At 50.6% G+C, this 71,084-nt stretch overlaps 2 protein-coding genes across 10 annotated transcripts in view; both read left to right on the forward strand.

Moving 5' to 3' along the window:
* The window catches only part of LOC139237898 (dnaJ homolog subfamily B member 1-like), a 17,108-nt gene extending 6,960 nt beyond the window's left edge, over positions 1 to 10,148 (forward strand). For all 7 annotated transcript variants that reach the window (XM_070867177.1, XM_070867174.1, XM_070867175.1 and 4 more), the window contains exons 3-4: positions 6,465 to 7,027; positions 9,497 to 10,148. In XM_070867177.1, coding sequence (XP_070723278.1) covers positions 6,465 to 7,027; positions 9,497 to 9,727 — 794 coding nt within the window. In that variant the 3' untranslated portion in view covers positions 9,728 to 10,148. The remainder of the gene's footprint in view (positions 1 to 6,464; positions 7,028 to 9,496) is intronic.
* Positions 10,149 to 18,994: 8,846 nt separating this feature from the next.
* On the forward strand, positions 18,995 to 51,825 carry LOC139237899 (PDZ domain-containing protein GIPC1-like). Of its 3 annotated transcripts, none has more exons than XM_070867181.1 (6): positions 18,995 to 19,255; positions 24,571 to 24,756; positions 31,602 to 31,782; positions 35,101 to 35,213; positions 38,146 to 38,227; positions 46,300 to 51,825. In XM_070867181.1, exons 1-6 carry the CDS (start codon positions 19,010 to 19,012, stop codon positions 46,446 to 46,448), a joined length of 957 nt encoding a protein of 318 aa, XP_070723282.1. In that variant the 5' UTR covers positions 18,995 to 19,009; the 3' UTR covers positions 46,449 to 51,825. The 3 variants fall into 3 exon arrangements, with proteins under 3 accessions (XP_070723282.1, XP_070723283.1, XP_070723284.1); XM_070867182.1 differs by lacking the exon at positions 18,995 to 19,255 and adding an exon at positions 19,859 to 19,879; XM_070867183.1 differs by lacking the exon at positions 18,995 to 19,255 and adding an exon at positions 20,287 to 20,297.
* Positions 51,826 to 71,084: the final 19,259 nt, after the last annotated feature.

Raw genomic sequence — 71,084 nt, forward strand, 5'->3', positions numbered from 1 at the left:
TCTGGTCAATAGCCACTGAATCTGTGTGAATGATCCCCCACCAGACAGTAATATTCTAACTGTAACTGTTTCACTCGAGCTCCCTACTTTCACAACTCCGAGCCCGAGCACATGAAACTACAAGAAGTGGAATCTGTGTAATCCTGTCTGAGTCTGAACCACACTGTTCACAACCTGCGTGTCACATTTGACCCTGAAATGAGCTTCCAACCACATATCCGCAGCATAACTACGACCGCCTATTTCGACCTCCGTAACATCATCGTGTCCGCCCCCTGCCTCAGCTCATCTGCTGCTGAAGCCCTCATCCGTGCCTTTGTTACCTCCAGACTTCACTATTCCCAATGCACTCCTGGCTGGCCTCCCACATTCTACCCTACGTAAACTAGAGGTGATCCAAAACTCGGCTGCCCTGTGTCCTAACTCGCACCGAGTCCCGCTCAACCATCACCCCCTGTGCTCGCTGCCCGTGTCCTAACTCACACCAAGACCCTCAACCATCACCCCCTGTGCTCTCTGCCCCGTGTCCTAACTCACACCAAGACCCGCTCACCCATCACCCCCTGTGCTGGCTGACCTACATTGGCTTCTGGTTAAGCAACACCTCGATTTCAAAATCGCCTCTCCCTAGCTCTGTAATCTCCTCCAGCCCCACAACCTCACCCCCCCCCCCCCCCCCCCCCCAGAGATATTTGCACTCAAATTCTGCCCCCTTGAGCATCCCTGATAATCACTCAACCATGGGTGACCGTGCCTTCTGTTGCCTGGGCCCCAAGCCAAACTGTTTTCTGACTTCCATGTATCCGCCTTGGTTCCATATCCCAAACAAAATCAATCCACCTTAGCTTTGCCATTTTCAATTGCCCCCAAGCTCAATAGCTTTTGGGGGGGTGGGGGAAAAGAGAGAGTTCCAGATTCCCACTAACCCTTTGTGTGAAGAAGTGCTTCCTGACATCACCCCTGATCGGCCTGGCTCTAATATGAAGGTTCCCTTGAGCCTTGCTGGGAAGCGCGCCTGGCCATCGGGTGATACCCCCACCCTGGTCGGATAGCTTGTCGACGATGTCTGTGCTCACTGTGAAGGATGACCCTCGGGTTGTTGGTGCCTGTGGAGCTGTATCCCAGCAAGACCCCTCACCTTGGTAGGGGTGGTAAAGACCACGTGTGCACTCCGATATCCTTCAGCACGTCTCGCATTGAGGAGCGCCAGTCTGATTTACAGTGGGCCTTTGTCTCTTGAAACTTACCTGGTCCCTGACTGTCCATCAGCTGTTACAGAACACTGCCATTAGTTTTATTTACCTGCTGAGTGATGCAACTTGAGAATGAAGAGCAAGTGAGTTAGACAACACCAACTAACAGGATGCCCTCCAACACTCCTATTCCATTTTGCATTTTAAGAACATAAGAAATAGGAGCAGGAGTAGGCCATACAGCCCCTCGAGCCTGCTCCACCATTCAATAAGATCATGGCTGATCTGATCATGGACTTGGATCCACTTCCCCGCCCGCTCCCCATAACCCCTTATCCCCTTACCTATTAAGAAACTGTCTATCGCTGTCTTAAATTTATTCAATGTCCCAGCTTCCACAGCTCTCTGAACCAGCGAATTCCACAGATTTACAACCCTCTGAGTAGAAATTCCTCCTCATCTCAGTTTTAAATGGGCGGCCCCTTATTCTAAGATCATACCCTCTAGTTCTAGTCTCCCCCATCAGTGGAAACATCCTCTCTGCATCCACCTTGTCAAGCCCCTGCATAATCTTACACGTTTCGATAAGATCACCTCATTCTTCTGAGTTCCAATGAGTAGAGGCCCAACCTACTCAACCTTTCCTCATAAGTCAACCCCCTCATCTCCAGAATCAACCTAGTGAAGCTTCTCTGAACTGCCTCCAAAGCAAGTATATAATTTTGTAAATATGGAAACCAAAACTGCACGCAGTATTCCTCACCAATACCCTGTATAACTGTAGTAAGACTTCCCTGCTTTTATACTCTATCCTCTTTGCAATAAAGACCAATATTTCATTGGCCTTCCTGATCACTTGCTGTACCTGCATACTTTCCTTTTGTGTTTCATGCACCAAGACCCCCAGGTCCTGCTGTACTGCAGCACTTTACAATCTTTCTCCATTTAAATAATAACTTGCTCTTTGATTTTTTTTCTGCCAAAGTGCATGACCTCACACTTTCCAACATTATACTCCATCTGCCAAATTTTTGCCCACTCACTTAGCCTGTCTATGTCCTTTTGCAGATTTTTTTTGTGACCTCCTCACACATTGCTTTTCTTCCCATCTTTGTATCATCAGCAAACTTGGCTACATTACACTCAGTCCCTTCTTCCAAGTCGTTTATATAGATTGTAAATTGTCCAGTTTGTATTTTGTTTGTCCATTCTTCATGCTGTTGGTGAACAAATGCGAAAAAAAGAAAGACTTGCATTTATATAGAGCCTTTCATGACCACCGGATGTCTCAAAGCGCTTTACAGCCAATGAAATACTTTTGGAGTGTAGTCACTGTTGTGATGTGGGAAACACAGCAGCCAATTTGCGCACAGCAAGCTCCCACAAACAGCAATGTGATGATGACCAAATAATCAGATTTTTGTGATGTTGATGTTGATTGAAGGATAAATATTGGCCAGGACACCGGGGATAACTCCCCTGCTCTTCATTGAAATAGAAACATAGAAAATAGGTGCAGGAGTAGGCCATTCGGTCCTTCGAGCCTGCACCACCATTCAATATGCTCATGGCTGATCATTCACTTCAGTACCCCTTTCCTACTTTCTCTCCATACCTCTTGATCCCTTTAGCCGTAAGGGCCATATCTAACTCTCTTTTGAATATATCTAATGAACTGGCCCCAACAACTTTCTGTAGTAGAGAATTCCACAGGTTAACAACTCTCTGAGTGAAGAAGTTTCTCCTCATCTCGGTCCTAAATGGCTTACCCCTTATCCTTAGACTGTCACCCCTGGTTCTGGACTTCCCCAACATCAGGAACATTCTTCCTGCATCTAACCTGTCCAGTCCCGTCAGAATTTTATATGCTTCTATGAGATCCCCTCTCATTCATCTAAACTCCAGTGAATACAGGCCCAGTCGATCCAGTCTCTCCTCATGTCAGTCCTGCTATTCCGGGAATCAGTCTGGTGAACCTTCGCTGCACTCCCTCAATAGCAAGAACGTCCTTCCTCAGATTAGGAGACCAAAACTGAACACAATATTCCAGGTGTGGCCTCACCAAGGCCCTGTACAACTGCAGTAACACCTCCCTACTCCTATACTCAAATCCCCTTGCTATGAAGGCCAACATACCATTTGCTGCCTTCACCACCTGCTGTACCTGCATACCAACTTTCAATGACTGATGTACCATGACACCCAGGTCTCGTTGCACCTCCCCTTTTCCTAATCTGCCGCCATTCAGATAATATTCTGCCTTCCTGTTTTTGCCACCAAAGTGGGTAACCTCTCATTTATCCAGATTATACTGCATCTGCCATGCATTTGCCCACTCACCTAACCTGTCCAAGTCACCCTGCAGCCTCTTAGCATCCTCCTCACAGCTCACACCGCCACCCAGCTTAGTGTCACCTGCAAACTTGGAGATATTACACTCAATTCCTTCATCTAAATCACTGATGTATATTGTGAATAGCTGGGCACTGAGCCCTGCGGCACCGAACTAGTCATTGCCTGCCATTCTGAAAAGGACCCATTTATCCCGACTCTTTGCTTCCTGTCTGCCAACCAGTTCTCTATCCATGTCAATACATTACCCCCAAAACCATGTGCTTTAATTTTGCACACTAATCTGTTGTGTGGGACCTTGTCAAAAGTCTTTTGAAAGTCCAAATACACCATCCACTGGTTCTCCCTTGTCCACTCAACTAGTTACATCCTCAAAAAAAATTCCAGAAGATTTGTCAAGCCTGATTTCCCTTTCATAAATCCATGCTGACTTGGACCGATCCTGTCACTGGTTTCCAAATAGTGCCAGCCGATCTTTTACATCCACCTGAGAGAGCAGGCGGGGCCTCGGTTTAACGTCTCACCAGAAAGACGGCCCCTCCGCGCCACCCCTCCGACAGTGCGGCGCTCCCTCCGCACTGCATTGGGAGTGTCGGACTAGATTTTGTGCTCAAGTCCCTGGAGTGGGACTTGAATCCACAACCTTCTGACTCCGAGGCGAGGGTGCTGCCCACTGAGCCACGGCTAATGAGAAGGATGAGATGTGTTGGGATCTGTATCTGGAGATGTATGGAAATTAGTGGGAGCATTAAACCGTTATTTTTGTCCTGGATGCCCATCGTACACTGGCAAAGGCTGAGGATGTTTTGCAGAGTGTAGTGTCTACTTCATGCTGACTTTAAAAAAAAAAAATATCGAAACACCAACTCAAACATAAAATAAAATACTGAAAATATCCTTTGTTGCCTTGCCACCGACTCCATCCCTTTCTCTAGCCCTTGGTCTGAGGCTAAATCAGATTGTTTGCCACCTTGCCATCCTATTTGACCCCGAGATGAGCTTCCAACGGCATCACTAACACAGTCTATTACCATCTCCGTAACATCACCCGTCTCCGCCCCTATCTCACCACATCCGCTGCTGAAACCCTCATCCATGCCTTGGTTACCTCCAGACTCAACTATTCCCACATTATAACAGTGACTACACTCCAAAAACGACTTCATTGGCTGTAAAGCACTTTGGGACATCCCGTGGTCGTGAAAGGCGCAATATAAATGCAAGTCATTCTTTTTCTTTCTCGTGGCCGCCCTCCCATCTCTCTCCTTCTTGAGCTCGTCCACAACTCGGCTGCCCCGTGTCCTAACTCGCACCAAGTCCCGCTCACCCATCACCCCCTGTGCTCTCTGCCCCGTGTCCTAACTCGCACCAAGTCCCACTCACCCATCACCCCCTGTGCTCGCTGCCCCGTGTCCTAACTCGCACCAAGTCCCGCTCACCCATCACCCCCTGTGCTCTCTGCCCCGTGTCCTAACTCGCACCAAGTCCCACTCACCCATCACCCACTGTGCTCGCTGCCCCGTGTTCTAACTCACACCAAGTCCCGCTCACCCATCGCCCCCTGTGCTCGCTGTCCCGTGTCCTAACTCGCACCGTGTCCTGCTCACCCATCACCCCCTGTGCTCACTGTCCCGTGTCCTAACTCGCACCAAGTCCCGCTCACCCATCACCCCCTGTGCTCACTGCCCCGTGTCCTAACTCGCACCAAGTCCCGCTCACCCATCACCCACTGTGCTCACTGCCCCGTGTCCTAACTCGCACCAAGTCCCGCTCACCCATCACCCCCTGTGCTCACTGCCCCGTGTCCTAACTCGCACCAAGTCCCGCTCACCCATCACCCCCTGTGCTCGTTGATCTACGTTGGCTGCCAGTTAAGCAACGCTTCAATTTAAAAATTCTCATCCTTGTTTACAAATCCCTCCATGGCCTTGTCCCTCCTTATCTCTGTAATCTCCTCCAGCCCCACAACCCCTCCCCGCCACCCCCCCCCCCCCCCCCCCCGGAGATATCTGCACGCCTCAAATTCTGCCCTCCCTGAGCATCCCTGATTATAATTGCTCCACCATTGGTGATTGTGCCTTCTGTTGCCTGGGCCCCAAGCTCTGGAACTCCCTGCCTAAACCTCTCCGTCTCTCTTTTGAAGACCCACCTATTAAACAAGCTTTTAGTCACCCATCCTAATAACTCCTTTGGGCCGGTATCAACATTTGGTTGATTACCATCCTGTGAAGCGGCTTATAAATGCTATTGCTGCTTTTAAGTGTATAAGCTTATGGGGTACCTCAATAGGAAGGACCTATTTCCCTTAGCAGAGGGGTTAATACGCAGCGGTATCGATTTTAAAGTAATTGGTAGGTGGTTTAGAGGGGATTTGAAGAGAACTTTCTTCACCCAGAGGGTGGTGGGGGTCTGGAACTCACTGCCTGAAAGGGTGGTAGAGGCAGAAACCCTCACCACTTTTAAAAGTACTTTTTTAAAAAGTACTTGGATGTGCACTTGAAGTGCTGTAACCTACAGGGCTATGGACCGAGAGCTGGAAAGTGGGATTAGGCTGGGTGGCTCTTGGTCGGCCGGTGCGGACACGATGGGCTGACATGGCCTCCTTCCGTCCTGTAAATTTCTATGGTTCTGTGGTAACTAATTGCTGAACCTGATCTTCAGTCTTCGAGTGACAATTTAACAACTTTGCATTTTCTCCCCCGCCCAAACTATGATCCTGCACTCCCTGTACACAGGCGTACACAGCATTGGTCGTCTGGTCTCTACCCTTGTGTCGCCTTCTATCTTTCTGGGATCGATGAATTAACTGTCTTGATAGCTTGCAATTATCTGTTGTTGGTCGATTTTCATTGCTGGTCGATTGCTAAAACCATTCCCATTATTTCCACCCCCCACCCCCCCCCTGCCCCTCTGTTTCAGGGTTGAAGGGTAATGGCTCTGCTGGTCCCAATGGCGCCAGATTCCAGTACACATTCCACGGAGACCCCCACGCCGTTTTTGCCGAGTTCTTTGGCGGCAGAAGCCCCTTCGACATGTTCTTTGGGCAGCGGAACGGCGAGGAGGACATGGAGATCGACGACGACCCGCTCAGCTCCTTCAGTGGCTTCGGCATGGGCGGTGTGGGTGGCGTGCCGGGCTTTCACCGGGGCCGGCCTCCCGCCAGGAAGCAGGACACCGCCGTCACCCACGAGCTGAAGGTCTCTCTGGAGGAGGTCTACAACGGCTGCACGAAGAAGATGAAGATCCGGCGGAAGCGCTTGAACCCGGACCGCCACACGTCGCGGCAGGAGGACACCATCCTCACCATTGAGATCAAGAAGGGCTGGAAGGAAGGCACAAAGATCACCTTCCCCAAGGAAGGCGACGAGACGGCCCACAACATTCCCGCGGACATCATCTTTGTGCTGAAGGACAAGCCGCACCCAGTCTTCAAGCGCAACGGTTCTGACATCATCTACCAAGCAAAGATCAGCCTCCGAGAGGTAAGCGCTCCTTTTTGAGTGGTGTAGGACACCACACACAAGAAATAGGAGCAGTAGTCGGCCATTCGGCCCCTCGAGCCTGTTCTGCCATTCAACAATAAGATCACGGCTGATCTGATCCTGGTGAACCTGTGGAATTCTCTACCACCGAAGGCTGTGGAGGCCAAGTTGCTGAATATATTTAACATTAGAAACATAGAAAATAGGTGCAGGAGCAGGCCATTCGGCCCTTCGAGCCTGCACCACCATTCAATATGATCATGGCTGATCATGCAACTTCAGTCCTGCTAGTACCCCACTCCTGCTTTCTCTCCATATCCCTTTAGGGCCACCCTTTGAATATATCTAACGAACTGGCCTCAACAACTTTCTGTGGTAGAGAATTCCACCGGTTCACAATTCTCTGAGTGAAGAAGTTTCTCCTCATCTCAGTCCTAAATGGCTTACCCCTTATCCTTAAACTGTGACCCCTGGTTCTGGACTTCCCCAAAATCGGGAACATTCTTCCTGCATCTAACCTGTCCAATCCTGTCAGAATGTTATATGTTTCTATGAGATCCCCTCTCATTCTTCTAAGTTCCAGTGAATATAAGCCTAGTCGATCCAGTCTTTCTTCATGTCAGTCCTGCCATCCTAGGAATCAGTCTGGTGAACCTTCACTGCACTTAAGAGGGAGATAGATAGATTTCTAGACACCAGGCACCAAGGGGTATGGGAAAAAAGCGGGAATATGGTGTTGAGATAGAGGATCAGCCATGATCATATTCAATGGCGGTGCAGACTCGCAGGGCCGAATGGCCTACTACTACTTTTCTATGTTTCTGTGTTTCAACTCCACTTCCCTGCCTGCTGCCCATAACCCTTGACTCCCTATCGTTCTAAGATCGGTCTATCTCCGCCTTAAATATATTCAATGACCCAGCCTCCGCAGCTCTCTGGGGAAGAGAATTCTTATCCCCGATTCCCATCGCTCCACCATTGGTGGCCGTGCCTTCAGCTGCCTGGGCCCCAAGCTCTAGAACTCCCTGTCGAAACCTCTCTGCCTCATTCTTCCTTCAAGATGCTCATTAAAACCAACTTCTTCGATTGAGCCCTTGGTCACCTGTCCTAATAGCTCATGGTGTAGGTCGGTGATGAATTGTTGACTGGTAATGATCCTGTGAAGAGTCTTGGGGTGTTTTACTCCGAGAGGCGCTATATAAATGCAAGTCATAGAACTATAGAAATTTACGGCACGGAAGGAGGCCATTTGGCCCATCGTATCCGTGCCGGCCGACCAAGAGCTATCCAGCCTAATCCCACTTTCCAGCTCTGGGTCTGTAGCCCTGTAGGTTATGGCACTTCAGGTGCACATCCATGTACTTGTTAGAGGCAGAAACCCTCACCACATTTATCACCCTTTCAGACAGTGAGTTCCAGACCCCCACCACCCTCTGGGTGAAGAAATTTACCATCATATCTCCTCTAAACCTCTCCCTATTTATTTTTAAATCTATGTCCTCTGGTTGTTGACCCCTCCGCCAAGGTTAACGGGTCCTTCCTATCCAGGCCCCATAAAATTTTATACACCTCAATCAGGTCTCCCCTCAGCCTCCTCTGTTCCAAAGAAAACAGACCCAGCCTATCCAATCTTTCCTCATTGTTAAAATTCTCCAGTCCAGGCAACATTATTGTAAATCTCCTCTGTACACTCTCCAGTGCAATCACATCCTTCCTGTAATGTGGTGACCAGAACTGCACGCAGTACTCCAGCTGTGGCCTAACCAGTGTTTTATACAGTTCAAGCATAACCCCCCTGCTCTTGTATTCTGTGCCTCGGCTAATAAAGGCAAGTATTCCTTATACCTTTTTTTAACCACCTGGTATGTTACCTTCAGGATCTGTGGGCCTGCACTCCAAGAGTTGAGACACTATTCGGGCCATTCCCGCCATACCTCTTGCCTACATCACTTTACCGAGGGAAAGGGTGGGCGTGACAGGTATTGCTTGTGTCCTGTCCGAGGTGCTAGAATATCGAGATACACAAGGGGCATTCAGGTCTCTGGGGGGGGGCATTGCTACGAGACAGGAGTGAGTCCACCTATTGGGTGGACTGTGTCTGTCTGCGCGCATGCGCCTATCTGTCTGTCTGTGTCTGCGCGTGCCCGCGTGCCTCCCTGTCTGGGCGCGTGTATTGGCACATGGTGGGGGGGGGGGGGGAGGTGGGGGTGGTGGAGCCTGGTCTCCAGTCATCTGGGATCCCCTTGCCACTGGACCAAGACCTCGCTCTGTCAAGCCCGTGTGGTGGTTGGTGTGCAACGGCCACCCCACGTTAAAAAAATCCACCCACAGGCATCTTCCACCGTTTTAAAATGAGTTCATCAGCCACCCGAGGACTCGTTTTTAGTGTGGAAACAAGTCCTCCTCGGCCCCGAGGGACTGCCGATGGTGATTTAGCTAACCTGTCCATTGCTTTTTGTTTGTGTCCAGGCGCTATGCGGTTGCACGCTGTCTATACCGACGCTGGATAAGAAAACCCACACGATGGTGTTCAAGGACATCATCCAGCCGGGCTCGCAGAGGAGGATAGCGTCGGAAGGATTGCCACTGCCAAAGCAGCCGGAGCGCCGTGGAGACTTGGTGGTGGAGTTTCACGTGCGGTTTCCCGAGTCGCTGACGAACACAACGCGGGAGAAACTCAAGGAGCTGCTGCCCCTGTAACTGCGGCGGAGGTTTCGGGGCGTCCTGTGATTGTGGGGGTGAGGGTGGCGAAGGTGAGGAATTGTATTGTAGTGGATTGTAACTGCCAGGCGGTGGTCTTAAACATGACCTCGCCAACTTGGACATTACCACTGAGCAAGTTGCTTAGTGGGCTTTTATATATAAAAAAATAATCTATATTCCAGTCTCTACATAATTTGAAACTGTTGGTATCGGGTCTGTACCTTCAGAACACTGCAGCACACGTTCAGCTTTATATATTCTCTTGTTCAGTGTAAATAATGCAGCCATTTGTAACCAAAAATAATATGCAATACAAAAATAGTATTGGCCATTCTATTCAAATATTGTCTCTGTCTGTAATGTGGCTCATTACCTCTTTGTTCAAACAATAAATTGTTTTTCTTCATTTTCTCTTAAAGCATTACGTCTGCACTGTATGAACAATAACCATATTTATATAGCGCCTTTAACATTGTGAAACGTCCCAAGGTGCTTCACAGCAGTGTTATGAGACACAAAATTTGACACCGATCTGCATGAGGAGAAATTTGGGCAGGTGACCAAAAGCTTGGTCAAAGAGGTAGGTTTTAAGGAGCATCTTGAGGGAGGCGGAGAGGTTTAGGGAGGGAGTTCCAGAGCTTGGGGTCCAGACAACAGAAGGCACGGCCACCGACGGTGGAGCGATTTATAATCAGGGATGCTCAGGGGGGCAGAATTAGAGGAGCGCAGACATCTCTGGGTGGAGGAGGGGGTGGGTTGTGGGGCTGGAGGAGATTAGAGATAGGGAGGGGTGAGGCCATGATGAGAATTTTGAAATCTAAAGCTCTTAATCAAATGTGGGTTTAGCTTGGGTATTGATGGCAAGGCCGGCATTTATTGCCCATCCCTAATTGCCCCATGAGAAGGTGCTGGTGAGCCGCCGCCTTGAACCGCTGCAGTCCGTGTGGTGAAGGTGCTCCCACAGTGCTGTTAGGGAGGGAGTTCCAGGATTGTGACCCAGCGACGATGAAGGAACGGCTGATATATTTCCCAGTCGGGATGGTGTGTGACTGGGAGGGGAACGTGGAGGTGGTTGTGTTCCCATGCGCCTGCTGCCCTTGTCCTTCTCGGGGGTAGAGGTCACAGGTTTGTGAGGTGCTGCCGAAGAAGCCTTGGCGAGTTGCTGCAGTGCATCTTGTAGACGGTGCACACTGCAGGGATGTTTTGAACAATTTAATGTTGACCAGGACAACTGCTGCACTCGCCGATATATAGTGCCATGGGATCGATCTTGTCCACCTGAGACTCCCACCCTTTGTGGGTGACTTTTTTTTTTTAACATCTTCGGAAGTGGTCAAGGAAGCCTAGAAGAGGGCCCACTGTCCCCTCTGGGCAACTAGGGATGGGCAGTAAATGTAACGTCGCCCATATACTGGGAATTTATTTTAAAAGCTGTGTTACTCTGCAAACTGTTGCTCATTCTGTATTACTTGCACATGTACAGGTTGACCAAACATCTTGTGCATGTTCAGCTCTGACCGTAGTGGTGTTGCAAAGAAGCCCTTGCTACCGTACCTTTGTTTGTTCCCATGATTCATGTAACTGGTACAGTAACTTCCAGGTTACACCACTTGTACTAATCTAACTCGCAGTTCCTTCCGATCTAACGTGAGATACGTATATTCAAGGATAAACTCAGTTGTTTAATCACCTAACTTTAGCCACTTAACAAAAACAGATTATCTGGTCATTATCACATTGCGGTTTGTGGGAGCTTGCTGTGCGCAAAATGGCTGCCACGTTACCCACATTACAACAGTGACTGCACTTCAGAAAAAGTTCTTCAAAGTGCTTTGAGACGTCCGGTGGTCGTGAAAGGCGCTGTATAAATGCATTCCAACGCTCACCCGTCTCCCACATTCTACCCTACATAAACTAGAGGTGATCGAAAACTCGGCTGCCCGTGTCCTAACTCGCACCAAGTCCCGCTCACCCATCACCCCCTATGCTCACTGCCCCGTGTCCTAACTCGCACCAAGTCCCGCTCACCCATCACCCCCCTGTGCTCGTTGACCTGCATCAGCCTTGATTTCAAAATTCTCATCCTTATTTTCAAATCCCTCCATGGCCCTCGCCCCTCCCTATCTCTGTAATCTCCTCCAGCCCCACAACCCCCCGAGATCTCTGCGCTCCTCTAATTCTGCCCTCTTGAGCATCCCCGATTATAATCGCTCCACCATTGGTGGCCGTGCCTTCTGTTGCCTGGGCCCCAAGCTCTGGAACTCCCTCTCTGAACCTCTCCGCCTCTTTACCTCTCCTCCTTTAAAATCTACCTCTTTGACCCAGCTTTTGGTCACCTGCCCTAATTATGTGGCGGTGTCAAATTTATCTATCGTCTCATAACACTCTTGTGAAGCGACTTCCCCCTGCTCTTTTACCCCAAATTCGAGCAATTTTTTTCCTTTTCATGTATTTATCCAGTTCCCTTTTGAAAGGCTACCATTGAATCTGCTTTCAGCGCCCTTGTCAGAGATTTCAAGGGTGATTGGAGGATGATACACACTGTTCTCTTGGCCACACTCCTTGGTGTAAATTGGCCAACACCCAGGGAACTAACAGCATTGCAGACCCACAATGCACCGTCTAGCTGAGCCTGTCTGTTCATGCAAACAACACAGACGGAACTGTTGTTTTTGACGTTTGTATTGCTCAGAATGTACAGCACAGAAACGGACCATTCGGCCCAACAGGTCTCTACTGACCCACGCCTTCCTCCTCCCACCCCTCTACATCTCACCCAATCAACATGTCCTTCCATTCCTTTCTTCCTCATGTGTTTATCCAGCTTCCCCTTAAATGCCCCTACGTGGGACTTGAACCCCAAACCTGACTCGGAGGCAAGTGTGCTATCCACTGAGCCACTGACATTAGCATACGGCAGTGGAAGGGTGGTGAGCGAGAGTGCAATCTGTCTCATAAAACCATCAGCAGGCCGGGGCCATTAGAGGGAGCAGCGCGTGCTGCTGCAGGAGGGCGACGGCTGACTGCAGTGTGGGCAGGTACAGCAGGAGCGGCGAGGTCGGGGCGAAGGAGCAGCCAGAGTTCGTAGAGGGATGTGATCGGGGTCCAGGAGAGGCGTGTGATCGGGGTCCAGGAGAGGCGTGAGTTCGGGGCCCAGAAGAGCCGAGGGCCCAGGGGCAGCACGGGCCCAGCCCACACTGTGCGATATGTGTGTACACTAGGTCCATGCAGCAGAGCTGGTCTCCAGTCGTCCTGGTTAACCCTTGCCACTGGACCAAGACCTCGCTCTGTCAAGCCCGTGTGGTGGCTGGTGTGCAACGGCCACCCCACGTTAAAAAAATCCACGCACAGGCATCTTCCACCCTTCAGGATGTAGTTCAGGATCCGGAATATTAGGTCCTTCATTGAAACACCTGTGAACTCATCCATTTTCGGTGTGGAAGCAAGTCATCCTCGCTTCGAGGCCTATGATGAATCTGTCTCATTATGATAATGTAACTCCTCACCAGGTGTAAAGGTAATGGCTGAACTCACAGTCGAAATGATATATTTTGACAAGTCACTATGAAGAAAGTCGGCTGTATGAGAATACTGAACGTCCCAGTGATTTCACCTGAAGTATTGTGTATAATGGAATCTATAGAATGGAATTTGCTGCAAAGTGACAATGACTCACTCACATGTTGGGTGTGTAGCTCTCATAGTTACCTCAGGTAATGACCCTGCCTTTTACTTAACAGTAGAAAGAACTTGCATTTCTATAGCGCATTTCACAACCTCAGGACATCCCAAAGTGCTTTACAGCCAAGGAAGTACTTTTGGAGTGTAGTCACTGTTGTAATGTGGGAAATGTGGCAGCCATTTTGCGCACAGCAAGCTCTCACACACAGCAATGTGATAATGACCAGATAATTGGTTTTAGTGATGTTGGTTAAGGGATAAGTATTGGCCCCAGGACACCGGGGGTAACTCCCCTGCTCTTCCAGTAGTGCCATGGGATCTTTTACGTCCAACTTGAGAGAGCAGACGGGGCCTCGGTTCAACGTCTCATCGAAAAACCTCATCTCCGACAGTGCGGCGCTACCTCAGTACCGCCCCTCCAACAGTGCGGCACTCCCTCAGTACCGCCCCTCCGACAGTGCGGCACTCCCTCTACTGCCCCTCCGACAGTGCGGCGCTCCCTCAGTACCGCCCCTCCGACAGTGCGGCGCTCCCTCAGTACCGCCCCTCCGACAGTGCGGCGCTCCCTCAGTACTGCCCCTCCGACAGTGCGGCGCTCCCTCAGTACTGCCCCTCCGACAGTGCGGCGCTCCCTCAGTACTGCCCCTCCGACAGTGCGGCGCTCCCTCAGTACTGCCCCTCCAACAGTGCGGCGCTCCCTCAGTACTGCCCCTCCGACAGTGCGGCGCTCCCTCAACAGTGCATTACCACTTAACAAAAAACTGATTATCTGGGTCATTATCACATTGCTGTGTGTGGGAGCTTGCTGTGCGCTAATTGGCTGCCACATGTTCCACATTACAACAGTGACTACACTCCAAAAAAAGTTTCATTGGGTTTAAAGCGCTTTGAAACATCCAGTGGTCGTGAAAGGCGCTATATAAATGCATGGCTTTACTTTTCTTCTTTCAGAGGCGCGAGTGCTCCCCACTGAGCCACAGCCGACAGAACACGCCAGTTAGGGTGCCACAGTGTCATCAATAGGCATTAGCAAAGGTTAACAACAGGGCCCCCTGTCTAAAGGGTCACGAACAATAAACCTTCCCCATGATAAGGAAAACCAAAGGGAACTTGTTGAGCGCGGGCAGAAATGTTGTTGCCGGTGTCGACGGTCCACTCCAGTCCCCCTGCGGTGCCCATCGGTCGCGGAAGGCATCAGGCGACACCCCGCGCCCCCTTTCTCCAGGGAAGCCCGGGCATGGAGAGGGGGCGCAGGGGGAGGCGGTCAGTCGGGGTAGATGACGCCCCCCCCCCGGTCTGTCCACTGCCCGGACCTGTGGATGGTCACAGCGGCCAGGCCCGAGAAGAGGCGGATTCAGCTACATGTCGTGTGTATGATCTGGATGCACCTGTCTGATTATAATCGCTCCACCATCGCTGGCCGTGCCTTCAGCTGCCTGGGCCCTAAGCTCTGGAACTCCCTCCCTAAACCTCTCCGCCTCTCTTTCATCCTTTAAGACGCGTCTTAAAACCGACCTCTTTCACCAAGTTTTTGGTCACATGCCCGAATTATGTGGCTCGATGTCAAATTTCTTTGTTTTGTCTTAAAACGCCGCTGTGAAGCACCTTGGGACGTTTTACTATGGCAGGATTGGACAGGTTAGATGCAGGAAGAATGTTCCCGATGTTGGGGAAGTCCAGAACCAGGGGTCACAGTCTAAGGATAAGGGGTAAGCCATTTAGGGCCGAGATGAGGAGAAACTTCTTCACCCAGAGAATTGTGAACCTGTGGAATTCTCGACCACAGAAAGTTGTGGAGGCCAGTTCGTTAGATATATTCAAAAGGGAGTTAGATGTGGCCCTTACGGCTAAAGGGATCAAGGGGTATGGAGAGAAAGCAGGAATGGGGTACTAAGGTTGCATGATCAGCCATGATCATATTGAATGGTGGTGCAGGCTCGAAGGGCCAAATGGTCTACTCCTGCACCTATTTTCTATGTTTCTATGTTTTACTGTGTTAACGGCGCTATATAAATACATAGAAAACAGGTGTAGGAGTAGGTCATTCAGCCCTTCAAGCCTGCACCACCATTCAATAAGATCATGGCTGATCATTCCCTCAGTACCCCTTTCCTGCTTTCTCTCCATACCCTATGACCCCTTTAGCCGAAAGGGCCATATCCAACTCCCTCTTGAATATATCCAATGAACTGGCATCAACAATTCTCTGCGGCAGGGAATTCTACAGGTTAACAACTCTGAGTGAAGAAGTTTCTCCTCATCTCAGTCCTAAATGGCCTACCCCTTATCCTAAGACTGTGTCCCCTGGTTCTGGACTTCCCCAACATCGGGAACATTCTTCCTGCATCTAACCTGTCTAGACCCGTCAGAATCCTATATGTTTCGATGAGATCCCCTCTCATCCTTCTAAACTCCAGTGTATAAAGGCCCAGTTGATCCAGTCTCTCCTCATATGTCAGTCCAGCCATCCCTGAAATGAGTCTGGTGAACCTTCGCTGCACTCCCTCAATAGCAAGAACGTCCTTCCTCAGATTAGGAGACTAAAACTGAACACAATATTCCAGGTGAGGCCTCACCAAGGCCCTGTACAACTGCAGTAAGACCTCCCTGCTCCTATACTCAAATCCCCTAGCTATGAAGGCCAACATGCCATTTGCCTTCTTCACCGCCTGCTGTACCTGCATGCCAACTTTCAATGACTGATGAACCATGACACCCAGGTCTCGTTGCACCTCCCCTTTTCCTAATCTGCCGCCATTCAGATAATATTCTGCCACCTTGTTTTTGCCCCCAAAATGGATAACCTCACATTTATCCACCTTATACTGCATCTGCCATGCATTTGCCCACTCACCTAACCTGTCCAAATCACCCTGCAGTCTCTTAGCATCCTCCTCACAGCTCACACCGCCACCCAGTTTAGTGTCATCTGCAAACTTGGAGATATTACACTCAATTCCTTCGTCCAAATCATTAATCTATGTTGTAAAGAGCTGGGGTCCCAGCACTGAGCCCTGCGGCACTCCACTAGTCACTGCCTCCCATTCCGAAAAGGACCCATTTATCCCGACTCTCTGCTTCCTGTCTGCCAACCACTTCTCTATCCACGTCAGTACATTACCCCCAATACCATGTGCTTTGATTTTGCACACCAATCTCTTATGTGGGACCTTGTCAAAGGCCTTTTGAAAGTCTAAACACACCACATCCACTGGTTCTCCCTTGTCACTCTACTCGTTACATCCTCAAAAAAATTCTAGAAGATTTGTCAAGCATGATTTCCCTTTCATAAATCCATGCTGACTTGGACCGATCCTGTCACTGCTTTCCAAATGCGCTGCTATTTCATCCTTAATAATTGATTCCAACATTTCCCCCACTACTGATGTCAGGCTAACCGGTCTATAATTACCTGTTTTCTCTCTCCTTCCTTTCTTAAAAAGTGGTGTTACATTAACTACCCTCCAGTCCATAGGAACTGATCCAGAGTCGATAGACTGTTGGAAAATGATCACCAATGCATCCACTATTTCTAGGGCCACTTCCTTAAGAACTCTGGGATGCAGACAATCAGGCCCCGGGGATTTATCGGCCTTCAATCCCATAAATTTCTCCAACACAATTTCCCACCTAATAAGGATATCCTTCAGTTCCTCCTTCTCACTAGATCCTCGGTCCCCTAGTACATCCGGAAGGTTATTTGTGTCTTCCTTCGTGAAGACAGAACTAAAGTATTTGTTCAATTGGTCTGCCATTTCTTTGTTCCCCATTATAAATTCACCTGAATCTGACTGCAAGGGACCTACGTTTGTCTTCACTAATCTTTTTCTCTTCACATATCTATAGAAGCTTTTGCAGTCAGTTTTTATGTTCCCGGCAAGCTTCCTCTCGTACTCTATTTCCCCCCTCCTAATTGAACCCTTTGTCCTCCTCTGCTGAATTCTAAATTTCTCCTAGTCCTCAGGTTTGCTGCTTTTTATGGCCAATTTATATGCCTTTTCCTTGGATTTAACATTAATTTCCCTTGTTAGCCATGGTTGAGCCACCTTCCCCGTTTTATTTTTACTCCAGACAGGGATGTATAATTGTTGAAGTTCATCCATGTGATCTATAAATGTTTGCCATTGCCTATCCACCGTCAAGCCTTTAAGTATCATTTGCCAGTCTATTCTAGCCAATTCACGCCTCATACCGTTGAAGTTAGCTTTCCCTAAGTTCAGGACCCTAGTTTCTGAATTAACTGTCACTCTCCATCTTAATAAAGAATTCTACCATATTATGGTCACTCTTCCCCAAGGAGCCTCGCACAACGAGATTGTTAATTAGTCCTTTCTCATTACACATCACCCAGTCTAGGATGTCCAGCCCTCTAGTTGGTTCCTCGACATATTGGTCTAGAAAACCATCCCTAATACACTCCAGGAAATCCTCCTCCACCACATTGCTACTAGTTTGGTTAGCCCAATCAATATGTAGGTTAAAGACGCCCATGATAACTGCTGTACCTTTATTGCACGCATCCCTTATTTGTTGTTTGATGCTGTCCCCAACCTCACTACTACTGTTTGGTGGTCTGTACACAACTCCCACTAGCGTTTTCTGCCCTTTGGTATTCCGCAGCTCCACCCATACCGATTCCACATCATCCAGGCTAATGTCCCTCCTGACTATTGCGTAAATTTCCTCTTTAACCAGCAGCGCCACCCCGCCTCCTTTTCCTGTCTATCCTTCCTAAATGTTGACTACAACATTGTTGTTAAATTAAACTCAAATCTGACAACCCAGTGAGGTTAGGAAAGGCTTGACGTTAAAAGCGTGTAACATTTTAAGGATGGTGCCGAGATTGACTGGAATGTTGAGAATTTGAATTATGTGGACAAATTAAGAAATAAATGAGAGCTGTGCTTGTTCTCCTGAGAGCCTGTGCTCAGGTGCCTGGAGTGGGACTCGAACCTTCAACCTGCTGAGCCAGAGCCCAGGGAGAGCGGCCCCCTGAGTCCCAGACATTACAACCTATTATACATTCAACCAAAATTTGCATCTCTCCCTTCGATTGGTCGAAACAACTCATTAATAATTAATCACGTTCAACTGGCCGTATTGAGATTAGTAATATTTGCTTGTGCGGTTCCGATTGGCTAAGAGAGCCTGGTTTGCATGACGCGAGGCCACACTCAATAATTCTGGTTTCCGACTGGCTGGCGGCAGTGTCAATCACGCCTGTTTACCGATGAACGGCTTCCTGATTGGCTCGTGGCGCCGTCAATCACGCCCACTGTGCATAATCAAGTTTTTGATTGGCCGCCGGGTTCGGGGCTGTCTGTCGCACCTACCGCCGCGAGTGTGATTTGTGATTGGCTGGAGGCGCCCACTACCGCTGTTTTGTTTTCTGATTGGCTGGCGATTACTGCCCATTACGCCCCCTGGTCACTGATCAGATTCCCGATTGGTGGCCGACGCTGTCCATCATGCCTATTTGCCACTGAGACGGTAAGGGATTGGCTGGCGGTTACTGTCCATCACGCCCTGTGGCGGCGGTCCCGCCCCCCCGCGGACCGTGGCCCTGATTGGAGGAGGGCGGCGGCCGGCGATCGAGCGATGCCGCTGGGCCGCTGGAAGAAGGCCGCGCCGCTGGTGAACGATGAGGCGGAGGAGGGCTCCGGGCCGGGCCCGGGGGTCGAGGATGGGCCCGGGGCCTCCCGCCTGCCGACGCCGATCCGCCCGCGCCTCGTCTTCCACACACAGCTCGCGCACGGCAGCGCCACCGGCCGAGTGGAGGGATTCGGCAACGTGAGGGAGCTGTACAGCCGCGTCAGCCAGGCGTTCGGCCTGGGCCCGGGGGAGGTCAGTGCGGGCCCGGGGGCAGGGGGCAGGGGGAGGCCTGGGCCCGGGGGAGGTCAGTGCGGGCCGGGGGCAGGGGGCAGGGGGAGGCCTGGGCCCGGGGGAGGTCAGTGCAGGCCCGGGGGCAGGGGGAGGGGGAGGCCCGGGGGCAGGGGGAGGGGGAGGGCAGGGGGCAGGGGGAGGCCTGGGCCCGGGGGCAGGGGGCAGGGGGAGGCCTGGGCCCGGGGGAGGTCAGTGCGGGCCCGGGGGCAGGGGGAGGCCTGGGCCCGGGGGAGGTCAGTGCGGGCCTGGGCCCGGGGGCAGGGGGCAGGGGGAGGCCTGGGCCCGGGGGAGGTCAGTGCGGGCCCGGGGGCAGGGGGCAGGGGGAGGCCTGGGCCCGGGGGAGGTCAGTGCGGGCCTGGGCCCGGGGGCAGGGGGCAGGGGGAGGCCTGGGCCCGGGGGAGGTCAGTGCGGGCCGGGGGCAGGGGGCAGGGGGAGGCCGGGGGCCGGGGGAGGTCAGTGCGGGCCTGGGCCCGGGGGCAGGGGGAGGCCTGGGCCCGGGGGAGGTCAGTGCGGGCCGGGGGCAGGGGGCAGGGGGAGGCCTGGGCCCGGGGGCAGGGGGAGGCGTTCGGCCTGGGCCCGGGGGAGGTCAGTGCGGGCCTGGGCCCGGGGGCAGGGGGCAGGGGGAGGGGAGGGGAGGGGAGAGGAGAGGCCTGGGCCCGGGGGAGGTCAGTGCGGGCCCGGGGGCAGGGGGCAGGGGGAGGCCTGGGCCCGGGGGCAGGGGGAGGCCTGGGCCCGGGGGAGGTCAGTGCGGGCCCGGGGGCAGGGGGCAGGGGGAGGCCTGGGCCCGGGGGAGGTCAGTGCGGGCCTGGGCCCGGGGGCAGGGGGAGGGGAGGGGGGAGGCCTGGGGGCAGGGGGAGGCCTGGGCCTGGGGGAGGTCAGTGCGGGGAGGGGGGAGGCCTGGGCCCGGGGGAGGTCAGTGCGGGCCCGAGGGCAGGGGGAGGGGGGAGGCCTGGGGGAGGTCAGTGCGGGCCCGGGGGCAGGGGGAGGCCTGGGCCCGGGGGAGGTCAGTGCGGGCCTGGGCCCGGGGGCAGGGGGAGGCCTGGGGGAGGTCTGTGCGGGGCAGGGGGAGGGCAGGGGAGGGGGGAGACTTGAGGAGTGGGCTGATAGAGGGGGAGATGTGCGGGGGGGGAGGGGAATTGGGGAGAAACTGGGGGAGGGCTGCTGCCTGAGGGGGTGGGGCCCATTGGGGGGGGGGGGGTGAAGGGGCTGATAGAGGGGGAGGTGAGTCTGGGGGGGGGGGAGATTGAGGGGGGCATTGGGTGAGGGGAGGGATTACTGGGGGAGGAGGGGGGGTGGGGTGGGGTTCATTGGGGGAGTGGGGCACGCGTACCACTGTGGGGGGAGGGGCATGGGTAGCACCCTGCGGGGGAGGGGCATGGGTGGCACTGGGAGGGGGGCAAGGGTAGCACCTTGTGGGGTAGGGGCACGGGTGACACTGCGGTGGGTGGACCCGGAGGATGTAATAGGGTGAGACGAAGAGGGGTGGGAGGAGGCTGGTGTGGAGCGGTTGGGCTGAGTGGCCTGTTTCTGGGCTGTGATACTGTGTAAGTTTTAAGTCGATGAGTGGGACTGTGCTGTCGCCTTGACGCCATGTTGTCTGATGTCTTTACTGTGCTGTTGTCTTGACACTACTGTTGATGCATCTTAATAGCTATTTAAGAACAAGTTTCTATTGAGAAACTGAGGTGAAGCAGTAAGGCCCATATAGTGCAGGATCGAGCCCATGTTAAGGCAGACAGATAGATCAGGTCAGTTGGGAAGTAGTGATATGCGGTACACAGGTTGGGTTTTGCAATTGTCGGAAGACTGAGGGTGCTGAGGTGTTCCTGGAAAAGGAGTTGCTCCGGGAAATGCGATAAATGAGTCTCTTATTTCAACACAGGAAAAGTTTCCCCGACACATTTGGATCTCATAAGAATTAGGAGCAGGAGCCTGCTCCGCCATTCAGTGAGATCATGGCCGATCTTCGACCTCAACTCCACTTTCCCGCCCGATCCCCATATCCCTTGATTCCCCGAGAGTCCAAAAATCTACCTATCTCAGCCTTGAATATACTCAACGACTGAGCCTCCACAGCCCCCTCGGGCAGAGAATTCCAAAGATTCACCACCCTCCGAGTGAAGAAATTCCTCCTCATCTGAGTCTTAAATGGCCGACCCGTTATCCTGAGACTGTACCCCTGGTTCGAGACTCCCCAGCCCGGGTGGAACATCCTCCCTGCATCTACCTGATGATGAGAAGGGATTATCCGGTGCAGCGATGTCACAGCACCGTTACTGAGAATGGGAAAGGTTGCTATTTTGCCAGTCAAGGCAACATTTTTGAAGGGGGCATTCATCCTGAGATGAATATTCCGATTCTGCAAAACTATGTGGACACGTAGACATGCTCTCTTTACTGAGGCTGAGGGGAGACCTGATTGAGGTGTATACAATGATGAGGGGCCTGGATAGAGTGGATAGGAAGGATCTATTTCCCTTAGCAGAGGGGTCAACAACCAGGGGGCATTGATTTAAAGTAATGGGTAGGAGGATTTGAGGGGAAATTTCTTCACCCAGTGGGTGGTGGGGGTCTGGAACTCACTGCCTGAAAGGGTGGTAGAGGCAGAAACCCTCACCACATTTAAAAAGTACTTGGATGGGCACCTGAAGTGCCGTAACCTACAGGGCTGCGGACCCAGAGCTGGAAAGTGGGATTAGGCTGGGTAGCTCTAGGACGGTCGCCGCGAACACGGTGAGCCGAAATGGCCTCTTGCCATGCTGTAAATTTCTATGATTCTACGACATGTCTAACGCAACTTACAAAAGTGTGAGGGGAGATGAGCAAACACTTTGGCCCTCCCTCTGGAGTCTGCGGGAATGATACGGTGTCCCAGAATGGCAACGCCCTGTCGAAGCAGCCAAGTGTCGCAGGTGTCAGTGAGCGGTGTGATGATCTGTCGTGTACGAGTGAGAGAGCAGATCTCCAGATTCAAGCGTCCCGAGAGAGTAGGAGGATGAACAACAGCATCTGTGAAGGATCACTGCACCAGCCTGGGGTGTAAAGAGGGCTGCCCATGGCTCGCGGTAGATTCAACGCTGATTTGAATCACATGGGCCTTCAATCTGTTTGGACGCACGGCTGTAATCTACACATTGCAAATAGATCCATTGTTAAAAATAATCTTCACTGGATCTTGTGGATTGTTGCAGCACAGCATGTAGTGCTCTATCATGCTGCCTTTACAACAACATAACATAGTGAAGCGTCCCAAGGTGCTTCACAGGAGTGTTATCAAACAAAATTTGACACCGAGCCAGATAGAGATATTAGGACAGCTTGATCAAAGTGGCAGCTTTTAAGGAGCGTCTCAAAGGAGGAGAGAGAGGTTTAGACAGGGAGTTCCAGAGCTTGGGGGCCCAGGCGGCTGAAGGCACGGCCGCCAATGGTGGAGCGATGGAAATCAGGGATGCGTAAGAGGCCAGACTTGGAGGAGCGCAGAGATCTTGGAGGGTTGTAAGAAGAGTGCTGTGGTTTATCGAGGTAGGAAATTTAATTACGAAGAGGTGGGAGGGAAGAGCAACATTCTGTAGTTTACTGTAAGTCGGGCCTGATTGACTTTTCCACTGGGACCTCCAGTGCGTATCTTGCTTGTATCGGCCGTTGACTGTTTTTACAAAGTGATTTCTGTTTGCAAGGCGGCTGCGTAGTCAGCCGTGTGCCTGCCGTATTGTGACTCTCAGCGCCCTTTCAGGAGGTTCAAATCCTGAGGGAGGGAAGACCTGCACAAACAGGAATAAACTGCGGCCGAGCCGTTGCCCAGATCAAAGACCATTGAACAGGGCCATTGCTAGTGTCCCCGGTCTGCAGCAATAGTTGGTGGGGCTGCTACACCGGGCTCCGAGCTCCTGGATTAAGGAGGGGGGGGGATAGTGTGGATGTCCCATAGGTGATCCCATGCGGAATCTGAGTGGGGATGGGCATGGGATGAGGACAGGTTGCATAAGCGTGGCTGGTATCGCTTGAGCCGAGAAGGTTGAGGGCTGATCTGATCGAGGTGCTCAAAATGATAAAAACCGATTTGTTAGAGTAGGTAGATATAAACCATTCCCTCTAGCAAGAGTCTAAAACAAGGGAGCATCACCTTAAAATTAGAGCCAGGCCGTTCGGGGGTAAAATCAGGAAGCACCTCTTCACACACAGGGCAGTGGGAATCTGGAACTCTCTCCTATAAAGATGCCGATGCTGGGGGTCAATTGAAGATGTCAAGCCTGAGGTTGACGAACTTTTACAAAAGAAAGAAAGACGTTGATTTATATAGCGCCTTTCACGACCACCGGACGTCATTTTACAGCCAATGAAGTACTTTTGGAGTGTAGTCACTGTTGTAATGTGGGAAACGCGGCAGCCAAGTTGCGCACAGCAAGCTCCCACACACAGCACTGATAATGAGCAGATAATCTGTTTTTGTTACGCTGATTGAGGGATAAATATTGGCCCCAGGACACCGGGGAGAACTCCCCTGCTCTTCTTTGAAAATAGTGCCATGGGAGCGCTTATGTCCACTTGAGAGAACAGACGGAACCTCGGTTTAACGTTTCATCCAAAAGACCGCCCCTCCAACGGTGCGCCGCTCCCTCAGTACTGTACTGGGAGTGTCAGCCTAGATTTTGTTGTGCTCAAGTCCCTGGAATGGGATTTGAACCCACAACCTTTTGACTCGGAGGCGAGAGTGCTGCCCACTGAGCCACAGCTGACACTGAGAAGGCGTTTGATAGGGTAGACGTAGAGAAGACATTTCTAATTGTGGGAGAGTCTAAAACTAGAGGCCATCAATATAAGACAATACCCACTAAATCCAAAAGGGAATTCAGGAGAAACTCTTTACCCAGAGAGCGGTGAGCATGTCACAGGGAGGGGTTGAAGCGAATAGTATCGATGCATTTAAGGGGAAGCTGGATAAACACATGAGGGAGAAGGGAATAGAAGGATGTGCTGATGGGGTGAGTTGAAGAGGGGTGGGAGGGGGCTCGAGCGGCGGGGCCTGTATGTTCTACGTGATTCTGTGCAACACAGTTTAACCCAGAACCTCAACCAGCTTGATGTAACGGCAGGATCGGGGGAGGGAGGCCTCTCTGGTCTGCAGTGCCTAATACTAACTTTTTTTGTTTTTTTGGGTGAATGATTCTCCCCCGGCTGTGGAGAAGTGTGAGGGTTGAGCTGCTGATACCTTGCACAAGGAGGTGATCGAGGTGAGCCGGCCTAACAGCACCTGTGTTCCCCGTGTTGCTCCACAGATCATGTTCTGCACCCTGAACACCCACAAGGTGGACATGGACAAACTGCTGGGCGGGCAGATCGGCCTAGAAGACTTCATCTTTGCTCACATCAAAGGGCAGACGAAAGAGGTGGAGATCTACAAGTCGGAAGATGCTTTGGGACTGACCATTACTGACAATGGCGCAGGCTACGCATTTATAAAGGTGGGTCCTGGAGGGAGGGGAATGGCGTCTGGGAGTGAACTAGTGGGGTTAGTACACTGTCCCCTCGTCTCTTGAGGTCTGGCATTGGAACCCAGCCCCGAGCGATCGAATGAGGTATGTGTATCGACTCTGAGTTGTGTTCATTTGGCTTCTAGTGTATGCAAGTGTAAAAGTGCCAGATATACAGCATTAATTGAGATGGATAACTAGTTCACGCTGAACAGTGGGTCTCCTGTTGCTCACCATAAGTCGCTTCTGCTTAAGTCCTGCATAAGCGAGGGCCCTGGGGCAACCCACACTGCGGTATGTGTGCGCACTAGGTCCATGCAGCAGAGCTGGTCTCCAGTTGTCTTGGTTAATCCTTGCCATTGGACCAAGACCTAGCTCTGTCATGCTCGTGTGGTGGCTGATGTGCATGCTCTTTTCTAAGTACAGGACTGTTATACCGTGTAATGCACGATTTTATTCTGTCGCTGTGTTTAACGCCTCATCTGAAAGACGGCTCTTCCGACAGTGCGGCGCTCCCTCAGCGCTGCCCCTCCGACAGTGCGGCGCTCCCTCAGCGCTGCCCCTCCGACAGTGCGGCGCTCCCTCAGCGCTGCCCCTCCGACAGTGCGGCGCTCCCTCAGCGCTGCCCCTCCGACAGTGCGGCGCTCCCTCAGCGCTGCCCCTCCGACAGTGCGGCGCTCCCTCAGCGCTGCCCCTCCGACAGTGCGGCGCTCCCTCAGCGCTGCCCCTCCGACAGTGCGGCGCTCCCTCAGCGCTGCCCCTCCGACAGTGCGGCGCTCCCTCAGCGCTGCCCCTCCGACAGTGCGGCGCTCCCTCAGCGCTGCCCCTCCGACAGTGCGGCGCTCCCTCAGCGCTGCCCCTCCGACAGTGCGGCGCTCCCTCAGCGCTGCCCCTCCGACAGTGCGGCGCTCCCTCAGCGCTGCCCCTCCGACAGTGCGGCGCTCCCTCAGCGCTGCCCCTCCGACAGTGCGGCGCTCCCTCAGCGCTGCCCCTCCGACAGTGCGGCGCTCCCTCAGCGCTGCCCCTCCGACAGTGCGGCGCTCCCTCAGCGCTGCCCCTCCGACAGTGCGGCGCTCCCTCAGCGCTGCCCCTCCGACAGTGCGGCGCTCCCTCAGCGCTGCCCCTCCGACAGTGCGGCGCTCCCTCAGCGCTGCCCCTCCGACAGTGCGGCGCTCCCTCAGCGCTGCCCCTCCGACAGTGCGGCGCTCCCTCAGCGCTGCCCCTCCGACAGTGCGGCGCTCCCTCAGCGCTGCCCCTCCGACAGTGCGGCGCTCCCTCAGCGCTGCCCCTCCGACAGTGCGGCGCTCCCTCAGCGCTGCCCCTCCGACAGTGCGGCGCTCCCTCAGCGCTGCCCCTCCGACAGTGCGGCGCTCCCTCAGCGCTGCCCCTCCGACAGTGCGGCGCTCCCTCAGCGCTGCCCCTCCGACAGTGCGGCGCTCCCTCAGCGCTGCCCCTCCGACAGTGCGGCGCTCCCTCAGCGCTGCCCCTCCGACAGTGCGGCGCTCCCTCAGCGCTGCCCCTCCGACAGTGCGGCGCTCCCTCAGTATTGTGCTGGGAGTGATGGTTTTGATTTTGTGCTCAAGTCTTGAGAGTCGGACTTGCACCCACACCCTTGTGACTCAGCGGCGAGTGAGTTTAACCCACTGAGCCACGGCCAACACCCGTCGTGAATGGCACAGCATAACTGGGATCCACCCAGCGTTAGAGGGAGCAGTCAGGCAGGTTTCACAGGCTTAACGGGTCCTATTGGGAGAGGGTTCGGAAAGGTGGAGTGTTCGAAAAATAAAAGTAACACACAAAGCTGTATCTGTTCGATCCGTCCTGAGGGGCTGTTAAGATGCCTGAATAGGATTCACCGCTCCCTATCCCATCCCAAGAAAAGACAAGGGAAGGCCTTTTCCTTACAATGCAGTCACACAGTTGAGAGGTCGCAGGTTTAAGCTAATGGGCAAAAGAGGGAGATGGGGAGAATGTTTTTACGCAGCGAGTTGTTGTGATCTGGAACGTGCTGCCTGAAAGGGCGGTGGGAGCAGATTCAGTAGTGACTTTGAAAAGGGAATTGGATTCACGCTTAAAGGAAACATTTGCAGGGCTGTGTGGAAGGAGAATGCTGGGCCGAATGGCCGCCTCCTATGCTGGATCATTCTGTGATAAGCAAGTTAATCACCGCCAGTCCAACACGATACCATGTCACAAGTGCCTACCAGTCTGTGTCTGTTGCATTGAGCGAGGAGCTAAGCCACATAATTCGAACAAAGAGATACCGTGCAATTCGTTCGTCTGTGTGTGTGGCTCGTTTGCTGTGTTTGAATTAGGCCGGCGGTTGTTCAAATCCATAAGCCCTGATAACCGTGAGCGAGCTGTTCAACTGTTTCAGCGTGGTTTCCAAACTGTTTAGAGGTTGGGTCAAACTGGCCAGCTACTGCAGCGGGAAAGAATAATCGTGTATTTAACATTTAATGGAATATGTAGCCTTGGCCCTTGAGGCCTGTAATGAGTCCTGATTCCTTGCTGCTTCTCTGACAGTGCAAGGAGAATCTTGGGGAGACCTAGAATAGGCCCAACAACTTCAGAATGGTTACTTGGTTAACTTAGGCCATAAGAGAACTAAAGTTCACCTATGAGTGTTGTCTAAGTTATGGTATCTAAGATATAGTTAGAAAGAAAGACTTGCATTTATATAGCGCCTTTCACAACCACCGGAAGCCTCAAAGTGCTTTACAGCCAATGAAGTACTTTTTTTTTGAAGTGTAGTCGCTGTTGTAATGTGGGAAACGCAGCAGCCAATTTACACACAGCAAGCTCCCACAAACAGCAATGTGATAATGACCAGATAATCTGGGTTTTTTTTTTGTTATGTTGATGGGGAATAAATATTGGCCAAGACACTGGGTATAACTCACCTGCTCCTCTGTGAAATATTGCCTTGGGATCTTTTACGTCCACTTGAGAGAGTAGACGGGACCTCGGTTTAAAGTCTCACCCGAAAGACGGCACCTCCGACAGTGCAGTACTCCCTCAGCACTGCCCCTCCGACAGTGCAGCGCTCCCTCAGCACTGCCCCTCCGACAGTGCGGCGCTCCCTCAGCACTGCCCCTCCGACAGTGCGGCGCTCCCTCAGCACTGCCCCTCCGACAGTGCGGCGCTCCCTCAGCACTGCCCCTCCGACAGTGCGGCGCTCCCTCAGCACTGCCCCTCCGACAGTGCGGCGCTCCCTCAGCACTGCCCCTCCGACAGTGCGGCGCTCCCTCAGCACTGCCCCTCCGACAGTGCGGCGCTCCCTCAGCACTGCCCCTCCGACAGTGCGGCGCTCCCTCAGCACTGCCCCTCCGACAGTGCGGCGCTCCCTCAGCACTGCCCCTCCGACAGTGCGGCGCTCCCTCAGCACTGCCCCTCCGACAGTGCGGCGCTCCCTCAGCACTGCCCCTCCGACAGTGCGGCGCTCCCTCAGCACTGCCCCTCCGACAGTGCGGCACTCCCTCAGCACTGCCCCTCCGACAGTGCGGCACTCCCTCAGCACTGCACTGGGAGTGTCAGCCTGGATTTTTTGTGTTCAACACCCTGGAGTGGGCGTTGAACCCACAACCTTCTGACTGAGGCGAATATGCTACCCACTGTGTAAATTATAGTAAATAGGCGGGGCAATATATTGAGATCTCCCAAACCTCTGTCATTGCTGTTTTGAATGTAGAGACTGGAGGAGGCCATTCAGCCCCTCGAGCCTGTCCCGTCATTCAGTTAGATCGTAGCTGATCTGTACCTCAACTCCATTGAACCCACCTTTGCTGCATAACCTTTGATATCCTTAACCTGCTGGGAGGCTATTTGACTGAACAATACTTCCAAGACAATCTTTGGAACAGGAGGAGGCCATTCAGCCCCTCAAGCCTGCTCCCAATTCAATTAGATCATGGCTGATCTGTATCTTAACTCCATTGGGTGTCACTTGCGAGGCCGGCATTTATTGCCCATCCCTAATTGCCCTGGAGTATCTCGCCTGGGCCATTTCAGAGGGTCAGTTAAGAGCCAATCACATTGCTGTGGGTCTGGAGTCACATATCAGCCAGACCGGGTAAGGGCGACAGATTTCCTTCCCTGAAGGGACATCAGTGAACCAGTTGGGTTTTTACGACAATCCGGTAGTTTCATGGTCACCATTACTGATGCTAGCTTTTTATTCCAGATTCATTTAATTCACTGAATTTAAATTCCCCAGCTGCCGTGGTGGGATTTGAACTTGTGTCTCCGGATCATTGATCCAGGTCTCTGGATTCCTGGCCCGGTGACATTACCACTGTGCTACCGTTCCCCCTATTTATCTGCCTCCACTCCATTTCTCCTGATACCCTTACCCAACCAAAATAAAACTATCGCGCTCGGCCTTGAGAAGGTCAATTGACCCTCAGCATCCAGTCTTTGCGGGAGTGTGTTTGACCTGTCTCTAACAGTCCATCTGTTCTACCTGCCTGCAACCCCTTGGTATTGAAATGAGAACTCATCGCACTCCATGCAAAATCATTCTTCCTCTGGTCCTCACAACTACACACCTTCCTCTGTCCTCCCTTCCACGTACAATCTACAATTGCATTACCACAACTTGATGTATAAGAATTAGGAGCAGGATTCGGCCCCTCGAGCCTGCTCCGCCATTCAATAAGATCACGGCTGATCTTCGACCTCAACTCCACTTTCCCGCCCGATCCCCAGATCTCTTGATTCCCTTAATATCCAAAAATCTACCGATCTCTGCCTTGAATACACTCAACGACTGAGCCTCCACAGCCCTCTGGGGCAGAGAATTCCAAAGATTCACCACCCTCTGAGTGAAGAAATTTCTCCTCATCTCAGTCCTAAATGGCCGACCCCTTATCCTGAGACTGTGACCCCCTGGTTCTAGACTCCCCAGCCCGGGGGAAACATCCTCCCTGCATCAACCCTGTCAAGCCCTGTAACAATTTTGTATGTCTCATTCTTCTAAACGCTAGAGAATATAGGCCTAGTCTATAATCTCGTATTCTCTCCTACTGTGATGACGCCCAGCATTGTGATCCTTCTTGTGCCAGAACAGCTCCGGAGTCACTGTCCCTGATCCATATATTGTTTATCTGTCTCTGGAACAGCTGGGATAAGGCAGCTCTTGGTATGGAGGATGGAAAGAGCAAATGGTCCGGGTTGGAAATAGCTGGGCCTAGGAGTCAATCACCCAGATACAGTTACTGTATAAAGTACTTTCTAAGCTTTGATTGGAAGATGGGAAGGGTGGTGCATTTTTTCTCCTGGGTGTTAAAAATCAGTAATAGATTTTTTTTTAGAGGGGGGGGTTCATGCAATCATAGAAATTTACAGCACGGAAGGAGGCCATTTCGGCCCATCGTGTCCACGATGGCCGGCCAAGAGCCATCCAGCCTAGTCCCACTTTCCTAGCCCTGTAGGTTACAGCACTTCAAGTGCACATCCAAGTACTTTTTAAATCTACCACCCTTTCAGGCAGTGAGTTCCAGACCCCCACCACCCTCTGGGTGAAGAAATTGGGAATGAGGAGGGAGATACCGGTGGGAAATACTGTGGGGGGGGGGGGTGGGGGGGGGACGGGGGAGGCAGAATGTGTATGTGGTGTAGGACAGGGTGGGACACATCTCGGTTTCAGGCTGGTTGCAAATTACGTGACAGTACTGAACCCTGCCACTAGATGGAGCTGCTGCAGGTGAAACGAGGTTAGTGCAAGAGTTGGATTGCTGCCACCATCAGTGATATACCTGTAGTACACCCGTACTTCATCGTAGTGTTAGAGGCTGCCATACCCGTACCCCCAGTACTGTACCCGTGTTATACAGTGATATACCTGTAGTACACCCGTACTTCATCGTAGTGTTAGAGGCTGCGATACCCGTACCCCCAGTACTGTACCCGTGTTATACAGTGATATACCTGTAGTACACCCGTACTTCATTGTAGTGTTAGAGGCTGCGATACCCGTACCCCCAGTACTGTACCCGTGTTATACAGTGACAGACCTGTAGTACACCCGTACTTCATCGTAGTGTTAGAGGCTGCCATACCCGTGCCCCCAGTACTGTACCCCAGTGTTAGAGGCTGTAATACCCATGTCCACCAGTATTGTACCCTAGTGTTATACAGTGACAGACCTGTACCCACCAGTACTGTACCCCAGTGTTATACAGTGACAGACCTGTACCCACCAGTACTGCACCCCAGTGTTATACAGTGACAGACCTGTACCCACCAGTACTGTACCCTAGTGTTATACAGTGACAGACCTGTGCCCACCAGTACTGTACCCCAGTGTTATACAATGACAGACCAGTACTGTACCCCAGTGTTATACAGCGACAATACTGTACTCCAGTGTTACATAATGAATCGCCCTTGATCCCTATGGTGGATCCGTGGCTGCCAGTACAAGTTGAACCTCCCTTATCCGGAACCACCCCTCGTCCAGAACCATTCCCGGCCACCGGGTGGCGCATGTGCAGAACTCCGACATGAACAAATTGAAGTCCTTCCTCGCTGCCGACTCCCGCAATCGCTGGCCTCACCCCGCGATCCACCGCCCTCCCCATGAACTCTCTGCTGCACTCCCAGCCCCAAGCCCCAGTGCCATTTAATTTAACGGGACCACCCCTCGTCCGGAAAATTCCCTTATCCAGGACCGTCCAGGTCCCGAGGTTGCCAAGTGGCGGAAAGACTGCCCATATTTTCTGCTCTCCTTCCCTCTGCCACTTTACCGCTGGTCAGATGTCTGACGTTTCCGCACACGAAGGGGGCAGGAAGATTCCCCCACCCCCAACCTTAAAATGCTGTGATTTAATTGGCAGAGAATCAAAGAAGGGAGCCTCATTGACCGAATGCACGTGATCAACGTCGGGGATCTGATCGAGGCGATCAACGGGCAAAGTGTCGTCGGTTTTCGCCACTTCGAGGTCGCCAAGCTGCTGAAAAGTTTGGTGAAGGGACAGCCCTTCACCCTGCGCCTCGTGGAGCCCCTGAAGGCATTCGGTGAGTGAGTGAGTGACCCTCCTGTATACAAATGAACATAAGCAATAGGAGCAGGAGTCAGCCTCTCGAGCCTGCTCCGCCATTCAATAAGATCGTGGCTGATCTGATCTTGGCCTCAGCCCCACTTTCCCGGCCACTCCCCATAACCCTCGACTCCCTTATCGCTCAAAAATCTGTCCAGCTCCATCTTAAATACATTCAATGTCCCGGCTTCCACAGCTCTCTGGGCAGAGAATTCCACAGATTTACGACCCTCTGAGAGAAGAAATCCCTCCTCGTATCCGTTTTAAATGGGCGGCCCCTTATTCTGAGACTATGCCCCCTAGTTCTAGATTTCCTCCACGAGGGGAAACATTCTCTCTGCATCCACCCTGTCCAGCCCCCTCCGAATCTTATATGTTTCAATAAGTTCACAACTCATTCTTCTAAACTCCAAGGAGTATAGGCCCAACCTGCTCAACTTTTCCTCATAAGGCAACCCCTTCATCCCAGGGATCACGGAGTTCTCCTCCAACACCCATTCAATCCGGAATCCCGCACGGACTTCCCCTCCCACATCCACTCTATCCGGAATCCGCAAATTCCCGTGTATTTATCTTTTGACAATGTGATAATGCGCTCATTATTTCTGAAGCCAACGCTGTGCTATAGATTGACCAGCAGGTGGGAGTGGAGGGCAAGTAGAGGGGACTATCACTCCCTGAAAAGCACTTCCATCAGTTCGCAAAAGTAACAGAGGCAATTTTTGTTGTCTTAAAAGCCTGATTGTAAACCATCTCTCGTTTCAACAACAACTTTTATTGATATAGCATTTTTAACGTTGTAAAACGTCCCAAGGTGCTTCACGGGAGCGTTAGCAAACAAAATTTGATACCGAGCCACATAAGGAGATATTGGGGCAGGTGACCGGTCACGGAGTTATGGTTTTAAGGAACGTCTTAAAGGAGGAAAGAGAGGTTTAGGGAGGGAGTTCCAGAGCTTGGGGCCCAGGCAGCTGAAGGCACGGCCACCGATGGTGGAGCGATTATAATCAGGGATGTGCAAGAGGTGATGGGTGAATGGGAATTGGTGCGAATGAGGGCACAGACAGCCGAGTTTTGAATAGTCCAAACCTTTGCCCTCGCTATTGTCTCATTTTTGGGAAACTTCATATGTAATTGAACCCATAAGAGAAAGAACTTGCATTTCTATAACGCCTTTCACTACCGTGTTCCCGATGTTGGGGAAGTCCAGAACCAGGGGACATAGGCTTAGGATAAAGGGGTAGGCCATTTAGGACTGAGATGAGGAGAAACCTCATCACTCAGAGAGTTGTTAACCTGTGGAATTCCCTGCCGCAGAGAGTTGTTGATGCCAGTTCGTTGGCTATATTCAAGAGGGAGTTAGATATGGCCCTTACGGATGAGGGCATCAAGGGGTATGGAGAGAAAGCAGGAAAGGGGTGCTGAGGGAATGATCAGCCATGATCTTATTGAATGGTGGTGCAGGCTCGAAGGGCCGAATGGCCTACTCCTGCACCTATTTTCTATGTTTACCGCGGGACGTTCCAAAGGGTTTCACAGCCAATGAAGCACTTTATTGAAGATAGTCACTGTTGCGATGTAGGAAAGATTGTGATTGAATCCACGCAAACCAGCCAGCTCACCCCTGGCTAACATTGAAGTAATGGAGCAACACTTGGCCTTGGGCGTGAGTGTGAACATGTGTGTGTCACTGACCATCGCCTTGTTATCACAGCGGGTGTGGTGTACTGATACCTCCCTATGTGGCTCGGTGTCCAGTTTTGTTTGTCAAGGCCACCGTGAAGCGCCTTGCGATGTTTCACTACGTTAAAGGTGCTGTATAAATACAACACCTCGAGTCCCTTCGCCGGGAGCACGTGGAAGCCACGTACAAACAACGGAAGGAGCGCACGACAACCCAAGCCCCCCACCCACCCATCCCTCCAACCACCGCCTGCCCCACCTGTGACAGAGACTGTAAGTCCCGCATTGGACTCATCAGTCACCTGAGAACTCGTGGTAGTGTGGAATCAAGTCATCCTCGACTCCGAGGGACTGCCTAAAAAGAAGATAAATACAAGTTGTTAAATATGCCTTGGGTCATCGCCGTCTCTTCCGTCTCAGAAGGTCGTGGGTTCGAGTCCCACTCCAGGGCCTTAAGCACATAAATCTAGGCTGACACTCCTAGTGCAGTGCTGAGGGAGCGCCGCCCTGTCGGAGGGGCAGTGCTGAGGGAGCACCGCACTGTCGGAGGGGCAGTGCTGAGGGAGCGCTGCCCTGTCGGAGGGGCAGTGCTGAGGGAGCACCGCACTGTCGGAGGGGCAGTGCTGAGGGAGCGGCGCACTGTCGGAGGGGCAGTGCTGAGGGAGCGCCGCACTGTCGGAGGGGCAGTACTGAGGGAGCGCCGCCCTGTCGGAGGGGCAGTGCTGAGGGAGCGCCGCACTGTCGGAGGGGCAGTACTGAGGGAGCGCCGCACTGTCGGAGGGGCAGTACTGAGGGAGCGCCGCACTGTCGGAGGGGCAGTACTGAGGGAGCGCCGCACTGTCAGAGGGACAGTGCTGAGGGAGCCCAGTACTGAGGGAGCGCTGCACTGTCTGGAGGGGCAGTACTGAGGGAGTGCCGCACTATCTGGAGGGGCAGTACTGAGAGAGCGCCGCACTGCGCTGTCGGAGGTGCCGTCTTTCGGATGAGATGTTGAACCGGAATCCCGTCTGCGCTCTCGGGTGGACGTAAAAGATCCCACAGCACTATGTTGAAGAGGAGCAGAGGAGTTATCCCCGGTGTTCTGGCCAATATTTATCCCTCAATCAACATAACAAAAGCAGATTATCTGGGTCATTATCACATTGCTGTGTGTGGGAGCTTGCTGTGCGCAAATTGGCTGCTGTGTTTCCCACATTACAACAGTGACCACACTCCAAATGTACTTCATTGGCTGTAAATCGCTTTGGGACGTTCGGTGGTCGTGAAAAGCGTTATATAACTGCAAGTCTTTCTGAGAATCTTTCTTGTAAGCATTCCCCTTTAACAAACCAGCAATTGTATTCCACAGTGGACCATCATCTTCCCTCCCCGTCCCCAACACACATTTCAATGCGGTCTCTAATCTCCAAATGGTCAGCCCCCCGACCTGCTTGTATGATCAGCGGCCGCCCACTTGCTCCAGTTGTTGCCAGCGGCCCTTCTCCGAAGTTTTGAAAGTGTTGAAAGTCTGAGGCTCCGTGGCCTTCGAGCCTGCCCTGCTGGAGTCCACAGCCGCCAGACCGGCGTCCGATTCGCTGCCCGATACTAACCCGCCCTCCCGTTTCTCCCGCAGACATGATAAGCCAGCGCTCCCGAGGGGGCAAACCTGCCTCGGGTGGGCAGCTGGGTACTGGGAAAGGAACACTGCGACTACGGGCGAAAGGGGCTGCCACGGTGGAGGAAGAGGTAGGCGCTGATTTATAGTCTGCGTTTGGTGGTGCATCTCGGGACGTTGCACAGCGTTCGAGGCGCTGTGTGAAAGGGCCTTGAGTTGCGGAGGGGAGGGGAGGGCCTGGTATTTACTTGTCGTGAAATAAATCGCCGCATTTCTCGCCTCCGACATCCTGTGCCTTTGAGCGCGGTGCCCGATTACTGTTCGATTGGGCATCTTTATTTGGCCACGGATCTGTGCCGACTGGGCACTGGGTTTTATTCTGCCTGGTCCTGGAGACACGGGAGACTTTGGTGCGAGTCGGCCTGGATTGGATTTAAACCCACTTCCCAAGAGGCAAAAACCCCCCCCCCCACCCGTGGGTTGACCCAATTGTGCCATCGTGTCGCGCCTTCAGTTGCCCTTTATGAACGTGTAAGCGAGGGGGGTTTGAAACGAGGCCCCATCGATGCCGGCACGTGTAAAGGCAGGCAGACCAACCACTCGAGCTAAAGCGGCTGATTGTATCCATTTCCTCCTCCTCACGGTGCTGAGGCAGATTGAGCTGGTCACAAAATAACAGAGCGGTGTGATTCAGAGTGGATGTGCGTAATGATCCCAAAAATACAAGGAGCAAAGTAAACAGTGAGGGACAGGAATACACACACTCCCCTCGCGACGATTATAGCCACCAGTAAATGTTAGCCTGCGGGAAATAATGAATGGAGCTGAAGTTCTGCTGTTTATTGTTCTACGTTGCTCTGGGATGGGAAGGTCGAAGGCCATTGTTTGTTTATCTGGAGAAATCTGGATGAACTGCCATCTTGATGTCTTTGGCGCGTGCATTTAAAGTAATTGCGGGGAGGTTTAGAGGGGATTTGAGGGGAACTTTCTTCATCCAGAGGCTGGTGGGGGTCTGGGGTGGAACTCGCTGCCTGAAAGGGTGGTAGAGGCAGAAACCCTCACCACATTTAAAAAGTACTTGGATACTCACCTGAAGTGCCGCGATCTACAGGGCTACGGACCGAGAGCTGGGAAGTGGGATTAGGCTGGGTGGCTCTTTGTCGGCCGGCGCGGACACGATGGGCCGAATGGCCTCGTTCCGTGCTGTAAATTTCTACGGTTCTAAGATGTCTCCCTGTGCATGGGTCGGATGTGCTGAGCAAATTGTTCCCTTCTAACCAGAGCCAGCAGCCCTGGAAGGAAAGTACAAGCATTGAGTCTGATTGACAGGTTTACTTACAGTAAATGAATGTACTTACTAGTAAGTACAATGATTGAGCTTAACCCTACATTACGCAGACTTACATAGCATGTACATCACACAAACAAGCTATTTGGATCAACGGGTCCGTGCCGGTGTTTATGCTCCACACCACACTCCTCCCACCCATATTGCCTCTTCCCACTCTGCCACCATGTCCCCCTATTCACCCTTCTCCCTCACATAGAAATATAGAAAATAGGTGCAGGAGTCGGCCATTTGGCCCTTCGAGCCTGCACCACCATTCAATATGATCATGGCTGATCATGCAACTTCAGAACCCCATTCCTGCTTTCTCTCCACACCCCTTGATCCCTTTAACCGTAAGGACCACATCTAACTCCCTTTTGAATATAACGAACTGGCCCCAACAACTTTCTGCGGTAGAGAATTCCACAGGTTAACAATTCTCTGAGTGAAGAAGTTTCTCCTCATCTCAGTCCTAAATGGCTTACCTCTTATCCTTAGACTGTGTCCCCTGGTTCTGGACTTCCCCAACATCGGGAACATTCTTCCTGCATCTAACCTGTCCAATCCCATCAGAATTTTATATGTTTCTATGAGATCCCCTCTCATTCTTCTAAATTCCAGTGAATATTAGCCTAGTCGATCCAGTCTTTCTTCATATGTCAGTCCTGCCATCCCGGGAATCAGTCTGTAGCTTGTATTGTAGCTTGATTTTTTTTTTTTCCCCCCTCTATTTAAAAAGTAATGGTTTTTAATCTAACCTTGTGCGTGGCTCCTGTATGCAGTCTGCATTCCGGTGATTTTTGTTGTGTTAATTCTGCTTGAAGCATCTCCGCTTCCCCGTGTTAGCAACCTGAGGCTTGTTTGCGAAAATGGCCTCTGACAGCCGGCGCGGAGCTTGGATCTGTCCCCGTTGATCAACTGTGTCCAATTCTGGGCACCACACTTTTGGGAGGACACGAAAGCTTTGCAGCGGGTACGGAAGAGTTTTACTAAAATGGTTCCAAGGACGAGAGACTTCAGTAACATGGATAGACTGAAGAAGCCGGGGTTGTCCTCCATAGAACAGAGAAGGTTGAGAGGAGATTTCATCGCGGTGTTCAAAATCATGAGCATATTTAATACAGGGTATTTAGAGAGAAACTGTTCCCATTGGTGGAAGGGTCGGGAACCAGAGGACACGGATTTAAGGCAATTGGCAGAAGAACCAAACACGACATGAGACAAAATGTTTTCCCGCAGCGAGTGGTTAGGATCTGGAATGCGCTGCCTGAGAGGGTGGTGGAGGCAGACTCAATCGTGGCTTTCAAAAGGGGAATGGAATAAATGCCTGAAGGAGAGAAAATTTCAGGGCTGTGGTGAAGGAATGGGGGAGCGGGACTAACTGGTTTGCTCTTCGAATGAGCCGGCGCAGACTTGTAACAAGGGCTGGAGAAACTGTGAGCTGTCGCAAATCGATCCGTTTCCTTTGAGGGGATTGTACAGCTTTTAGCCCCTTATTCCATTCTTTCTGAGGAAGAATGAGTGAGGAGAAAATTGGCAACTGTAAATTTTCTTCATGACTTCCTTGTGTTGACTGGCCCAGTAATTGCAGCGCTGGCCAGCAATCGGATCGGTAACTTTTCATTCACTGCATTGGGAAATCCGTTTCACTCGTTAATGTGGCCGTCCATGTTTTCTGATCTTTGCTCTTGTTGAATGATTTGCTCTGAACCGTACGCTCTGTTTGATCCCAGCCATCGGCGTTTGAAGAGAAGGCCATCGAGAAGGTAGATGACCTGCTGGAAAGTTACATGGGGATCAGGGACACTGAACTGGGTGAGTGATGTCTTTCCTTCATTTCCCCCAGTAAAAATATACGTGCATTTATTTAATGCCTCAGTATATCTTCAACAACAACAATAAATTGTATTTCTCTAGCGCCTTTAACGTAGTGAAACATCCCAAGACGCTTCACAGAAGTATTATGAGATTTTTAAAATTTGACACTGCATAAGTAGAAATTACGGCAGGCAAAGAGATAGGTTTTAAAGTGTGTCGTGAAGGAGGAAAGAGAGGCGGAGAGAGAGGTAGAGAGGCGGAGAGATTTAGGGAGGGAGTTTCAGATCTTGGGGCCCAGGCAGCTGAAGGCACGGCCACCGATGGTGGAGCGATTATAATCAGGGATGCTCAAGAGGGCAAAATTAGAGGAGTGCAAACATCTCTTGGGGGGGGGGTTGTGGGGCTGGAGGAGATTACAAAGATAGGGAGGGGCGGAGTCATGGAGGGATTTGAAAATAAGGATGAGAAGTTTGAAATCGAGGCATTGCTTAACCGGAAACCACTATGTCAGCGAGCACAAGGAGTGATGGGTGAGTGGGACTCAGTGCGAGTTAGGACACGGGGCAGCGAGCACAGGGGGTGATGGGTGAGTGGGACTCGGTGTGAGTTAGGACACGGGGCAGCGAGCACAGGGGGTGATGGGTGAGCGGGACTTGGTGTGAGTTAGGACACAGGCAGCGAGCACAGGGGGTGATGGGTGAGCGGGACTTGGTGCGAGTTAGGACACGGGGCAGCGAGCACAGGGGGTGATGGGTGAGCAGGGCTTGGTGCGAGTTAGGACACGGGGCAGCGTGCACAGGGGGTGATGGGTGAGCGGGGCTTGGTGCGAGTTAGGACACGGGGCAGCGAGCACAGGGGGTGATGGGTGAGCAGGACTTGGTGCGAGTTAGGACACGGGGCAGTGAGCACAGGGGGTGATGGGTGGGCAGGACTTGGTGTGAGTTAGGACACGGGGCAGCGAGCTCGGGGTGATGGGTGAGCAGGACTTGGTGTGAGTTAGGACACGGGCAGCCGAGTTTTGGATCACCTCCAGTTTACAAAAGGTAGAATATGGGAGGCCAGCAGGATTGCATTGGAATAGTGAAGTATAGGGGTAACAAGGGCATGGGTGAGGGCTTCAGCAGCGGATGAGCTGAGGCAGGGGTCTCGGCTCTAAATAGCAAACCGTGATTCTCAGTTAATTACTTTTGGAGTACGATAGTAATGTAGAGAAATTCTTCTGTTTTTTTTTTGCTTTTCCCTTGTTGCCTTCTCATATTATCAACCCGTAACTGCAAACATGCACACTATGCGTCTGGAATCAGTGCTGGTGTAGCTTGGTCTTCTGCAGTCTGACTCTCACATCGCGTTATAGAAATGAATTGTATTGTAAACTTTCTATACCACACTACTGGGCTGTTGTGAAAAAGACTTGCAAGGGCAGGGAAAGCAGGTATAACACATGCAATAAGATTGTGGTTGTAACCCAAAGGGTAATGGGACAAGGTGGGAGAACTGGAGGGACTTCTCCCTCCTTACCGGTCTGACAACGCCTCGATTTTGAAATGCTCATCCTTGTTTTCAAATCCCTCTGTGGCCCTCGTCCCTCCGTATCTCTGTAACCTCCAGCCCCACAACCCCCCAAAATATCCGCGCTTCTCCAGTTCCGGCCTCTTGCGCATCCGCGATTTCCATCGCTCCACCAGCGGCGGCCGTGCCTTCAGCTGCCTGGGCCCCAAGCTCTGGAACTTCCTCCCTAAACCTCTCCGCCTCTCTCTCTCCTCCTTTAAGAGCATAAGAAGCAGGAGTAGGCTATACGGCCCCTCGAGCCTGCTCCGCCATTTAATAAGATCATGGGCTGGCCCGATCACGGACTTGGGTCCACTTCCCCGCCTGCTCCCCATAACCCCTTATTTCCTTATCGGTTAAGAAACTGTCTTATCCCTGACTTAAATTTATTCAGTGACGCTCCTTAAAACCTACCTCTTTGACCAAGCTTTTGGTTAGCTGGCCTAACATGTCCTTACGTGGCTTGATGTCGCATTTCATCTGATAACGCTCCTGTGAAGCACCTTGGGAAATTTTACATTAAAGGCGCTGTATAAATACAACAGTTGTTCTTATAAGGATCAAGATTGTTGCCTTTCACGCTGTTGGACCAGAATACAATTACTGTTGTGCAGAGAAAGGAATTTCTTGATCTGGGTGTGCAGATCTTGTCTGTATTTTTCTTGATGGAGAGCACAAGTGACTAACATGCAGTTTTTTAATTATTGCAGTGCATTCCATTCCATTCCTTGTTATCTACACTCAAGGGGGTTTGTAATCTACATGAATCTGCATTAACATATTTACCAGTACTCTAAAAAATAGTTCCACAAAACTGAAATCTTATTGTAAATAGTTTTTTTAGTGTTCAAAAAAAAAACATTCCTAAATTGGTGCAGTTGTATTTGATTTTTTTTTTTGGACGAGGGTAGTGTGGGCCGTGCTAAATCTTCTGTTCGTCACCAAGGCTTGAAGGAGAGCCTAGCTGCTGTTGTTTTTATATGATCTTGGAGCAGAGAAGGTTGAGAGGAGATTTGCTAGAGATGTTCAAAATCTTCAGGGGTCTGTCTAGAGAGAAACTGTTCCCATTGGTGGAAGGGTCGGGAACCAGAGGACACAGATTTAAGGCGATTGGCAGAAGATCCAAAGGCGACACGAGGGAAAACGTTTCCCCGCAGCGAGTGGTTAGGATCTGGAATGTGCTGCCTGAGAGGGTGGTGGAGGCAGACTCAATCGTGGCTTTCAAAAGGGAGTTGGATAAGTGCCTGAAGGACAAAGAATGTGCAGGGTTACGGGGAAAGGGCGGGGGAGTGGGACTGGCTGAAGTGCTCTTGCAGAGAGCTGGCACGGGCTCGACGGGCCAACTGGCCTCCCCCCGTGCTGTAACCGTTCCGGGATTCTATGATATCTGTGCCAGGATTGGGACAGGTAGGTTTCTCCTTTTTATAAAAGCAAGCTTATCAGAGTCGGCGTCTCCGTGTCTGACTGCAAAAGCTTCTACAGATATGTAAAGAGAAAAAGATTAGTGAAGACAAACGTAGGTCCCTTGCAGTCGGATTCAGGTGAATTTATAAAGGGGAACAAAGAAATGGCGGACCAATTGAACAAATACTTAGGTTCTGTCTTCATGAAGGAAGACACAAATAACCTGCCGAAAGTACTAGGGGACCCCGAGGGTCTAGTGAGAAGGAGGAACTGAAGGATATCCTTATTAGGCGGGAAATTGTGTTGGGGAAATTGATGGGATTGAAGGCCGATAAATCCCCGGGGCCTGATGGTCTGCATCCCAGAGTACTTAAGGAGGTGGCTCTAGAAATAGTGGATGCATTGGTGATCATTTTCCAACAGTCTATTGACTCTGGATCAGTTCCTATGGACTGGAGGGTAGCTAATGTAACCCCACTTTTTAAAAAAAAAAGGAGGGAGAGAGAAAGCGGGTAATTATAGCCTGACATCAGTGGTGGGGAAAATGTTGGAATCAATTATTAAGAATGAAATAGCAGTGCATTTGGAAAGCAGTGACAGGATCGGTCCAAGTCAGCATGGATTTATGAAAGGGAAATCATGCTTGACAAATCTTCTGGAATTTTTTGAAGATGTAACTAGTAGAGTGGACAAGAGAGAACCAGTGGATGTGGTGTATTTGGAATTTTAAAAGACCTTTGACAAGGTCCCACACAAGAGATTGGTGTACAAGATCAAGGCACATGGTATTGGGGGTAATATACTGATAGAGAACTGGTTGACAGACAGGAAGCAGAGAGTTGGGATAAACGGGTCATTTTCAGAATGGCAGGCAGTGACTAGTGGAGTGCCGCAAGGCTCAGTGCTGGGATCCCAGCTATTTACAATATACATCAATAATTTGGATGAAGGAATTGAGTGTAATATCTCCAAGTTTGCAGATGACACTAAACTGGCTGGCGGTGTGAGCTGTGAGGGGGACGCTAAGAGGCTGCAGGGTGACTTGGACAGGTTAGGTGAGTGGGCAAATGCATGGCAGATGCAGTATAATGTGGATAAATGTGAGGTTATCCATTTTGGGGGCAAAAACACAAAGACAGAATATTATCTGCATGGCGGCAGATTAGGAAAAGGGGAGGTGCAACGAGACCTGGGTGTCATGGTACATCAGTCATTGAAAGTTGGCATGCAGGTACAGCAGGCGGTGACGAAGGCAAATGGTATGTTGGCCTTCAGAGCTAGGGGATTTGAGTATAGGAGCAGGGAAGTCTTACTGCAGTTGTACAGGGCCTTGGTGAGGCCTCACCTGGAATATTGTGTTCAGTTTTGGTCTCCTAATCTGAGGAAGGACGTTCTTGCTATTGAGGGAGTGCAACGAAGGTTCACCGGACTGATTCCCGGGATGGCTGGACTGACATATGAGGAGAGACTGGATCAACTGGGCCTTTATACATTGGAGTTTAGAAGGATGAGAGGGAATCTCATAGAAACATACAAGATTCTGAAGGAACGGGAAAGGTTAGATGCGGGTAGATTGTTCCCGATGTTGGGCAGTTCCAGAACTAGGGGACATAGTCTTAGGATAAGGGGTAGGCCATTTAGGACTGAGATGAGGAGAAACTTCTTCACTGAGTTGTTAACCTGTGGAATTCTCTACTGCAGAGAGTCGTTGATGCCAGTTCATTGGATATATTCAAGAGGGAGTTAGATGTGGCCCTTACGGCTAAGGGGATCAAGGGGTATGGAGAGAAAGCAGGAAAGGGGTACTGAGGTGAATGATCAGCCATGATCTTATTGAATGGTGGTGCAGGCTCAAAGGGCCAAATGGCCTACTCCTGCACCTATTTTCTATGTTGGAGAAATGTTGCATTTACAAAGTGCCTTATCGTCCCAAAACAGCCTGCACAGTGAACGGCTTTGAGGTGCAGTGGCGGTTAGGCAGCAGCCAATCTGTGCACCTAAGGATGTACTTGCCCTGGAGCGAGTGCAACGAAGGTTCATCAGACTGATTCCTGGGATGGGGGATTGTCCACCCCTCTTTCCTCTTTTCCCCTCCCCCCTAAGAAAAAACCAGCGGTTGGATGAACGACCAGCAAATCCCCCGGTTGATATGGGGAGGAATGTTGGCCGAGACACGGGACGAACTCCCAGCTCATCGTCCGATCGCACTGCGGATTCTTTCACGCTCAGTTGGACCACAAGGACACGGGAAGTTTTAACACCTCGTTCCAGGGATGCCATCTCAATGGAGCATTGCCCTGGCTTAACCCCTCCAGTCCTGCAGTGCTGCTTTTGAACATTCAGCCTCCTAACTCGGGCAGGAGTGTTCCCAACTGAGCTGTGCTGACAACAGGAAGAGACAATTGGCTGGGGCTCTTATTCCTGGCTCTTATTCTTTTTCAACGTTCATAAGAACATAAGAATTAGGAGCAGGAGTCGGCCATTCGGCTCCTCGAGCCTGCTCCGCCATTCAGTGAGATCACGGCTGATCTTCGACCTCAACTCCACTTTCCTGCACTATCCCCATAATCCCTCGATTCCCCTAATATCCAAAAACCTATTGATCTCTAATGAATATACTCAAAAGACTGAGCCTCCACAGCCCTCTAGGGCAGAGAATTCCAAAGATTCACCACCCTCTGAGTGAAGAAATTTCTCCTCATCTCAGTCCTAAATGGCCGAGCCCTTATCCTGAGACTCCGAGATGCAGGGAGGATGTTTCCCAGCCCTGCATCTACCCTGTCAAGCCCTGTAAGAATGTAATACGTTTCAATGAGATCACCTCTCATTCTTCTAAACTCTAGAGAATATAGGCCTAGTCTACTCAATCTCTCCTCATAGGACAATCCCCCCATCCCCAGGAATCAGTCTGGTGAACCTTCGTTGCATTCCCTCTATGGCAAGTATATCCTTCCTTGGGTCAGGAGACCCAAACTGTACACAATACTCCAGGTGTGGTCTCACCAGGGCCCGATATAATCGCAGTAAGACGTCTTTACTCTTGTACTCAAATCATCTTGTAATAAAGGCCATTCGGTTCCTTAATTGTGCAGAGTGTTGGTATCCCTAAATGTTATCCCCCCCAGAGTAAATACGGCCAATTTGAGATTAGCACAAGTGAAAATTTGATTATTTTCCTTCTGGGTTCTTTGAACACTGGCTGGCTCCCCAAGCCGGTGGTTGTGAGCCTGGTGGATGAACCGGTAATGTGTCGTGTGATTGTTAAACCTTTTGCTAATAAACCAACTCGTTCTTAATAGCAATGTGTTGCTGTGAATTCTTAAGCAAAGAGCCCATGACGCAAATACATTACAATGTTAACTAAAATGTTGCTTTTTCAGGGGTGGGAAAAATGAGCTTGGGTTGAGGGGGTGATTAACTTGCGAGTGTGGGAATGAAGTTGACCCGATAGTATCAAAAAATATCTGATAGCAAATGTCTGCTAAAATTCTGCATTTTATGAGTGATAACAAAAAAATGTCTCTCCCAGTTTCCCAACCTTAATTCTTCCAATCATTTAGCTTGCAGTCACTTCTGCTAAAACTTCCGTAACTTCGACTCAGTATTTCAAAAAGGCAAACGCTGTTATTTTTGCTGTTCGGAGCATTTTGGAGTTGAGCTGGCTTTCCTATAATCCCTCCGCGTGAATCAAGAAATAAACTTGTGATCCCCAAAATGGAGGGGATTGTTGATTAGTTACAAAAAACTGCCGGAAGAGCCCTGGGGACATTGTTTACAGGAAAGCGCACAACACAGGATATGATCTTATCATTACTGGTATGCAGATAACTCTCTCCCTTCTCATTCACTTCCGGCTAACACATCATCTGTGAGGTTGACTGGCATTTAAGACCAGAATTTTAGTTCTTTTGTTGACTTGGAAGCTTAGCATGTTAGTGCAGTTGGGTCATGGCAATGATTTGTAAAATGTGTTACGTTCTCATTCCCTCCCCCCTCGCTATGGACACTCGCTGACCTACAGCTCCCAGTCCAGCAAAGCCTCAGTTTTAAAATTCTCATCCTTGTGAAATCCCTCCGTGACCATCGCCCTCCCCCTCCCACCCCCCCCAATCTCTGTAAGCTGCTCCAGCCCTTCAAGCCCCCGAGATCTCTGCGCTCCTCCGATTCTGGCCTCTTGAGCATCCCCTGATTTCCATCGCTTCACCATCGGTGGCCGTGCCTTCAGCTGCCTGGGCCCCAAGCTCTGGCATGCCCTCCATAAACCTCTCCGCCTCTCCTCCTTTAAGACGCACCTTAAAACATATCTCTCAACTGTTCTAATATCTCGTGATGTGGCCCGGAGTCAGATTTTGACCATGGATTGGGGGTGGAGAAAACCCCGCCCCCCCCCCCCCAAAAAAAAACAACGGGGGGAAATTTCTGCTCCCCCCCCCCCCCCAATCTTTTGAAGAAAGGTTGAGCAGGTTGGGCCTGTACTTATTGGAGTTTAGAAGAATGAGAGGTGATCTTATTCTGAGGGGGCTTGACAGGGTAGATGCAGAGAGGATGTTTCCCCTCGTGGGGGGAACCTAGAACCAGGGGGCACAGTTTCAGAATAAGGGGCCGCCCATTTAAGACTGAGGTGAGGAGGAATTTCTTCTCTTGAGGGTCGTGAATCTTTGGAATTCTCTGTCCCAGAGAGCTGTGGAGGCTGGGTCATTTAAGGTGGAAAAAGACAGATTTTTGAATAAGGGAGTCGAGGGTTATGGGGAGCGGGCGGGAAGTGGAGTTGAGTCCAAGATCAGATCAGCCATGATCATATTGAATGGCGGAGCAGGCTCGAGGGGCCAAATGGCCGACTCCTGCTAATTCTTATGTTCCCTGTGAGGTGCCTTGGGCTGTTTTACTATGTTAAAGGTGCTATATAAATGCAAATTATTGTTGGTGGGAGAGATTCGGATGAGGTGCTGCTCTCCCCCCATTTTGGGGAAGGAGCCTGTAGTCGGTGCCTTTACAGTCGTGGGGGGGTGCGGGGGAGGATATGGAGCGGGTCGCTCGATAGCGGCAAAGTGGTGCGGCTCACTCGATGTCTGTGCCTCCTGCTGACGATATGCTCTCTGTGCTTCTCTCTCACGCAGCTGCCACCATGGTGGACCTGGGCAAAAACCGGAGGAACCCCGACGAGTTTGCGCAGGCCATTGACGAGGATCTCGGTGACTTTGCTTTCCCCGACGAGTTTGTCTTCGATGTCTGGGGTGCTATTGGAGACGCGAAGGCCGGACGATAATCGCCCACGGTGCCATCACTAAGACTGTACAAGTTCAAGGGTCACTTAAAATATATGTATATATATATATATAGAGAGAGAGAGTGACATATGCTAATAATTTTAGGACTCTGGGTGCTGGGTTACTTTTTACGGGAACATTTCCGGGTGATTTTGTACCGACGGAGCGACCATTAATTCCGTGTTTGTAGACCGCTGCTGTTATTTTGTAGGCAAATACCCGAGTACCTTTTAGGTGCCATATTGCGGTGTGCCGATGGTCTCTGCAACATGGTTGCCACAATTTTTGAGAGTTTTCCTGTGGTGAAATTATACAAAAGTTATTTTTAATATATTTTTGCAGACGTGTTTATGGGAATTTTTAAGTTGGCGAGGAAAGCGTTCCTTTCGAAGATGTGAGTTCGGTCTATGTTTTCTAGGCTGCGGTTTTTAAAAAGAATTGGGTGTGTTGCACATCCCAGTATGGCGATACAGGTACACGAGGAGCTCGCCACACCACTAGAACACTTTAAAATATAGGGTCTTAACTGGTGATTTATAATAGTATTTGTACTGATTTTCTCGTTTCAGATACCAAACATCACTATCTTTTCAGGCTGAGAGATGGAAAGTAGTGCTCTTAGGAAAGAAAATACCTCTTAAAGAAGGAGACTTGCATTTATTTATATAATCGCTCACTGTGTCCCCCTGCATCTCAAAGTGCAAGTTATCACTGTAGATCGAAATTCACCAGCGCTATTTGTACAAGGCGGGCGTAAAATAAAATGGTTTAAGCAGATTAATAAATGCCACGCATCGAGTTGTTGCAGGGGGAGTTCTCCAGTGTCCTGGGGCCGATACTTATCCCTCAGTCAAATCCCTGAAACAGGTGAATCTGGGTCAATATCTCATTGCTGTTTATGGGAGCTTGCTGTGCGCAAATTGGCTGCCGTGTTTCCCCACAGTGGCTACACCTTGACAAAGTACTCTTGGCTGTAAAGCGCTTCGGGACGTCCGGTGGCTGTGAAAGGCGCTATAGAAATGCAAGTTTTTTTTTTAAACTACTGGTGATCGCCCTAAGCAAGTTCCAGTCCTTCGAGGCTCACTCATTTATTTACCATTAAAGAGGCTGTTGCTGGGATTTTGGTGAAGTGTAATGCTGGGTGTGTGACATGTTCATACTGTGTCCGCCCGAACGGAATAAAAGCACCCAGCAATACAATTCCGACCATCGAGCACGACCCAAAGCGCTTTGCAGCTAATTTAGTACGTTTTGTTTTGCGCTGTCGTAATGTGGGGAAATGTAGTAGCCAATTTGCGCACAGCAAGCTCCCACAAACAGCAATGTGATAATGACCAGATAATCTGTTTTTGTGGTGTTGATTGAGGGATAAATATAGGCCCCGGGACACTCCCCTACTCTTCGAAATAGTGGCCATGGAATCTTTTGTGACCACGGAGAGAGCCTCAGTTTAACGTTTCATCCGAAAGACTGCCTCTCCGACAGTGCGGCACTCCCTCAGTACTGCCTCTCCGACAGTGCGGCACTCCCTCAGTACTGCCTCTCCGACAGTGCGGCACTCCCTCAGTACTGCCTCTCCGACAGTGCGGCACTCCCTCAGTACTGCCTCTCCGACAGTGCGGCACTCCCTCCGTACTGCCTCTCCGACAGTGCGGCACTCCCTCCGTACTGCCTCTCCGACAGTGCGGCACTCCCTCCGTACTGCCTCTCCGACAGTGCGGCACTCCCTCCGTACTGCCTCTCCGACAGTGCGGCACTCCCTCCGTACTGCCTCTCCGACAGTGCGGCACTCCCTCCGTACTGCCTCTCCGACAGTGCGGCACTCCCTCCGTACTGCCTCTCCGACAGTGCGGCACTCCCTCCGTACTGCCTCTCCGACAGTGCGGCACTCCCTCAGTACTGCCCCTCCGACAGTGCGGCACTCCCTCAGTACTGCCCCTCCGACAGTGCGGCACTCCCTCAGTACTGCCCCTCCGACAGTGCGGCACTCCCTCAGTACTGCACTGGGAGCGTTAGCCTAGATTTTGTGCTTGCGTCTCTGGAGTGGGGTGTAAAATGTCAATGTTGTTGGAAGTATTACATTTAAAAAGAAAAAAATCCCCTACAGTTACTAGATACCAAATGTATGCTACAGCCTCTGTTTTATAACACTATATTATACACTACACGCCGCTCCTTTTGCGATTATCGGGAACAAGTATATTTGTTGTGAAGAGTGGGGTTGGAGCAAAGCAATAAACCCAACAGCTGCCGTTTGCTCCTGTGAGGCTACATTTTGTAATGTAGATCTGCTCAGTGTCTGCTCCAGGCACTTTCCCTGTCTGATAGGAATGATGCCTTATCACGTGATTTAATCCAGTCAAAAAGGAACTGGTAGTTCAGCTCTTTCCCCCCCCCCCCCCCACCTCACGGCTTGTTTGCTCAAAACTCGTTCTATTATCTGGTCACGAACAATGCTTTAAAAATCTAAACCGTTTTCCTCCTGTGTATCAAACAAAAATTATAATGTGAAAATTCAGTAGTGACACAGATGGAACATTTGACCCTATTTTATCAGTCAGCGTATCTGGATCGAAGCTTTGCCAGAAATAAATAGAATCAGAGAATGTTACAGTGCAGGAGGAGACCATTCGGCCCATCGTGCCTGTGCCGGCTCTGACAGAGCGATCCAATTAGTCCCACTCCCCCCGCTCTTTCCCCACAGCCCTACAAATGTTTCCCCTGCCAGTATTTACCTAATTCCCGGTTTGAAAGTTACTATTGAATCTGCTCCCACCGCCCTTTCAGGCAGCACGTTCCCGATCACAACAACTCGCTGCGTAAAAACATTCTCCTCATCTTCCCCTCTGGCTCTTTTGCCAATTGCCTTAAATCTGTGTCCCTCTGGTTATCGAGCCTCCCGTCACTGGAAACCGTTTCCCCATAGCTACTCTGTCCAAAGCCCTTCGTGGTTTTGAACGTCTCGATTAAATGCGCCACCATCTTTGTGCATGGGCTAGAAGGGGGGAAGGATGCAACGCAGAATGAAAAAAGTTCACGTGGAAACAAATGCATGGAATTCCTTTTGCCTGAAGGTGTCTGGAAAGCAGAGCCAAGGAGGTTGTGCAGCGTAGAGTACAATCAGCTAGCCTTAGCAGGTACACGGAGTCAGTGTCAGTACGAAGAAATGCTCACACTCGGCCTAATTCGCCTATTTCTGCGTCTCGCTCCCTCGGCACATTGTAGACCTTTGTTTTCTATTGCTGGATTGGCTGATGTTTGGTATCTGAGTTGTCCGCTGTGTTTCGGGGGAACTAAGTCTTTGATGTTCGATGGGCACAAACCAATTGCCTTCAAACTATAGACTCTTGCCAGCACTGACTGATCTGAGCCGTTCTCTGGGTCAAGGTTAACATGTGACTACATCCAGTGTACAGCACACAAACAGGCCACTTGGACAAACAGGTCTATGCCGGCGTTTATGCTCCACACAGCTGCCTCCCATCTCTGATTGGAACTTTTGCTTTCCTGGGTTGAATTTAACACTAACTTACTGGGGTGTGTGAGTTTAACTGGGAGTATCGCTAATGTGTAACAGCGGGTGAATTAAACGCTCACTCACTTAGTGTTCTAATTTGTAACACTTTTGACCTTGTCGTAAACTGATTTGCTGTCTCTTAAAATAGTTATTTTTTTAAATGAAAACTGGTAATAGACAACCGGTATGTAGGTGCAATCTGTTACATGGTTAAATAGCGTGTATGAAGTAAAAAAGAGTCAATTTACAATGTTACAGCTTTTCATGTTTTTGCAAATAATGAAAAGATGCAGGAATGTCCATGCTTTGTGCCAGTACTGGGGTGTGAGCTATGCTGCTTATTGTGTGGCCTTGAGGGACATGCTGACTGGTTGAATTGATGTTACTTGTATTTGATATTTGTGTGTTTCTCCAATTGCTAATGTTAACAGATCTTGGGTGTTCATCCACTGATTTATCCTCTGAAAAGACAACAGCCCTTTCCCAAACCTCCATCGAATCACACAACAGTACAGCACAGAAGGCCATCATTCAGCCCGTCGTGCCTGTGCCGGCTCTGTGACAGAGCGATCCGATTAGTCTCATTCCCTGTCCCTCCCCTTTCCCCACAGCCCTGCATATTTTTCCGTTTCAACTATTTATCCAACTCCCCTTAGAAAGTTACTATTGAATTCCCACCGCCCTTTCAGGCAGCGCGTTCCCGATCACAACAACTCGCTGCGTAAAAACATTCTCATCTCCCCTCTGGCTCTTTTGCAAATTAACTTAAATCTGTGTCCCCTGGTTCCAGACCCTTCCACCAATGGGAACAGTTTCTCCCGAGCTACTCTGTCCAGACCCCTCATGATTTTGGACACCTCGATCAAATCTCCTCTCAACCACCTTCTGCTCCAAGGAGAACAACCCCAGCTTCTCCAGTCTCTCCATGTTACTGAAGTCCCTCATCCCTGGTACAATTCCGGACCCGCAAAATCCAAACCGATTGAGAGAGATGACCATAAATAGAGCCGGAGTGCCTGGCTTGGGAAAGCATTCTGGACACGCCGAAGTAATGCCAACATCGTATAATCTCTAAACTTAAATATCGCTTTTCCTCTTTGCCGATATCATGTTTGTCTTCTGATGTTAAACACAAGAATAGTTAAATCTGTCTAATTAATTTCTTCCTTTCTCTTTTGGGGTAAAATTTCACTGAGCACTTGGCCCTCTTCTGTTACGACCCCCCCCTGTCCCACACGCAAATGCCCCACCTCTGGTGAAGCAACACTCCTTCGGCACTGCGTATGTTATGTGCCGAAGCCCAGGAGAGGGGGCTTGATTGAACGCATGATCCGCTGACTGATCCAAACTTACTAGTAGACACAGAAGGAGGCCAATCAGTCCCTCGAGGCTGTTCCACCGCTCAATTAGATCATGGCTGATCTATCTAATGCTCACAGAGTAAGCTCAAACAGCACTAATACACTGTGACTAGTGCATATATTCGCAAAACGTAAAAAGATACTGTATGACAGTAAGTGCAATTTTCTCTTTTAGGTGATGACTGACCTGCAAAATTTTTGCAGACAGCTACAAACGGCTGCTAGAGGCACTTAGTGGGAGTAGAGGACTACCTCAGCACTTTATTGCTCTTTGCCTTCAGTTGCCTTATCAGATACAGGGCGGTCATGAGCCCTGACCAGCCTGTCTCGTTCGCTCTAGTTCTCAAGGCACTTGATGTAAAACACTTGGGATTCCACAAGCCACCACATTGCTCAGTTACCTTTTGTCTTAGTTGGGTGTACAGTTAGGGGTGTGGGTCCTTAAAATGTTTGCACTAATGGTAGTTAGCACTATAATAGGGGAAAGAATTAGGAGAGTGGGGGGGGGGGGATGCCTATTGTTAGGGACCAGTAGACCTGGTAGGCAGGATGCCTGATGTTTGTGTTCTGATTAAACTGTCTGAGTTTTGTGCACTATTAAATGAACTATTTCCTATTGCAATTGTGTTTGCTTTTTTAATAAATATATTTTCTTTCCAGAAGCAATTTTTCGCTCGTACGTTACGGGAGGCAGTGCTCCCCCTTTCAGTATTCTTTGTTAGAGTGGGCTTTTTACTCTTTCCTCTCCCTCTCTTTGTCTTCCCCCCCTGCTCTCGATATAGTCGAGATTATTTTCAGGGCTCTAGGAGTTTGCTGCGTGCTGGTATGATGCTTTAATCTCCGAACGAACCACATTGTTTGGTACAAAATGCAATGATTTACATAAGAATATAAGAAATAGGAGCAGGAGTCGGCTATTTGGCTCCTCGAGCCTGCTCCGTAAGATCATGGCTGATCTAATCTCGGCCTCAGCTCCACTTCCCCACCCGCTCCCCATAACCCTTGACTTCCTTATCCTTCAAAAATCTGTCTATCTCCGCCTTAAATAGATTCACAGTCTTAAGGATAAGGGGTAAGCCATTTAGGACCGAGATGAGGAGAAACTTCTTCACTCAGTTGTTAACCTGTGGAATTCTCTACCACAGAAAGTTGTTGAGGCCGGTTCGTTAGATATATTTAAAAGGGAGTTAGATGTGGCCCTTACAGCTAAAGGGATCAGGGGGTATGGAGAGAAAGGAATAGGGTACAGAAGTTGCATGATCAGCCATGATCATATTGAATGGTGGTGCAGGTTCGAAGGGCCGAATGGCCTCCTCCTGCAGCTATTTTCTATGTTTCTAGTCAATGACCCAGCCTCCACAGCTCTCTGGGGCAGGGAATTCCACAGATTTACAACCCTCAGAGAAGAAATTCCTCCTCGCCTAATTTTTCAGCCTGGTTCTGCGATGAAAGGTACAGTATCTGTACATACATCAGGAGCAGACTCTGGGAGAAATTTGAAGGGCAGGGGAGCGGGAATAATTGGATATCTCTCGTCAGTGAGCCGGCACAGGCACGATGGGCTGAACGGTCTTCTGTGCCGTACGGTTCTCCAAATGCGGTCTGGGAGAGCTATCTTGACGCAATTGTATTAATGATGCTCTTTAAACTCAAGACCCACCCGGCATCGAATTATCTGTAGACAACACTCAATTTAATCTGTGTTAATAGAAACGACCAAAGTTGCAAATGCTGAAATTGCCCAGCCAGCCCATCAGTGTCTAAAGAAGGAAAAGGTATGTTAATGTTTCCTGCGTGACCCTTCAGAGCAAAATATTAACCTGTCTCACCGTCCAAATGCTGATCGATGTAGTCTTTGCCCCTGTGGTAGCGAGTTCCACATTCTCACCACTCTAAGTAAAGAAGCTCCTCCATAATTCCCCATTGGATTTATTAGTGACTCATATTTATGGCCTCGCCCACAAGTGGAAACATCTTCTCTACGTGTATGTTGCTACCTTTATGAAGTACTTTTGAAGTGTAGTTACTGTTGTAATGTAGGAAACGCGGCAGCCAATTTGCGCAGAGCAAAACGGCAATGTTGATTGAAGAATACATGTTGGCCAGGAAACTGGGGAAAACTCCCCAGCTCTCTGAAATGGTACCATAGGATCTTTTACGTCCAACTGAGAGCAGACAGGGCCTTGATTCAACGTCTCAGCTGAAAGGCGGCACCTCCCACAGTGCGGCACTCCCTCAGTACTGCCCCTCCCACAGTGCGGCACTCCCTCAGTACTGCCCCTCCCACAGTGCGGCACTCCCTCAGTACTGCCCCTCCGACAGTGCGGCACTCCCTCAGTACTGCCCCTCCCACAGTGCGGCACTCCCTCAGTACTGCCCCTCCCACAGTGCGGCACTCCCTCAGTACCGCCTCTCCGACAGTGCGGGCCTCCCTCAGTACCGCCCCTCCGACAGTGCAGCACTCCCTCAGTACCGCCCCTCCGACAGTGCGGCGCTCCCTCAGCACTGCCAGGCTAGATTATTTGCTCAAGTGTCTGGAGTGGGACTCAAACCCAGAACCCTGTGACTCCGAGGCAAGAGCGCTACCCGCTGAGCCACTGAATGTAAAGCACGGGCTCTAACTCGGTGAAGTCTCGCATAGTAACTCATAATGCTAACACGAAGAATGCAATTCAAATAAATGTTTCAAACTGGTGGAGTGCGTATTGTTGCATGACATCTGTTTGTTGCATTGGCCCTCCGCGACTGTTAGTACTGAACTAAGTATCGCTCTGTAAAGTGAATGTGCAGGGGTTTGCAAAGCAGTGACTTGCATTGATTGTTCAGCTAAGGTGTGAAATGCCCAACTTCTTCTTGACCTGGACTGGGAGTGCGGGAGAGGAGCTTTGTTATCACTGTTCTGTAAGAGGTAGTCTCTGTGTTAAGGAGACACTCTAAATGGAGATAAGCTCTCAATTAGCTCCTCTTAAATCAGGGCTCATATTTACATAGAAACATAGAAAATAGGTGCAGGAGTAGGCCATTCGGCCCTTCTAGCCTGCACCGCCATTCAATGAGTTCATGGCTGAACATTCAACTTCAGTACCCCATTCCTGCTTTCTCGCCATACCCCTTGATCCCCCTAGTAGTAAGGACCTCATCTAACTCCTTTTTGAATATATTTAGTGAATTGGCCTCAACAACTTTCTGTGGTAGAGAATTCCACAGGTTCACCACTCTCTGGGTGAAGAAGTTCCTCCGCATCTCGGTCCTAAATGGCTTACCCCTTATCCTCTGGTTCTGGACTTCCCCAACATTGGGAACATTCTTCCTGCATCTAACCTGTCTAACCCCGTCAGAATTTTAAATGTTTCTATGAGGTCCCCTCTCATTCTTCTGAACTCCAGTGAATACAAGCCCAGTTGATCCAGTCTTTCTTGATAGGTCAGTCCCGCCATCCCGGGAATCAGTCTGGTGAACCTTCGCTGCACTCCCTCAATAGCAAGAATGTCCTTCCTCAGGTTAGGAGACCAAAACTGTACACAATACTCCAGGTGTGGCCTCACCAATGCCCTGTACAACTGTAGCAACACCTCCCTGCCCCTGTACTCAAATCCCCTTGCTATGAAGGCCAACATGCCATTTGCTTTCTTAACCGCCTGCTGCACCTGCATGCCAACCTTCAATGACTGATGTACCATGACACCCAGGTCTCTTTGGTGACAGATTAGGAAAAGGGGAGGTGCATTCAGATAATAGTCTGTCTCTCTGTTTTTACCACCAAAGTGGATAACCTCACATTTATCCACATTATACTTCATCTGCCATGCATTTGCCCACTCACCTAACCTATCCAAGTCGCTCTGCAGCCTCACAGCATCCTCCTCGCAGCTCACACTGCCACCCAACTTAGTGTCATCCGCAAATTTGGAGATACTACATTTAATCCCCTCATCTAAATCATTAATGTAAACAGCTGGGGCCCCAGCACAGAACCTTGCGGTACCCCACTAGTCACTGCCTGCCATTCTGAAAAGTACCCATTTACTCCTACTCTTTGCTTCCTGTCTGACAACCAGTTCTCAATCCATGTCAGTACACTACCCCCAATCCCATGTGCTCTAACTTTGCACATCAATCTCTTGTGTGGGACCTTGTCGAACGCCTTCTGAAAGTCCAAATATACCACATCAACTGGTTCTCCCTTATCCACTCTACTGGAAACATCCTCAAAAAATTCCAGAAGATTTGTCAAGCATGATTTCCCTTTCACAAATCCATGCTAACTTGGACCTATCATGTCACCTCTTTCCAAATGCACTGCTATGACATCCTTAATAATTGATTCCATCATTTTACCCACTACCGATGTCAGGCTGACCGGTCTATAATTCCCTGTTTTCTCTCTCCCTCCTTTTTTAAAAAGTGGGGTTACATTGGCTACCCTCCACTCCATAGGAACTGATCCAGAGTCAATGGAATGTTGGAAAATGACTGTCAACGCATCCACTATTTCCAAGGCCACCTCCTTAAGAACTCTGGGATGCAGTCCATCAGGCCCTGGGGATTTATCGGCCTTCAATCCCATCAATTTCCCCAACACAATTTCCCGGCTAATAAGGATTTCCCTCAGTTCCTCCTCCTTACTAGACCCCCCGACCCCTTTTATAACCGGAAGGTTGTTCGTGTCCTCCTTCGTGAATACCGAACCAAAGTACTTGTTCAATTGGTCCGCCATTTCTTTGTTCCCCGTTATGACTTCCCCTGATTCTGACTGCAGAGGACCTACGTTTGTCTTTACTAACCTTTTTCTCTTTACATATCTATAGAAACTTTTGCAATCCGTCTTAATGTTCCCTGCAAGCTTCTTCTCATACTCCATTTTCCCTGCCCTAATCAAACCCTTTGTCCTCCTCTGCTGAGTTCTAAATTTCTCCCAGTCCCCAGGTTCGCTGCTATTTCTAGCCAATTTGTATGCCACTTCCTTGGCTTTAATACGATCCCTGATTTCCCTTGATAGCCACGGTTGAGCCACCTTCCCTTTTTTATTTTTATGCCAGACAGGAATGTACAATTGTTGTAGTTCATCCATGCGGTCTCTAAATGTCTGCCATTGCCCATCCACAGTCAACCCCTTAAGTATCATTCGCCAATCCATCCCAGCCAATTCACGCCTCATACCTTCAAAGTTAGCCTTCTTTAAGTTCTGGACCATGGTCTCTGAATTAACTGTTTCATTCTCCATCCCAATGCAGAATTCCACCATATTATGGTCACTCTTCCCCAAGGGGCCTCGCACAACGAGATTGCTAATTAATCCTCTCTCATTACATAACACCCAGTCTAAGATGGCCTCCCCCCTAGTTGGTTCCTCGACATATTGGTCTAAAAAACCATCCCTTATGCACTCCAGGAAATCCTCCTCCACCGTATTGCTTCCAGTTTGGTTAGCCCAATCTATGTGCATATTAAAGTCACCCATTATAACTGCTGCACCTTTATTGCATGCACCCCTAATTTCCTGTTTGATGCCCTCCCCAACATCACTACTACTGTTTGGAGGTCTGTACACAACTCCCACTAACGTTTTTTGCCCTTTGGTGTTCTGCAGCTCTACCCATATAGATTCCACATCATCCAAGCTTAATGTCCTTCCTAACTATTGCCTTAATCTCCTCCTTAACCAGCAATGCTACCCCACCTCCTTTTCCTTTTATTCTATTCTTCCTGAATGTTGAATACCCCTGGATGTTGAGTTCCCAGCCCTGATCATCCTGGAGCCACGTCTCCGTAATCCCAATCACATCATATTTGTTAACATCTATTTGCACAGTTAATTCATCCACCTTATTGCGGATACTCCTTGCATTAAGACACAAAGCCTTTAGGCTTGTTTTTTTAACACCCTCTGTCCTTTTAGAATTTTGCTGTACAATGGCCCTTGTGTGCAGATCCACAGCTATTGGCTGACCCTTGGTCCATCACCCAAATGGTCCTTCCTGTGTGAGCCTTCACAGTGCTGCAGTACTTTGCAACATCACAGCCAATTACTCCTTGGCTGGGGTCCACACGGGTGCACCTCCCCAAGGAGCTGGGATCACTGGTAGCTTCCACTCGCATGGAACAGCGTCTGCTACAGACCAGATTGTCACAGGGCTGAGTCCCAGAGCTAGCTGGGCAACACCCTCATGCTCAAATCCCTCTGCGGCCTCTCCCCTCCCTATCTCTGTAACCTCCTACACCCCTCCCTATCTCTGTAACCTCCTCCAGATCCTACACCCCTCCCTATCTCTGTAACCTCCTCCAGCCCCTACACCCCTCCCTGTCTCTGTAGCCTCCTCCAGCCCCAAAACCCCTCCCTATCTCTAACTGCCTCCAGCCCCCTACACCCCTCACTATCTCAGTAACCTCCTACACCTCTCCCTATCTCTGTAACCTCCTCCAGCCCCTACACCCCTCCCTGTCTCTGTAACCCTCCTCCAGCCCCTACATCCTTCCCTATCTCTAACCTCCAGCCCTACACCCCTCCCTATCTCTGTAACCTCCTCCAGCCCTACAATCCTCCCTATCTCTGTAACCTCCAGCCCTACAACCCTCCTTATCTCTGTAACTGCTTCCAGCCCCCTACACCCCTCCCTATCTCAGTAACCTCCTCCAGCCCTACAACCCTCCGAGATCTTGGTGCTCCACAAGCTCTGGCTTCTTGATTATAATCGCTCCACCATTGGTGGCTGTGCCTTCTGTTGCTTGGGCCCCGAGCTCTGGAACTCCCTCCCTAAACCCCTCTACCTGCCTCTCCTCCTTTAAGATGTTCCTTAACAACGATCTCTTTGACTAAGCATTTGGTCACTTGTCCTTACATGTGGCTCAGTACCAATGTTACTATCTGATAATCGATCCTGTGAAGCCCTTTGAGATGTTGTACTACATTAAAGGCACTTTATAAATGTGGCTGTTGTAACTGACCCTCCAGTGTGCTGATTCCTGTTGTCATTTTCTGGCTGACTGCTGCATTGAGGAACCCGCTTTAAATGGGATATTCTGCAACTGAAACAAAATGAAGGGGCCGGGAAACTAGGCATTGGTTTGTTGTACAACTGTAATTGTCTGTGATTATCATCTGCTCCAGGCTCGAGCTGAAAATGTGGTTTAGTTTGTGTTAAGTGAAGTCAAAGTGAAACTAATTACTTGTTTTGAGTGCTTTGACTGCAGAGAGCAGCATCACCATAGGTGGTCCCTCGAACGAGGATGACTTGTTTCCACAAGAGTTTACTGGTGGTTCAATGAAGGACCCGATGTTCCAGTCCTGAACTACACCCTGAAGGATGGAAGATGCCTGTGTGTGGATTTTTTTAATGTGTGGTGGCCGTTGCACATTGGTTGTAATCTACCAAAATTCCCTGAATTCTGGAGAGGTCCCAGACTGGAAAAGCGCAAATGTAACGCCCCTATTGAAGAAAGGAGGCAGACAGAAAGCAGGAAACTATAGCCCAGTTAGCCTAACATCTGTCATTGAGAGAATGCTGGGAGTCCATCATAAAGGAAGTAGTAGCAGGACATTTAGAAAATCATAATGCAGTCAAGCAGAGTCAGCACGGTTTTATGAAAGGGGAATCATGTTTTACAAATTTGCTGGAGTTCTTTGAGGATGTAACGCGCAGAATGGATAAAGGGGAACCAGTAGATGTCGTATATTTGGATTTCCAGAAGGCATTCGATAAGGTGCCACATAAAAGGTTACTGCACAAGATACGAGCTCACGGGGTCGGGGGTAATATATTAGCATGGATAGAGAATTGGCTAACTAACAGAAAATAGGTCCGTGCTTCGATGCTGGGGATGTTGGCCTGGTCGAGGACGCTAACGTTGGTGCGTCTGTCTTCCCAGGGGATTTGCAGGCTCTTGCGGAGACATTGTTGGTATTTCTCCAATGATTTGAGGTATCTACTGTACATGGTCCACGTCTCTGAGCCATACAGGAGGGCGGGTATTACTACAGCCCTGGAGGGCTGATACTCTACAACACCTCAACAAAACTCAAGGAAGGCGCACAACACCATCCAGGACAAAGCAGACAAAGAAAAACAAAACCAGTGATCTCAGACTTGGAAGCTGTGATTGTGCCCCAGTATCCACAACCTTTCAGGGCAGAGCGTTCCAGATTTCTGCTCCTCTGCTCCAAAAGGAAGCAGTTGGGAGTTTGATGTGTTGGCTCACAGCAGGAGCAGCTTTCCTTAATGACCATCTCTTCTGGGATTGAATCGTAGCACCAGGAACCAAACAGAGGAAAATGTGACAGATGGTTCTATTATACATCACCTGCTCTGTGTTTCAGAAACTAATTTGGCCACATAGATGTGGTGCCAAGTGAATGAGGTAAATAACATGCGAAGGCTTCGTGGCCAATTCAATGAAAAAGCTAACAATTTCCTATTGGATCTTCATTTGGATAAAATGTGAGCCAGTCCTGGAAGAGGAAAGGATAACCATACATGATATGGTGTCCCATCATCACAGGTGGAAAATCATCTGTAAAGAAAGACTTGCATTTATATAGCGCCTTTCACAACCACCGGACATCTCAAAGTGTTTTCCAGCCACTGAAGTACTTTTTGAAGTGTAGTTGCTGTTGTAATGTGGGAAACGTGGCAGCACTCCCTCAGCACTGCCCCTCCGACAGTGCGGCGCTCTCTCAGTACTGCCCCTCCGACAGTGCAGCACTCACTCAGTACTACTCCTCCGACAGTGCGGCACTCCCTCAGTACTGCCCCTCCGACAGTACGGCACTCCCTCAGTACTGCCCCTCCGACAGTACTGCCCCTCCGACAGTGCGGCGCTCCCTCAGTACTGCCCCTCCGACAGTGCGGCACTCCCTCAGTACTGCCCCTCAAACAATGCGGCACTTCCTCAGTACTGCCCCTCCGACAGTGCGGCGCTCCCTCAGTACTGCCCCTCCGACAGTGCGGCACTCCCTCAGCACTGCACTGGGAGTGTCGGCCTAGATTTTTGTGCTGAAGCCCCTGGAGTGGGACTTGAACCCACAACTTTTTGACGCAGAGAGCGAGAGTGCTGCCCACTGAGCCACAGCTGATATCCGGGGTGAGTAATAACTAGAATGTGAGCTTTCTGAGTTCAGAGTCAAACCCAATAATTGTGCCCAAAAGATGGATTCCAACAGTTAGGTCAAACCAAGTCCGGAAGAATCAGCCTCCATTCAGAGCCGAGTTACTGGCCGCAGGTTACAGAATCCCAGTGAAAAAAAATAGTTTCCCTACTTTTGGAGCTGTAGGTGATACATCTACACGTGGCAGGAATTAAAAGGGCATGAATGTACTAATGTGGAACAGGATCGCTGTAATACATACTTCATGTAGCTAAGCATTTCCCGTAGTTTCTGAAAATGACCACAACCCAGACAGGACCATCTGAGTATTACATTCATTAACAGTTTACACAGCTTCATACAATCGAGCACCAAGAGTCTGAAACCAGCAGGACACACCACGAGGGAGGGAGGGAGGGAGGGAGGGGGGGGTGCGCACGAGAGGGGGGGCACAGCACTGGGGAGGCAGGCACAACATGGCAAGCGAGCCCAGGTGGGCAGAGGAACCGTGACAGGGACCCCCTCAGAGCCTCCCTGATAAAATGCAACATCCCCACCGGCACCTGGGAGTCCCTGGCCAAAGACCAGTCCGCCCTAAGTGCAGGAAGTGCATCCGGGAGGGCGCTGAGCACCTCGAGTCTCGTCGCCGAGAGCATGCAGAAACCAAGCGCAGGCAGCGGAAGGAGCGTGCGGCAAACCAGACTCCCCATCCATCCTTTCTTTCAACCACTGTCTGTCCCACCTGTGACAGAGACTGTAATTCCCATATTGGACTGTTCAGTCACCTGAGAACTCACTTTTCTTTGATTTCGAGGGACTGCCTATGATGATGATGATGTAGAATATCCCATCACACTCCTGACTTGTGCCTTGTAGATGGTGGAAAGTCTTTGGGGAGTCAGGAGGTGAGACACTCGTTGCAGAATACCCAGCCTCTGACCTGCTCTTGTTGCCACAGTATTTATGTGGCTGGTCCAGTTAAGTTTCTGGTCAATGGTGACCCCCAGGATGTTGATGGTGGGGGATTTGGCGATGGTAATGCCGTTAAACTGCAGCGGTTCAAGAAGGCGGCTCACCACCACCTCCTCAAGAGCAATTAGGGATGGGCAATAAATGCCGGCCTTGCCAGCGACACCTGTAATGTAAATACCTGTGCGTATGCTCACAGGTTTGTAGCGCTGTTGACATTAACCGGTCCAGGCAGCGGGCGGTCGAGGGGGTCGTTCAGCCCGACTGCCTGCCTCTCTTCCGTGGTTACACCCAAGCCAGGGTGTCCACCGGTACGCTCGCGGCCTTCCTTGAGAGGTGGGCGCCGGAGGGACTGGAGTGCATCATTACCCCGGCAACCAAATTTTAATTTGATTGGTTTAATGTCCAAAAGTTTCATTTGTTAATGTGTCGATTCTAGTGGCCCTTTAATAAGGGGGCACTTGATTTAAAGTTTTACAAAAATAGTTGTAGAGCCGTTGAGTTGGGAGTGGCTTAGCCAGTCACGTGGTGTTCACAAGACTCAATAAAACCCCAGCCAGTTGGGTTCGGGAGATCCACGATGAGGTATGCAGTTGTGAGCCTGGTGGATGGACTGGTAATGTGTAGTGTGATTGTTAAACCTTTGCTAATAAACCATCATCAACATAGGAAGTCCCTTGAAATCGAGGAAGACTTGCTTCCACTCTAAATGTCAGTTCTCAGGTGGCCTGAGAAACCTTTTGTTAATAAACCAACTAGTTCTTAATAGCAATGTGTTGCTATGAATTCTTAAGCAAAGAACCCATGAAGCAAATACATTACTACCCCCACGTCCCAGGAACGAATTAAAAAAACACAATGGATACGGTGCCAAGGTGAGAAAATGGAGTTGAGGTATAGATCGATCTCGTCGTGTTCGAAGACTGATCACAATGTTTCCAAAACTCATTCTTTCCCAGGATCTCAAAGACTGTGGAACTCCTCACTTTCTTTGGTCTGATTTATACAGGTTTTTGGGATCCAAGAACCAATACTGCTGGATGAATTTTTTTTCTTATTCATTCCTAGGATGTGGGCATCGCTGGCAAGGCCGGCATTTATTGCCCATCCCTAATTGCCCCTTGAGAAGGTGGTGGTGAGCCGCCTTATACAACTGAGTGGCTCACTGGGCCTTTTAAGAGTCTGGAGTTACATATTGGCCAGACCGGGTAAGGGCGGCAGATTCCCTTCACTAAAGGGACATTATGAACCAGTTGGGTTTTTATGACAATCCAGTAGTTTCATGGTCACCATTACTGATACTAGCTTTTTATTCCAGGTTTATTTAATTCACTGAATTTAAATGCCATGGTGGGGTTTGACTCATGTCTCTGACTGTATTAGACCAGAGCTCTGGATTAACCATGTGGTAACAAAACCACAATGCTACTGTACCCTGTAACCACAGTGGGAGCTCTATACTTAGGGGTTTTGGTTTGCTATTAATGTTCCTCAATTTAAAAATATAAATATCGATTGTCTAGTTTTAGTCTTTTGTCACGTCTAATGGAACTGTCAAAGAAAGAGAAAAGCAAGACTTTCATTTCTAAAACGCCTTTCACAACCTCAGGACGTGCCAAAGCGCTTTACAGCCAATGAAGTACTTTTGAAGTGCAGTCACTGTGGGAAACGCGGCAGACAATTTGCGCACAGCGAGCTCCCACACACAGCAATGTGATAATGACCAGATAATTGGTTTTAGTGATGTTGGTTGAGGGATAAATATTGGCCCCAGGAGTATAGTCAAGGCTGAGATCGATAGAGTTTTGGCCCCTCGGCGAATCAAGGGATTATGGGGATTGGGCGGGAAAGTGTAGTTGAGGTCGAAGATCAGCCATGATCTTATTAAATGGCGGAGCAGGCTCGAGGGGCCGAATGGCCGACTCCTGCTCCTAATTCTTATGAGAACACCTCTATTCTTCTTAGAATAATGCCATTGGGATCTTTTACATCCGCCAGAGAGATGGCCTATACTTCAAAAGTACTTCACGGGCTGTAAAGCACGTTGGGACGTCCTGAAGTCGTGAAAGACGTGTTATATAATGCAAGCGTTTATTTCTTTAAACTGTGTAAAATGTTGAGAAAAGTCAGTATTTTTGTGCTATCTGCTTTTCACAATTGTTCATTGGGAATGTTCTCCCTGGGGGTTACAGTCGTACCTTGCGTTCCACAGGAACAGAGTGATCAGTGCAACACCCTCACTACACCTCTGTGACACACAGGAACTCTCACCCCCCTGGGCCGTGGCTATCTGTTGGTCATGTGGCATGGCTTGTCACGGTGCACTCTGGGTAGTTCCAAGGGGGCGGGGTGAGCAGTAAAATACCCACAACACCTTTCTTCCATTGGCTGAGTGTCTATCGGCACTACCGCATCAGCCAATCATCTGCTTTCTTCTTGTGTACGGTCGTAGCAAATCAAACATCAATATCCAAGTCAGATATCCATGTCTAAGCTTCCGGTGTACAAGCGTGGATATAAGAACCTAAGAAATAGGAGCAGGAGTCGGCCATTTGGCCCCTCGAGCCTGGTCCGCCATTCAATAAGATCATGGCTGATCTGATCATGGACTCAGCTCCACTTCCCTGCCCGCTCCCCATAACCCTTCACTCCCTTATTGCTCAAAAATCTGTCTATCTCCACCTTAAGTATATTCAATGACCCAGCCTCCACAGCTCTCTGGGGCAGAGAATTCCATAGATTCATGACCCTCTGAGAGAAGAAATTCCTCCTCATCTCAGTTCTAAATGGGCGGCCCCTTATTCTGAAACTATGCCCGCTATCTTTATAGGCTGCCTATGAATTCCCTCTGAGGGCAGAGCTCAATGATGTGCTCCAGGGTCTGATTAGGAGCTCCACAGTCACATGATGGGGAGGCTTTTATCTTTCATCTCATCATCATCGAGGAAGACTTGCTTCCACTCTTAAAATGAGTCCTTAGGTGGCTGAACAGTCCAATACGAGAGCCACAGACTCTGTCACAGGTGGGACAGACAGTGGTTGAGGGAAGGGGTGGGTGGGACTGGTTTGTCGCACGCTCCTTCCGCTGCCTGCGCTTGGTTTCTGCATGCTCTCGGCAATGAGACTCGAGGTGCTCAGCGTCTTCCCGGATGCACTTTCTCCACTTAGGGCAGACTGGTCTTTGGCCAGGGACTCCCAGGTGTCGGTGGGGGATGTTGCACTTTATCAGGGAGGCTTTGAGGGTGTCCCTGTAACGTTTTCTCTGCCCACCTTTGGCTCGCTTGCCATGCGAGAGTTCCGAGTGGAGCGCTCGCTTTGGGAGTCTCGTGTCTGGCATGCGGACAATGTGGCCCCGCCCAGCGGAGCTGATCGAGTGTGGTCAGTGCTTCGATGCTGGGGATGTTGGCCTGGTCGAGGACGCTGATGTTGGTGGCAGGTGCTATATGGAGAAGGAGGCAGCATCGACCATGAACAGTTCTGAGGCGATTGATGGTTGTCCACTGTTTGCGAGGATTGTTTGAAGCCAATAAGTTGGAGGTGCGACAGGACGGGACTTACAGAGTCTATTTACTCAGCAAACAACAAACAGAGTCTATTTACTCAGCAAACAACAAACAGAGTCTATTTAAACCGGGTCTCTACAAACTACAGCACACAGAACTCATGACCAAAACTACAGCAAAGTCTCCCAATAAAGGCAGGATTATTCCTTTAGCGAGGGTTGGATAGTGACACAATACAGATTATGTGTATTAACTCACTCCCGGTCACTATGCTCGCTGCCCCGTGTCCTAACCTGCACCAAGCCCCACTCACCCATCACCCCCTGTGCTCGCTGCCCCCGTGTCCTAACTCACACCATGTCCCGCTCACCCATCACCCCCTGTGCTCGCTGCCCCGTGTCCTAACTCGCACCGAGTCCCACTCACCCATCACCCCCTGTGCTCGCTGCCCCGTGTCCTAACTCGCACCGAGTCCCGCTCACCCATCACCCCCTGTGCTCGCTGCCCTGTGTCCTAACTCGCACCGAGTCCCGCTCACCCATCACCCCCTGTGCTCGCTGACCTACACTGTTTTATCCTTGTTTTCAAATCCCTCCTTGGCCCTCGCCCCTCCCTATCTCTGTAATCTCCTCCAGCCCCACAACCCCCCGAGACGTCTGAGCTGCTCAAATTCTGCAATCTTGAGCATCGCTGATTATAATCGCTCCACCATCGGTGGCCTTGCCTTCTGTTGCCTGGGCCCCAAGCTCTGGAACTCCCTCCCTAAACCTCTCTACTTCTCTCTCCTCCCTTAAGATGACCCTTAAAACCGACCTAATTTCTTCTTATGTGGCTCGGTGTCAAATATAATTGTTTTGCTTTAAAACACACCTGTGAAGCACCTTGGGACGCTTTACTACGTTAAAGGCGCTATATAAATATACGTTGTCGTTGTTGTCTGGGACTCAGGGTCACAGTGGGGTTGTCCCTCACCTTCCACGTGTGGAGCAGGTGGTGTTATACCTTCAGTACAACCCACACACACACACATACACACACACACCCACACACACACCCACACACAACCTTGAGATGGCAGGACACTCTGCAACTCTAGTCAGGTGACCTGTTCGCTCTTTATTTGTACACAGCACTGGCTGCAATGCCACAGTAGTCCACAGGTGAGCGCTATATATATATTACAGGTGGGCGCAGTGTCCGTGCCCTGTGCGGATTGGGCCGAACGCTCGATGACCCCTGTCTCCCAGGGAGGGCGAGGCCGGGGAATCTCCGCTGGTGGGCCGGTGATGAGCTGTAGGTTCTCTAATTTGCCGGCGTCCCACGATTCCATCCCATCTCACTCAGCATCTCAGCAGGCCAACGGACGGAGAGCTGAACTCGACATCCCATTATAAGCTGTTCCCCCCCCCCCCTCCTACGCAGCAACGCGCTCTGCTGTGCAATACCTTCTCTGGGTCCAGACGTGTTTGCTGCAGTTAATTTCTCGGGATTCACGCCATGCAACTGGCTCTGCAGTTTATCCCAGCAGACACGTACAAGGACACCAATTCAGAGTAGAATGTGTCCGCCCTCCCGCCGGAGATGGGACACGTCGCGGGATAGCTCTGTTTCAGGAATTTCGGGTTGAGTAAACATAATCTTGTTGTGATGGGGATCGTGCTGCCTGAAAGGGCGGTGGGAGCAGATTCAAGTCTGTCATGCTGCACTGTCGGAGGGGCAGTGCTGAGGGAGTGCCGCACTGTCGGAGGGGCAGTGCTGAGGGAGTGCCGCACTGTCGGAGGGGCAGTGCTGAGGGAGTGCCGTACTGTCGGAGGGGCAGTGCTGAGGGAGTGCCGCACTGTCGGAGGGGCAGTGCTGAGGGAGTGCCACACTGTCGGAGGGGCAGTGCTGAGGGAGTGCCACACTGTCGGAGGGGCAGTGCTGAGGGAGTGCCGCACTGTCGGAGGGGCAGTGCTGAGGGAGCGCTGCCCTGTCGGTGGGGCAGTACTGTCGGAGGGGCAGTGCTAAGGGAGCGCTGCACTGTCGGAGGGGCAGTACTGAGGGAGCGCCGCACTGTCGGAGAGGCATTACTGAGGGAGCATCGCATTGTCGGAGGCGCAGTAGTGAGAGAGTGTTGCACTGTTGGAGGTGCCATCTTTCGGATGAGACGTCTGCTCTCTCAGGTGGATGTAAAAGATCCCATGGCACTATTTCGAAGAAGAGCAGGGGAGTTCTCCCCGGTGTCCTGGGGCCAATATTTGTCCCTCGGTCAACATAACAAAAACAGATTATCTGGTCATTATCACATTGCTGTGTGTGGGAGCTTGCTGTGCACAAATTGGCTGCCGCGTTTCCCACATTACAACAGTGACTGCTCTTCAAAAGTACTTCATTGGCTGTAAAGCGCTTTGGGATGTCCTGAGGTTGTGATAGGCGCTAGATAAATGCAAGTCTTGCTTTTGTTTTCCAGCTGTACAGATTGCACCTTCTATTACCAGTAGCCCCCCACCCTGGCACTGAACCACTTGTTCCAGATATCGCCACCACTCCTGGATCTATATGAAGGGAGGGTGCCGATACTTCACACAGTAACACACTGGGGTTCCGCAAATATATCTGGGCCGGGTTTGTATTTTAGGCATTGGCTGGCCTGAAAGCAACCATTAGGATCTCGCGGCCAATCAAGTTCCCCAAACGTTGTCGATGGTGACATCGTCACAGGCACTTATTTACCAAACTTTCAGCAACACAATGAAGTAGTTCCCGGGAGGCAGCAGTATAATAGAGTCATCATCATAGGCAGTCCCTCGGAATCGAGGAAGACTTGCTTCCACTCCAAAAGTGAGTGCTCAGATGACTGAACAGTCCAATACGGGAACCACAGTCCCTGTCACAGGTGGGACAGACAGTGGTTGAGGGAAGGGGAGGGTGGGACTGGTTTGCCGCACGCTCCTTCCGCTGCCTGCGCTTGGTTTCTGCATGCTCTCGGCGACGAGACTCGAGGTGCTCAGCGCCCTCCCGGATGCACTTCCTCCACTTAGGGCGGACTGGTCTTTGGCCCAGGGACTCCCAGGTGTCGGTGGGGATGTTGCATTTTATCAGGGAGGCTTTGAGGGTGGTCCCTGTAATGTTTCCTCTGCCCACCTTGGGCTTGCTTGCCGGGTAGGAGTTCCGAGTAGAGCGCTTGCTTTGCGAGTCTCATGTCGGGCATGAAATTCCTCAACCCCCTTGAGAAATTTCAGATTTCATGAGCCTCTTTATATTGTCACGGTTATTACTATTGCGGTTTTGCAAGGTGCTTTGATAATCGGATAGAGTGCGGTTATTGGGCCTTCTCTCAATTGCGGTTGCCCGGATCAATTGGAGCCAGCATTATTCAATCGGCCGTCCACCTCCTTGTTGGTAACTGCCCCAAGGTGATCCAGGAATGCGGGACTCCAGCGCAGTGCTGAAGGGGTACAGCTTTGTTACCCATGGGGCTTCTCAGCCGGGCTGATAGACCGAGGCCTCAGCTACCTCTTCAGGTGGACACGAGAGATCCCCCGAGACCATTTTGCAAAGAGCAGAGAGCTGTACTCTTTGCCTGGCCAGTGTGGGCCCACAACCAAGACCCCCAAAACCGATCGACTGGTCCTTCTAGTGTGGGCTCCCACAGCCACCGTGACTGAACGTTTCCCCCCCCCCACTACCCCATTCCCCCCCGTATCCTTTCCTATCCTGAAGACACCAACACTTCCCAGTGCATGCTACACATACCGCATGCTCTTTAGTCAGACTCCCATCGAAACACGCTGAGTTCAGCCACAAAGTCCGATACTTTGAGAACAGAACACCCATTCTCCTTCAAGAAATAAATAACTGGCTGCGAAGTGCTTTGGGATTCCTCGGGGAGGTGACAAGCTGCTACAGGAATGCAACTTCTTATAGAATCGTAGAAATTTACACACACAGAAGGAGGCTGTAATGTATGCTCCAGGCTTATAGAGCTGTTGGATCGTGATTGGCTTAGCCAGTCATGTGACGTTCACAAGACTCAATAAAACCCCAGCCAGTTGGGTTCAGGGGATCCTCGATGAGACGTGTAAGTGTGAGCCTGGTTGATGAACGGGTAATGTGTAGGATGACTGTTAAACCTTTTGCTAATAAACCGACTTGCCATGAAGGAGCTCCGAGTAGAGCGCTTGCTTTGGGAGTCTTGTGTCGGGCTTGCGGACAATGTGGCCCCGCCCAACGGAGCTGGTCATGGCAAACGAGCCAAAGGTGGGCAGAGGAAACGTTACAAGGGACACCCTCAAAGCCTCCCTGATAAAGTGCAACATCCCCACCGACACCTGGGAGTCCCTGGCCCAAAGACCAGTCCGCCCTAAGTGGAGGAAGAGCATCCGGGAGGGCGCTGAGCACCTCGAGTCTCGTCGCCGAGAGCGTGCAGAAACCAAGCGCAGGCAGCGGAAGGAGCGTGCGGCAAACCAGTCCCACCCACCCCTTCCCTCAACCACTGTCTGTCCCACCTGTGACAGGGACTGTGGCTCTTGTATTGGACTGTTCAGCCACCTCAGAATTCATTTTAAGAGTGGAAGCAAGTCTTCCTCGATTCCGAGGGACTGCCTATGATGATGATGATGAATAAACCAACTAGTTCTCAATAGCAATGTGTTCCTATGAATCTTTAAGCAAAGAACCCATGGAGCAAATACATTACAGGGTCTATTCGGCCGACAAAGAGCTAGACAGCCTAATCCCACTTTCCAGCTCTCGGTCTGTAGCCCTGTAGGTTCCGGCACTTCAGGTACACATCCATACACATCCTTTCATTCACAGACGTGAATTAGTGCGTCGAGGAATTGGTTTATTTTGCCCAGACCCAGGAACCACGGACTTTGATGAGGGTCAGTATACAGCTCCACTGAAGAGGAAAGAAATGAATGGTAGAAACTGGTCGTCTTACATAGAAACATAGAAAATAGGTGCAGGAGTAGGCCATTCGGCCCTTCTAGCCTGCACCGCCATTCAATGAGTTCATGGCTGAACATTCAACTTCAGTACCCCATTCCTGCTTTCTCACCATACCCCTTGATCCCCCGAGTAGTAAGGACTTCATCTAACTCCTTTTTGAATATATTTAGTGAATTGGCCTCAACAACTTTCTGTGGTAGAGAATTCCACAGGTTCACCACTCTCTGGGTGAAGAAGTTCCTCCGCATCTCGGTCCTAAATGGCTTACCCCTTATCCTTAGACTGTGACCCCTGGTTCTGGACTTCGCCAACATTGGAAACATTCTTCCTGCATCTAACCTGTCTAACCCCGTCAGAATTTTAAATGTTTCTATGAGGTCCCCTCTCATTCTTCTGAACTCCAGTGAATACAAGCCCAGTTGATCCAGTCTTTCTTGATAGGTCAGTCCCGCCATCCCGGGAATCAGTCTGGTGAACCTTCGCTGCACTCCCTCAATAGCAAGAATGTCCTTCCTCAGGTTAGGAGACCAAAACTGTACACAATACTCCAGGTGTGGCCTCACCAAGGCCCTGTACAACTGTAGCAACACCTCCCTGCTCCTGTACTCAAATCCCCTCGCTATGAAGGCCAACATGCCATTTGCTTTCTTAACCGCCTGCTGCACCTGCATGCCAACCTTCAATGACTGATGTACCATGACACCCAGGTCTCTTTGCATCTCCCCTTTTCCTAATCTGTCACCATTCAGATAATAGTCTGTCTCTCTGTTTTTACCACCAAAGTGGATAACCTCACATTTATCCACATTATACTTCATCTGCCATGCATTTGCCCACTCACCTAACCTATCCAAGTCGCTCTGCAGCCTCACAGCATCCTCCTCGCAGCTCACATTGCCATCCAACTTAGTGTCATCCGCAAATTTGGAGATACTACATTTAATCCCCTCGTCTAAATCATTAATGTACAATGTAAACAGCTGGGGCCCCAGCACAGAACCTTGCGGTACCCCACTAGTCACTGCCTGCCATTCTGAAAATTCCCATTTACTCCTACTCTTTGCTTCCTGTCTGACAACCAGTTCTCAATCTTGTTTGCTGTGTCTCGTTTGCAGTGAGCAGAGCAGTTGTAAATTCAAATGATATGAATAGTTTGTTTCGGTTTTGGTCAGACCGTCCTCAACACAACCCTGAGAGTCGAAGCAACATGAGGTCACCTCCTGGGAGAGCGCCGACAAAACGTATTTCTGCCATTTGTTGAACACCAGCCA

The sequence above is a fragment of the Pristiophorus japonicus genome, chromosome 24 (assembly GCF_044704955.1).
Source record: "Pristiophorus japonicus isolate sPriJap1 chromosome 24, sPriJap1.hap1, whole genome shotgun sequence".
Taxonomy (NCBI): domain Eukaryota; kingdom Metazoa; phylum Chordata; class Chondrichthyes; family Pristiophoridae; genus Pristiophorus; species Pristiophorus japonicus.

Excerpts from the sequence above, each read along its gene's own strand:
- LOC139237899 (XM_070867181.1), top strand. The coding sequence starts at position 19,010 with ATGCCGCTGGGCCGCTGGAAGAAGGCCGCGCCGCTGGTGAACGATGAG. Across the intron at positions 19,256-24,570 it reads TCGGCCTGGGCCCGGGGGAG|ATCATGTTCTGCACCCTGAA; the intron begins GTCAGTGCGGGC and ends GTTGCTCCACAG. Across the intron at positions 31,783-35,100 it reads GGAGCCCCTGAAGGCATTCG|ACATGATAAGCCAGCGCTCC; the intron begins GTGAGTGAGTGA and ends TTTCTCCCGCAG.